General features: G+C 38.6%; 4 protein-coding genes across 6 annotated transcripts; 2 read left to right on the top strand and 2 right to left on the bottom strand.

Moving 5' to 3' along the window:
- The first annotated feature begins 13205 nt into the window (after nucleotides 1-13205).
- LOC116187966 (NADH dehydrogenase [ubiquinone] 1 alpha subcomplex subunit 9, mitochondrial) lies at nucleotides 13206-21021 on the top strand. The gene is made up of 12 exons (XM_031517033.1): nucleotides 13206-13381; nucleotides 13487-13586; nucleotides 13998-14062; nucleotides 14188-14273; nucleotides 14406-14490; nucleotides 14582-14652; nucleotides 16779-16910; nucleotides 17377-17492; nucleotides 18783-18906; nucleotides 18988-19056; nucleotides 20421-20541; nucleotides 20644-21021. Exons 1-12 carry the CDS (start codon nucleotides 13306-13308, stop codon nucleotides 20781-20783), a joined length of 1185 nt encoding a protein of 394 aa, XP_031372893.1. The 5' UTR covers nucleotides 13206-13305; the 3' UTR covers nucleotides 20784-21021.
- Nucleotides 21022-22435: 1414 nt separating this feature from the next.
- On the bottom strand, nucleotides 22436-24193 carry LOC116187968 (photosystem II reaction center PSB28 protein, chloroplastic). Its single transcript, XM_031517034.1, has 2 exons — nucleotides 23837-24193; nucleotides 22436-23216 (listed from the first exon to the last, which is right to left on the bottom strand). The coding sequence occupies exons 1-2, from the start codon at nucleotides 24027-24029 to the stop codon at nucleotides 22747-22749; spliced, it is 663 nt and encodes a 220-aa protein (XP_031372894.1). The 5' UTR covers nucleotides 24030-24193; the 3' UTR covers nucleotides 22436-22746.
- Nucleotides 24194-48715: 24522 nt separating this feature from the next.
- LOC116189005 (MDIS1-interacting receptor like kinase 1) lies at nucleotides 48716-52199 on the top strand. The gene is made up of 2 exons (XM_031518486.1): nucleotides 48716-51546; nucleotides 51633-52199. Exons 1-2 carry the CDS (start codon nucleotides 48882-48884, stop codon nucleotides 52043-52045), a joined length of 3078 nt encoding a protein of 1025 aa, XP_031374346.1. The 5' UTR covers nucleotides 48716-48881; the 3' UTR covers nucleotides 52046-52199.
- Nucleotides 52200-52901: 702 nt separating this feature from the next.
- On the bottom strand, nucleotides 52902-57304 carry LOC116188414 (auxin-responsive protein IAA11). 3 transcript variants are annotated; one of them, XM_031517759.1, is made up of 4 exons: nucleotides 56740-57304; nucleotides 55889-56214; nucleotides 55123-55243; nucleotides 52902-53291 (listed from the first exon to the last, which is right to left on the bottom strand). In XM_031517759.1, the coding sequence occupies exons 1-4, from the start codon at nucleotides 57036-57038 to the stop codon at nucleotides 53222-53224; spliced, it is 816 nt and encodes a 271-aa protein (XP_031373619.1). In that variant the 5' UTR covers nucleotides 57039-57304; the 3' UTR covers nucleotides 52902-53221. The 3 variants fall into 3 exon arrangements, with proteins under 3 accessions (XP_031373619.1, XP_031373621.1, XP_031373620.1); XM_031517761.1 differs by lacking the exon at nucleotides 55123-55243 and having other exon boundaries at nucleotides 56740-57303; XM_031517760.1 differs by lacking the exon at nucleotides 52902-53291 and having other exon boundaries at nucleotides 55195-55316.
- Nucleotides 57305-60948: the final 3644 nt, after the last annotated feature.

Here is a 60948-nt window from a genome sequence, read left to right on the forward strand (position 1 = left end):
GACTCATCTAGACCTCCCGAGCAGTGCTTTAGAGGTCTCAGATACACTTTTCAAGTCCTTGGAGGTTTGATCTCGACAAACAGAGATTACAGTAATCTCCGGAGTGCCCAAGCAACTTAGAAATCATCCTGAGAAATCCAGTTTCGGCCTCCTAGGACGTCTCCGGCCCCACGTTAGCATTACCGGCTTAAGAGATAATTGTTCACGTTGTCTGACAATTTATGTCAAAATGACCAACGTGAGATGCAGACACAAGATATGCTGTCAGAAGCGGACAACTTCGCTCTGGTCATCTGCAATGAGCAAAACCGGCTTCCGAGCCTCATATGCTTCCGGGGCATTTCTCCATGAAAAATGCCAATCTCAGGCTCATTAAACTCGTTTTCTCGCGCATGTCGACAATTCAACGTTCAATTCGAACCACGAACTTCGAATACGCGACCAATCTAGACCCGAGTTTTCTCCCGGTTTCTTCTCTTAGGCCGTGGGACCCACGGGTCAGGCCTAGCCGCCCCATACTTGCCCTAGGTTTCCTCTCCTTTGTCTTCTTCATCTCCATGAAGATAAGAAGACAACTTGCACACTTATCCCCTAAAATATCTAAGTGTTTCATTCTTGTACTCCAACTCCCCATCAATGCTCATTAATGTTTTATCTCTTCTCCATCAATGCCACTTGCAAGAATATCTTCTTCCTTCATTAAACAAATTCGGATCTCCTAATCCATGCCCCTTAATTGCACTTTTCTTCACTTAATTGCACTTAATCATAGCCTATATATACTTTCTAAGTCATTAACTTAATCATACACCTTCAAGCACTCTCTCTCTAGCATTTCTCACTCAAACAAATGCTCTCAACCTCCCAAGAACTTCAGCAAAATCGCAGCAAGCAAGAACCACCCAAAAACCAAGCAAAACACTCAAGACTTAAGTCGGAATCCATCCTGACTTAAATCCAAACTTCACCAAACTTCATATCCTACATGTTTTCGACCCCCTCTATCCATTTCCGAGCTTAGATTTCAAGTTTGAAACCTCTAAGTTAGAGAATCAGCTCAGTACAGAATCGAGCACAGTTTTGGCCCAGCCGGGTCAAAACTTCCAGCCCTGTTTTCTCACCTTTTCGAGTCGGTCTGAACTTTCAAAACCCATCAAACACCTCCGGGGGTTCATTAGGAGTCGGGAGCCACCGACCTTGCTCAAAAATTCCTTCGGAATCCACCGTTATGAATTCCGACCCGAAAACTGCTCAGTTGGGCCGGCGTTTCTGACTGTCTGCTCGGTTTTCTTGCAGATCGGGTCGATCCGTGACCCTTTTCGACTAACGACCACTTCTACCACCTCCAGGGGTCAGTTAGGAGTCGGGAGCCACCGATCTTGCTCAAAAATTCCATCGGAATCCACCGTTATGAATTCCGACCCGAAAACTGCCCAGTCGGGCCAGTTTCCAGACGTGCTCTGTTTTCGGTGATTTTTACAGGACTGTACGGGTCGACCCGACAACTCTGGGAACAAACGACCACCACGGTCACCTAGAGGGGTCCCTTGGCTACCCAAGGCCGCCGACCTTGCCTCAAAATTCCATCGGGAGCCTCCGTGGCGACGTCCGACCCGACTTGTGCCAGTCGGGTCTGTCCACCCTTCCAGTTGGGTCTGTTGCTACCATTCGGGTCTGTTCAAGCCAAAACAGCCCAAACCCGACCCACCAACGGTCCAACCCGACTCTTGAAGGTCCCATCCCGCATCTCGGGACTAGGTATGACCATTCCCGACTTAGAGGAGCTAGGACTTCTACATTCTCGTTGCGTTTATGGAGTTATAGGGGGTTTTATGTATGTTTTATCTTCAAGCTTTAATCTTTATGCATTTTCCATGTTATATCATGCATATTTATCCTTGATTTATATGCTAGCATGTCGGGAAACCCTTGGATCGTATTCGAGAAGAACATCCCGACCCGGGAAAGGCAAAGAGCTCACGGGTTTCCCTCCAAGGGAGGTGACCGAATGCTCCCTTGCTCCTTTCGGGCAAGGAACGATCTTCTTGACCCAATCCAAGTTCGATTCCCGAGTTTCATCGTATTTTCTTACGTGCATGAAGTCGGTATTGTTTTATCGATTCCTTAAATAACTTGTTTGTGCATGTTTGCATGTTCGAATGCGTTATTCAAATCATGGCAATACAGACTTTCGTTTAATCGTGTCCTTTATCATGTTTGTCGTTTAAGCATGCGAGAAATGATTCGAAACGAGATGGGGAAACCTCGTGGAACCTCATTCGGGCCATGAGACCTCTCAGTTGTCTCCAATGAGAAGTAACCGAGAGCCTTTTAGACTCGTACGGGTTCCATGAGGCTTCATCCTCCCGTTTTGAGTCCGTTCTCGGCTTTCGTGTAATTTACAATTTACATTATCGTCGCAATATCGCATGAAAATGTCTTTTCAAAACAAAACATGCATGGATTTGTGTATCGAGGACTCATTCGGATCCATTTGGTTATAAGGATATTGTCAGTTATTCAACCGGATTATTCTTGATCATTATGGATTCGTTTTGGTCGTCGAATCACGAATCGTTTTCATAATTAATGCATTCGGCAATAACCTTAAGCATTAATTCCACAAACGGGTTAATCGGGACGCTCACATGATTAAACCCACTTCACACTGATAAAGTTTACACAAATTGGTCATTAACTGATAACTCGCGTCGATGAGTTGTCAAATGACGTTGGTGCCCTTTTCAAACTTATCAATTTCAAAACCCGAAACGCGCGGTCCGATGTAGCATGGACGTCTGAAAAGGGCTTCTATGTCTCAACTTGAGTTTTTACCTTATTCCAAGTAGCTCAGGTCAGGATACAGAAGATCTCTCTAGATCACTTCCGGGCAGATCGACCGGTTCTTTGGCTTTTTCGGGGTTCTTGCACAACCCTGGACGATCCAGGGATTTGGTTGACACCGGCTACAGGCCGAGGTGGCCCGCACTGCAATGTTTCCCCTTTTCTGAAAACAATTTTCAAATGAAGGGCAAAATCGTCTTTTTCACAATTCAGCGAAACCCTTAGGGTTAGCATGACAGAAACACTACAGTACGGGATAAGAACGAGCTACCTGTTCAGGTGCAGGTTCATCTGCATAGCTTTTTCTTATCTAACTGATGAGTTTCTGTCATTCTAACATAGACTCGGGTAACTAGAACGGTTATCTCTGTCAGAAAACATGCAAAATGCTTATTAACCTTTCACTCGATCTAACCAAACACTAGATAATGGTTAGGTGGAATTCTAGATTCCAAATCTAGAGTCAAAATACGAGTTTGGCTAATTCAGTGTCTTAATACAGAACAATTGTAAAAGCAATCCACACACATGAGATTTGACTCTCCTTTTCAAGTTTCAAACTAAAGCCGAATGCTAAAACATTGGCACGTGTTTGATTGCTTAGCATATGGCATTTGCTTGCAAAAACACCCCTGGGTTAATAATCTGTTAATTCACGTAAACACGACAATAACAAACACTTTGTCTGTTATTAACATGTTGCGTGTTATCTTTCCGCACCTGTTTGCCATGCGGGTCGAGCCTAATCCCTAGGCCGAATAATATTAGGGTTCAACGCCCTAATCATCGATCACAGGGTTCAACGCCCTAATCAACACTCACAGGGTCCAACGCCCTATTCAGTGACAGCGTGCATTGAATTTCAGTTCTTCGGTCTTTTCCCTAAACTCACAGTGAGTTAGAGCGGAATAATAACTGAACACGAGTCGACTGGAATTCGGCCATTTGTAATTTGTATTTATTGTTTTCGAGAGCATTGTAAGGACTTTTATTTTGTACATTTGTTCTGTAAGAATTCCAGTCGGTGAGTAAACGGTTCGAGAGTCGAATCATTCGAGTCGGTTCTATGCTTGCCCAGATAAAAGTAAATCCAAGATCTCGCGGTTTTGGTTCACGCATGGATTCAACCTCCGTGGTTTGATGAACTGTAACGCAAGATTGTGAACCAATTCCCCGACACGAGAGTTTACTTCTCTCTCGGCTTCTCGACCGACATCGTCTAATTCATCGAATATTCGGTGTCAAAACGTGTGAGCCGAGTGCAACTTAATTCAAGCGGTAAATAATAAAACATGCAAGCCTAGCAAACCAGAGTACCGAAATGGCGTGCGGGATATAGGCCCGCACGTAATATGAACCCCCGAACACGGATTTTTCGGTTCCGCACAGATCAAACAACAACTAGGTATTCCATACTTCTAGACCCGGGTAACTTATCCGCCCTCGACCTTCGGGTCGTAAAACGATAAGTGGCGACTCCTTCTCTCACGCGTGTCCGTCACGCGTCCCCACGGGAAGGTGGACACTCCCAAGCCGCGCGATCCAAAAGCGCGCAATGCAGGCCCCGACGAGAGTCCACATTCGGGTCCGTACACTCACAAGTCATGGATATGGAGATAACGAGTCACACCACATGTATGCATTAGGAGTAATGTGTATTGGACTGACTCGCTATGAAATTGCTACATGAGTTGTTACGTGGCTGTCATTAGCATTTTCATAGTGACTATGGTGCAATGATCCTTTAACTTGAAGTCACCATGGTTTCCTGCATGTAATGTCGTACACTCTGATGCTACCAAATGCCACTGTAACATTGATAGGGTTGAGTCGGACTCCGAGTGTCAGCACCCCATTTTGGCTCACCAGCTCCCGACACGAGGACTCTCGGCCGAAGCTCGGATTACTATTCATGACCTGACAATCAGAGGTGAACGCGCGGACGTGGGAGCATGGACTACAAAAGGGAAGCAGGGTCCTCCAAAAGGCTCAGAAGGGCAATCAAAAGGGGAGATGAACAATGAGCCCTGAAGCAACAGAAGCTGGCACTATGGCACTATTCATCACCGGATCACCGAAGCGTCAGAAGGTATCCAATATGGGACTCTAAAAATCCCTCTTGGTGCCAAAATGACCAACGGCACATCCGGGCGCATTTCAGAAGCATCCTGCTTGAGCCGAGGCACTCCCGAACATTCACAAACGCCTTCCTAACAGGGCTCCCGGGACGCCCGATCCACGAACGAGCAAACGACACTCGAAGACAGGCCTACACACGCCCCAAGGCCTCCAGGGCCAAGGAACAAGTTTCAGATTGCTTTTCGAAACTCATCTTGGTCTCCCGAGTGGATCCCGACCCAAAAAAAAGGGTCTTTTCTACACAGAAACATAGCCAGAGACCCCCTTTAACAAATCGTCGGTGCACGAGATCTATGCCAATAAATCTCAGGGACCTCAAGGGCTTGGAAAATGAACCCTAATCACATTGCACAATCCATTTAGGTTTCTCGAGTACCATTCCAGCAGCAAAAGGGCCCATTTCACCCGGAATCTTGCGTTCAGAGCTCATTCGGAGAAATGTTGACGTCCGAGCTTCACACCACTCACTTCCTACAACTCCTAGGACTAGGGAAATCATTTCGCCTCGGGCCAAGTAAGTCAATTAGGTCTCCCGAGTGACATTTCAGTGATCCCAAATGCCTCTCGGCAAACTTTCGGGACTCGTTTCTAACAAACGCAGATCGCAGTGGTCTCCGAACACATCAAAACACTTGGGAAACACTGAGAGAACCCCGTTCGCGGATTCCTAGGACGTCTCCGGTTATCGATTTCCAGTCAAGGCCGGCAAGTAAACCGTTCTGCCCAAAGCACAAAGTACGCCAACACGAGCAGTATAGCACGTAGAGGAGCGAACAGGCGACAGAAACGGACTACTTCGCTTCGATCATCCAAACGGAGCAAAATTGGCTTTTGAGTCCCCGGGTCACCCGAGCATCCGCTTACAAGGAGCATGTCAATATTAGGCTCATTAAAATCGCATTCGTACGTACATCGATAATTCGTCGTTCAAGCGAACTACGAAAATCGAACGCGCAACCAATCGAGCCTCGAGCTTCTTCCGGCTTTTCTCCTAGTCAAGTGGGACCCTTGAGCTAGCCGAGCCAAGCTGAGCCAAGCCAAGCCGCAAGCCATGGCTCTCCTCTAGAGGCAAGCCAAATGAGCCTCCATCACTCAAATTCAAAATATCTCTTACACCCATCAATTCCACTCTTCCATCCATCAACTCCACTCTTCCATCCATCACTTCTCATCAACCTTTTCAAGACAACTTCCCCTCCCTAATCCCTCTTAAGAAATTCGGATGCCCTAAGCACCATTTAATTGCATTTAACTTCACTCAATCTTGTCATTAATCTTGCATTTATAAGTTCATTGGGTCATTAACTTAATCACAACTCTTCTTGCAACCTCTCTCTAGCTTTCTCACTCAAGAACACTCTCCAAACTCCCCTCATTTTTCAGATTTCGCTCAGCCCCATAACAGCCCGGATACAAGGCCGGTTTGCCCGAAAACTCAACCGTTTTCCGGCGACCGCCATCCAACCTGATCCAAACTTGACCAAACTTCATATCTCACACGTATTCGACCTTCCGAGTCCATTTACGGTGTTAGTTTTGCCATTTAAAGTCATCTAGGTCCCGTTTCAGCCCAATCTAGATTCGGGTCCCTAGGAAGTTTCCCGGTTTCTAGGCGAGTTCTTCCTTCCCGACTTATCCGAGCCTCAAACAAACTACAGATCCCACATGTATTCGACCTCCCGAGTCCATTTCCAGTGTTAGTTTTGCGATTTGAAGCTCCCAGCAGCCCGAACCAGCTCTGTCCAGAACCGGGTTCCGTAGGTGTTTTCACGGCTTCCCGAACATTTCCACTACCTCACGACTATGGTGAGCCGTGCCATCATTTCCTAGGGGTTCCTCATGACCCAAACTCTCCCCCGTGACATGGTGGTCGCGTGCCGAGAGCCGCTCAATCGCGCACCACCGCCATTTCTCTCTTTTCTCCCTTCACAGATTTTTTCCAGTTTTTACCGGTTTTCTTTGCATCTCTCAGGAAAATCGACATGTCCAATCTTCACGAAACCACTGCAAGCCTGATCCTCAGTCAGTTAGGAGTCCAATGCCACCGATCTTGCATCAAAAGACCACCGGAAGCCTCCCGTAGAGTCGTTTCTTCATCGGGTGCCAGTCGGGTCTGTTCCTTTGGTTTTCTATTCTGACCCGAACTTTGCAGGAACATACAGGTCAGCTCGGGTTGAATCTCACTACAAGCCACATATCACCGTGATCCTCACTCAATTAGAAGTTCAATGCCACCGACCTCGCAGCAAAATACCACCGGGAGCCTCCGGGATAGCCATTTCTTTCCAACCTGCCCAGTCGGGTCAGTTCCGCCCAGTCGGTTCTGTTTTCTGTTAGCTAACCCGACTTTGTTTTTTATTTCCAAAAAATCTACATGTGCTCTCCTCCCGAAACTACCGCAGGCGTGATCCTTAGTCCCTTAGGAATCCAACACAATGGGCCCCGCACGAAAAGGCCACCCCGATCAACCGATACAGCCCCGACAAGCCGGACTGCCAGACAGGTCTGCCAGTCGACCCGACTGCAACGATTCTGGTTTGTTCATTCCAGGGGGCAGAACCGACTTCCCAAGCCCCTTTTTTCGGCTTTCCTCGACTTTTCCCGCATCCCGGGGCTAGGTATAATCATTCCCGACTCATAAAAGTTAGGACTTTTACGTTTTCTTTACGTTTGTGGGGTGATAAGGAGGTCCATGACCGATTCGCATCCAAGTTTATGTTTTTATGTGTTTTTTACATCGTCTTATGCATTTCTTCATCGTATATAGTGCTAGCATGTCGGGAAATAGCTTGAATCGGAGTCGAGGAGACCTCATTGGCTCGGGCAAGCCAAAGGAGCCTCTCGGCCTCACCCCAAGAGAGGTGGTCGAGAGCCCCTCTTGGCTTCCTCGAGCCATGGATGGCCTCCTTTCCTCGACTCAAGTTGTTTCCCGAGTTTTTACATTTTTCGCTTCCCATGAGTCGGTGTCGTTTTATCGATTCCTCTAAATATCGTGTTTGTACTTGTTTGTATGTTTAATTGCGTTCTTAAGATCATGGCGGCACCGGATATGTAAAAAATATACGTTGTCATCGTGTTTGATGTTTTATGCATGCAAGAAACGGTCAAAACCGATTCTTGGAATTGATTGTAATCACAATTTTCATTTAATCGTTGATTTCATGTTAATTCGTATGCTAGGTACGTTAATATCGAACAATCATTTCATTGATCCATAACAATTGAGGTTTGAGGTCTCAATCATTAAACCATTCCACGAACGGGAAATGGGACGTGCCATTTGGTTAATGAAATCATTCGGCTTAAATAATTGGGCAAATTGAATATTAATTTGTAAACGCATCGATGGTTCATGGAACGGCGGAAATGCCCTTTTCCTTAAAAGCTCATCATTTCAAAACATCGAGACGTGTAACACAAATAGAATCGTGTCTAGCAAGTACTCGAATACTATGACTCGAGTCCGTTCCCAATTTGAGGTGGCTCGAGTCGAGATGCGCGAGTCCTCTTTAGACCTCTTCGCGTCACACGATCTTTAATTTGTATATGAACATCACATGTTTTACCACTCAAGGGCATAGTCGTCATTCCGTGATTCACCGATATTCTAGGCTTTAGGGAGTCGGAAACACCTCGATCTATGGACGGAAAGGGGCGGCCCGTTCGGGTGCGAGTTTCATTCGTACTGCCCATTCCGTCCACTTTCGGTGTTTCTACCCCCTATTGTAGATTTGGTGGTGGACGTTTTCATTACCGTTGCAAAACACGAAGAACTGGATTAATCATGCATTTGACTTAATCAAACATTAGATAATGGATAGGTGGAATGCTAGGTTCCAATCTAGAGTCAAAAATACAAGTTTGGCTAATTCGGTGAAACCATAGTGACACATCATTGAATAAAGTTTTAAAACAAATCCACGCATATAATCGGCGTAGAACCATATTCCAGCCTACCTCTTTGTTTGCCTAGGTTAGATACATTGTTTGCTAATCAACCCCGGTTAATAATTGATTAAATCACGTACATTCGACTTAACATACAACTTGTCAGTATTTACCTATACTTGTCAATTATTGTCTGTTTTTCATCAGTTTTACCAGTTTTATCAGTTTTCTTCTGTTTTCCATTTGCTTTTGCTGATTTGTTGCAGTTCGGGTCTGAGCTCATAGGTTACGTGTTGCACGGGGTCCAACGCCCCAAATCACCGAACACGAGGTCCAACGCCTCCTAACTCACTGAGTACGTGCAACCCGAGTGCGGAATGGGATCTAGCCTCGAGTCATCGTCTCACTCAAAGTATGACCTATGTGGAAGACAATTTGGATTGGATGTATGAAACGTGTTTAGATATCACCCGGGAGCTCGATCGGTCCAACGGTTACAGTGAGAATCAATCGGTTCTCCTGTAGACTGTTGGTTCGATTGGACCCGACCCCCGGCTCCTTGAGCCCGCGTTGCCTTAATTTATTTATCGGTTATTCCAAACACACGGTGAGCCGAAGCGGAATATTGGCCCAATGCAAACTGATCGGGATCCATTTACTTATTCAGCTGTACTTTGTAATTATTCGAGAGAGCATTGCGAGGATTTTGTTTGTACATTCACTCATTTATTTGTAAGGATCCCCGATCGGCGAGTGAGAGGTCCGAGTGTCGAACCGGTCAAGTTGGTCTATTGTTACCAAGAAATGAGTAAGCTCGAATACTCGAGGTCTCGGTTCGCGTAGAGAATCGACCATCACGGCTCGATGAACTGTAACACTAAGATAGTGAACCGATTTCTCGACGTACAAGCCTACTCATCTTCGGATTCTTAGTCCAACTTGATCAATTCATCGACTTTACGGTGTCAAAACGAGCGAGTCAGGTGCAACCCTAAATCACGCGGTAAATAAACAATATGGCAAGCCTAGCAAACTAGAGTACCGAAAGGGCGTGCGGGATATAGGCACGTAATAGAACCCCCGAATTCGGAATTTCCGGTTCCGCATGACCATTGCCTTAGCATTTAGGTGTACCCCGTACCCCTAGACCCGGGTAACTTGCCGGCCCTCGACCTTCGGGTCGTAAAATGGCAAGTGGCGACTCCTTCTCACGTGCGTCTGTCGCGTGTCCCCGGGAAGGTGGACACTCCTAAGCCGCGTTGCATAGGCGTGCGCACGCATGCCCCGACGAGATAAAATTCGGGTGCGCACACCGAGCATGTGGACAAGTTGCATATTTCTATCGGATCGGTCACCAGAGCACGTGCCAAGAAATTGGAGCAAGCCTTGCAAAACTTATGAACGCATATTCGGGAAGAGGCACGCAGTTCGAGAGACGAACAAGTCGACTCGGGGCTGATTTTGGTCATCAAGAGTGCTGGACCTCATCAGTACATATCATGGCATTAAAGGATGGCCACAACTACCTCAAATCTGGTTAGAATATGCCTTCTAGAAGATGGCCACCAAATCTAGTTGGAATATGCCTTCTAGAATATGTTAGGAACTTGTGCTTTCCTTAGTTGTCTTCAGATTATAAGAGCATTATAAGCTCTTCCTTCGGTTATTTTTTTCACAACTTTCTGCCATTTTCTATCTTGTGTAAGAGATATTCTCTAAATTATTCTTGTTGAACTTATGCTTCAAGGGTTGCAAGTCGATTACTTGTAGTTCTTAAACTTCGTATAATATTGATTTCTAGCTCTACATAGCTACGGGGTCAATATTCCACCCTTCGAAATCTCTATCTTGGACGATCTGGGATTTAATTCCATATTATTGTTGTTGGGTTCCGCGACGAGTTCGACGGGGTTCGCATCAAACATACTAGTTATAAAAGCAGTTATTGGATATACCATAAAGCATGGAGAGAAATGTGAATGACCAAGATGTGATTTGTCCCTCCTACGTAACATGAGTGATATCTCACAAGCGCTTGGTGGGTGAAGTCAAAAGTATATGCATGCCCAAATGAGTCGATATAGGGATATCGAACTTATTTATTCTGATAGATTTACTTGGTACCAAGAAAGAGAGATTGAATCATACAAGAATAAAAACAACCATGCCTTGGGCTCAATAGAGATATAGATGACAAAGGGATTATACTACATGATAACATAAGTCATAGGTCCTTCGAGCAATTGACTTTCCAATTACTTGAGTAACAGTGATGTATTACTAGATGCCGCTCATTATTTGTAATATTGAAATATATATTTCGATGTTATTGTCAACGTAATCGAGAACTTACAGAGTCACACACAACGAGTAAATCGAGGGGATAATCTTGAAACGATAAAAATTGTTTAATAAAGATTGAGTTAAGATGCAACCTATTAATCGGAGATTTAATGAGATTAAATTTGTCAATTAATTAGACCATATTTATTAGATTAAATAGACCCGATTCAGAATGCAAATCGAGACAGAGATGGGGCTTGAGATGTGAGCCATTTGGGCCATCCATGGAAGGCCATATATAGCACACATGCATGAAGACTTTTGGCCTTCCACATGGCATGCGACACACACACACACACAACACACACAAAAAGGAAGCAAAAGGGTAAGTGTGTGTATGCTTATGTATTTGTATGTGTATCCATATATAAGTATATGTGAAAATTCGAGTTGAATCATCCAACTCAAATAGGTCGGATAAGTCCGATTAGTCTAATATGGTGGTTTCCTTCGAGTGTTGGCCACTAGCACTGCCGATCTTGAAAACCTGTCGACGAAATCGGTGCTATCGGTGTAGATACTTGTAGTGGCGGCACGCTTGGGACGCTCGGTCGACGATTGAAAAATTTCAAGTACACTTTGTCTACTCCTATTATCCTAATAGGTCCCTAGTAGGTCTTGGGTTAGTTTCATCGGTAGGAAAATCCTTCTTCTACCTTTATGTAGACCTCGTGAAACTAGCAAGATGAACCCAGGTAAGATAGAGAAAGAGTTGTAAAGCTAGCCAGGTGAATTCCAAAATTTTTTTTAGTTAAATTCATTTTCCCCACTTTTACCTTTAGTTTGTGGATCAACCGAAAACACTTTCTTATTATTCAAACGATTTTGTGTTATTAAATAAGAATAACTAGCCATCCCACCTGTGCATTGGGTGGGATGATTACTCCTGAAAAATAGTACCTTTAAAGGTATATTAGTTTATGATTGTAGAATTTAGTTTTTGATATTTAATTTGCAAGTTGAAGATTAAATGAAATGATTAAAGTTATTTTAATATAAATTAAGGTAATTAGTTAAAATTGCAATATAAATTTATCCCATGTTTTATGCTATTCACTTAATATTTTATTATTATATTTCATCTTGAAATCTGCATTTATATTTTTATGTGTATATTCTTCTACAACATTTTTATTTTTCATCAAATTAATGGTAATTATTTAGTAAAGAACTTATGAACTATGTATAGAATATTAATAATTTAATAATTGTTATTATTATATTTTTTTTCAAATATGATTTTACATGTAATTTATGAATATAACTTCTTCAACGATTTATTATTAAGTATAAGATGTAAAATTTTAAAAATTAAAATAGTTTCTACAATTTTGATTTGCAAGAGAAGTCTTATTTTTTTCAAGAGGTAGCCTTTTTTTCTTTGTCTTGCAAAGATGGAAGTGGGAGTTTGGACAATTATTATTGATTTTTTTTTTAGTTTCTATTTGTAAGAGAAGTCTTGTTTCTGTTAAGAGGCGGCCATTTTTCCTTTATCTTGTAAAGATGAAAATGAGAATTTGGATAATTATTATTGATGTTTTTTTTAGTTTTGATTTATAAGAGAAGCCTTGTTTATTTTAAGAGGCGGTAATTTTTCCTTTATCTCAGTTGAAGATAGCAATGAAGTTTAGGCAATTATTATTGAATTTGTTCTTTTAATTTCGATTTGTAAGAGAATTTAGAGGTGACTTTTATTTTTCTTTTTTCTTTTTTTCAGTCAACATAGGAGTTTTGACAATTATTATTGAATTTACTTTTTTGTTATTTCCTTATTAGTCAAGTTATCTCCATAAGTAAATAAAAATGACACAATGGTGAAGTAACTTGAAACGATCTTGTTAATTCTCTCTCTCTCTCTAGCAAGTATATATTATATACCGATGAGGAATTTATTTTCTTGGGAAATACTGTCCCTGGGTTGGCCATTCCCTGGGTTGGGCCCATTTCCAATGTTCATCCTCGTGGAACGAAGAGGCCCAAATGCGAATCCATCTCTGTCCGTCACAGCGTTTGTGCTTCTCTCTCTCCGTCTCTCTCTCTCTCTACCCCTCTCTGCTTTCCGCTTCAGTGGTTTGGTTGAGGAAGAAGAAGATGCAGGCCGTCTCGAGGCGATTAGGGCACAACTCCTCGGCTTATCCCTCGCTCAAATCAATCTACCCTCTCTGCGGTCAGTGTATAATCCGTTGCCTCATTTCTTCCGGCTCTGTTGCCTTGATCTGATATTGATTTTCCTCAAATGGTCTAATTTGGGGCTGCCGCCTTCCTCTTGCAGATTACCATGGGTCTGACAATCCTCGTTTCGGATCCACACTTGCTCCCAAGGGCGTCGGGCACCTAGTCCGCAAGGGCACTGGCGGGAGATCCTCCGTCAGGTAATTGACAAACATTTCGTTGAATTCAGGATTAATGGAAATGCAGTGCTTTTCTGGTCGTTCGCTGGGAGAAATGCAGGAAGCTAGAAAGTCTAGGATGAGCTTTCTTTGTTAATTTCAATGCTCAAGTTTGTGTTTTTAGAGTAGAAGAAATTCAGCGGCAACACAATAATTTGTTACGTATGAGCTTATGGATTCTTTTACTCCTCTGCTAAGCCACTTAGCTTTAGAAAAAAAGCTCATTGGGACCATATCAAACAATCTTTTGATAGAAAATGGTAACTTGACCATTACATGTTTTTTAGGATTGGTGTTCAGATAGTTAATTAAACCGGCAGCCAATGTTGGCAATGTGATGGCATCTACTCTTCTGTGCTGTTCAATTGCTTACTGATGTTTTAATTTTTGCAGTGGCATTATTGCTACAGTGTTTGGTGCAACTGGCTTTCTTGGTAGATATGTGGTACAGCAACTTGGTTAGTTCAAAGCATGACTCTTTCAGATAAACACTTTCACGCACTTGCACATGTTTAAGCTATGATGTTTGGGTATCTCATAGAGCGTGTTTATTTTAAAGATGTTGTATAATTCTTTTTTCTAGCCAAAATGGGATCACAAGTTTTGGTTCCTTTCCGCGGTTCCGAGGATTCTCAACGTCATCTAAAGTTGATGGGGGATTTGGGGCAGGTAAGCTGGTAACCCTTAACTTCTTTTCTGAAAAGATTGATCCGGTCTACGGATTCATTTCCTGTTGTTTCTCTTTGCGCATAGTCTATTTCAATATTCACCGCAGGGATCCCATCTTGTTGATTCCCTCAGATTGTACCTATGAAGTATAACCCCAGAGATGAAGATTCTGTAAAGGCAGTGATGGCTAAAGCTAATGTTGTTATCAATCTCATTGGTAATTTATGCTTTGTTTTTTCGTTTCTAAATTCTCTTAGGAGGTGGATTCTGAGGAATATCTCTCTCATAGTGATCTATAATGGTGGCAGGGAGAGAGTATGAGACAAGAAATTATAGCTTTGAGGAAGTAAACCATTCTATGGCCGAACAACTTGCAATGGTAAGTTTTATAGAAGAAACTATTACTGTACTATTGAATCAGTTCCTTGTAATATTCTGCTTGCCTTCGAAACGATGAATGACATTGAATATAAAATTGGCTTCTACCTTAGTAACCTATAGCTAATGCAGTTAACATTTTGGCATTTGCAATTTATTTTTACTGTTCTATGAGTTCCATTTTTGCACTTTCTTATAGGATCTTTCTTTTGTTTTACTAGGCATTCTACAATAATAATCTCTGGTCGATATCCTCCACTTTCACTTTATATCTGTAGTTTTTTGAAGAATGTTAAGTCTACTTTCTTCATCAATTCATAGAGCAAAATTTGCTGTGAGATAAACATTAAATGCTGCTTTATTTGGCGTAATCTGCTTTGATGGTGATTGCAATAGATCAAGTCAATAGAGTGTTATCCATATCTGAAGTGGCTGTGGACCAGAGCATCGTAGCAGGAAACCACTCGTCTATTCTATTGGATACATCAAGCATAAGCAGACGATCCTTATATTGGGATATTTTGTCTCATTAAGTTAGAAGACCTGGCCAATAAAAAGAGACAGGAAAGAAAGAGGGAAGAGAGTACTTGGGATACTTTAACTTATGCAGGCAAAATCTGGAACTCATTCCCAACTTTTGTCTGGGACGTGTATATGCTAATCTCTGTTGCCCAAGTTCTTTTATTTGACTAAAATTTGGGGACTTTAGAATGGATTGTGCTCTTCTTAACAGAAGTTGGCTCTCATATTCTCTTCCACAAGATTAGGGTTCATTTGAGCGTATACATAAGAGAATTGTCAATTGAAAGAACAGCAGAAAAAGGTGACCTAAAAAGATTAGCACATGATCTATGCTAGATTGCAATTCTTTATCTTATGCCATAGGAAGGTTTTTTATATTTTGTCAGTAAGTTCAGTATTGAACCTAAGGCTGAATATTTGCTTTTAAGCATCTAGTGCTGATTCTCCATGTGTGGTATATCATATTTGAATTACAAATTTTCCTTTATGCTGCCTCATATGTTAAACCTAGTTTGAGAGCCGGTATACATGGGCATACTTTGTCTATTAGCTAAAGTAAATTCCTTGAGAACAAAACCTTGGTGGGAGTTTTGCAAGTTAATTCGATTCCCTACTCCCTCTCTTTCCTTCTTTACCCTTCCAGTTTTTTTACTCTAATGCTAAACTCCCAATCAAACCTAAGTTAACTTCATCACTAAGATCTCTGCACTAAAAATAAATGTGGAGCAGGTGCAAGTTATCTTTCTGCATGGTCAAGTTATTTTAAACAGTTTTTTACTCCTACCATTAAGGTTGGCTTATTGTACCATTTATTGGCGTTGTCTGTCATTGTTCATCAACAGCCTACCAGTAGATTTAGTGGTGAAGGGACAACTGCTTTTTATGGGATCATCCTTGATTTTATTGCATTTTGTGATAGTGTCACTGAGCCTTCCTTTTGTTTCCAAACATGGATTGGTACCCTTGTAATAGCCCATTTTTGAATTTACTTTTCCCTCCTGTTTGCCTATCCTACCTGTAATGAGCTCCCCAAAAAGAGTCTTCGGGGCTGTCTTTAAATTCTCTTAACATCTGTGGGATTGCTACCATAGGTTGATAAATTATTTGCGTGATGATAGTCCTGGCTGCCTATCTTCTCTGTACTATTAAATAAATTCTGGTCTCTCATCCGTCTGCCATTATGTGCGTGGCTTGATTTTGGTCAATTTAGGGCAAGCAGTCAGTGGGAGTGTGGGATTCATTACCCATAAGCATATCTTTGCTTGACTAATTCAACTACTAGCTGTATTCCAATCATATATTTCTTGATCAGGACCGACCTTTCATACTAAAGTGAGACATGGAGTGATGCCTGTAGTATGTGTATTGTCAACATGGAGGTCGCATAGAGAGAACATAGATTTTATGCTCTTCTGAGCTGTGCATGCTAACTTTTTTGCTTTTCTCCTTGATTTTTCTTTGTCCTCATCAATGACTAAATTTATCATGCTTGCAAGGTTTATCCTTTCTTTTTAAACTTGTTAAATTATTTTTATTCTATTTGGTCAATAATGGTATGATTTACATTTGGCTGATGTGGACCATCGTCTTGTTTACTTCATTTAGATTGCGAAAGAACATGGTGGTATTATGAGGTTCATTCAAGTTTCTTGCTTGGGGGCGTCTTCTTCATCCCCATCTAGACTGCTAAGAGCCAAAGCTGCTGCTGAGGAATCTGTTTTAAGAGAATTGCCTGAGGTGAGAACGGACTATATGGCATTGATTAAACTAAGCTTAGGATCAACTCTGAGATTGTTGATTTTATGTATTACATGGGAATAATACTGAAGTCATCATGTAAGCAATGCACTCTTTTGGTACTTGTGAATTTGATATTCTTCTATAGTGAAGTACTCTTTTCTGGATGGTTTGTTACATTTGACCTTTATATGACTTGTTCTAGGGTATATTTGTCTTGTTCTAAGGTGATTGAAAATAAAGAGTTGCCTGGCTAAAAAGCTTCAAAACAAAAAAAAAATTTTGGTTGACGGTTTGTAAACATTATTTAAGATTTACACGAGAATTTATGCACAATAATGACATGGATCCCAGTAAGCATGAATTTGATTTAATTTGTTTATCCATGTTTAAATCAAAACATAACAGTAATTTATGATAATAATTAAGAATTCATATATTGATTTAATATTATGTTCTTCTACAGGCAACTGTCATGAGACCTGCTGTTATGATCGGTACAGAGGACAGGATTCTTAACCGTTGGGCACAGTTCGTCAAGAAATATACCTTTGTTCCACTCATTGGTGATGGGTCCACCAAGTATGTTTTAGATTTAGCTTTAACTTCCTAAATATCTTGAAAATGTCACGGGAACCGGTTTGAGGTGGTATTTGATACCAAATAAGTGGTGAAAGTTGAATCTTTGGGCAATAAAACGATTTTAACTTGCTTGATAAACAAAAATTAGAGTGACTTGGCCTTGTTTGGCAACAAAATAATTTTTTTAAACTCTAATCCACTTTAACTTCACTTATCTTTAATTCAACAAAACAATTATTACTTTTTCTCTTTTTCTTCAATTTTTATATCCTAATTACCATTCAATTCAATTTTTAATAGTAAATTCTCTCAACTATTCATTACTTTCTCTAAACTATTCATTTCTTTTTCCCACTTTTTCTCATAATTCAACAACACAATCATTACAATCCCAAATAAATATAATTATTTATAATTGGAATGGAGTGGAGTTAAACATTCCCAAACAAAGCGTTTTATGACAGAAAAAGAACAATAAGTTGATCCTCTCTTTCTTTCTCATGTATCATTTCTTCCAAGTACTTTATCGAACAATTTAATATGATTGGCAATTGAAACCTATACCTTACCTAACAATACTTGTTAGTACTGTCAGCACCTTTTGCATTTAGCATTCACAAATTAACCACTTATATTCAGCAATTATGGTTTTAACACACCAGTGGTTAAAAGCTTGTTGAGAAGAAAAATAAAGAGAAGGGAGCAAGAAAGATGGGGAGCTATTTTTATTTCTAAAATACTTGGGATATGGAGTCTTAGCTTCAAATCCTTGATATGTGAAGCTTGGGACATGCGAAAGCTCTCTCAGCACACGAGCCTCGTAATTGCAGCTCAATAAATTGCATTGTGGCCCCATGAGAGTTGAATATTAGACCAAGGTGTTATTGCATCAAGGGTGGAAATTGCTGCAGCCATGATGCTAAATCCCATGGTTGTAGAGAGCTATTCTAAGCAAACCTCTGAACGCTATGCAAGGAACAAGCTCTCCTGTAAGATTGTCGTTAAATATATTAAGGAAGCTTCGAACAACTATGCAGCCACTGACCTAGGACCTAAATCCCTTGGGGTTGCGGATATATGTGTATTAAAAGAAAGCTTTAATACTAAAAATTCTGTCAGTTTTGAGTTATAATTTTCATAATAAAATGATTTTTGACTCAAATTCCTGTCCACTTATTCTTAACTAACTTTGAGCATTTAACCTATCCAGTTTATGAAATCAGCGAAAGCTTGATTTATCAGATCTTTTGCTTAACCTTGTCTGATGTTATATGCTAATGCCTTTTCCAGAATCCAGCCGGTATATGTAGTAGATGTTGCTGCTGCTATTACCGCAGCATTAAAAGATGATGGCAGTAGCATGGGTAAAGTATACGAGCTTGGAGGTCCTGAAATCTTCACTGTTCATGAATTGGTAATTTATCTTTCTTATTTTCTTTGAAGATATTGAAGAGCACCAATTTCCCCTTACTAAACTTTCAAGTATAAGTGACAGGCTGAGCTTATGTTTGATATGGTTCGTGAGTGGCCTCGATACGTGAAGGTTCCTTTTCCCATAGCCAAGGTGATTATACAATTTTTACTAAAGTCTTTCAGTTTATGCATTTATATGCAAAAACGAATAAATTTAATATACTAGCAGATGGACTTTTTCTGTGGCTAAAGAAATATCACGCTACCCTGTCATTTAACCTATCTAATATTTTCTTGCTTTTTATCTTTATTTATTTATTTATTTTTGGCTCTTTTCTTTTCTCTCTGCTCATTTTCTCCTTATTGCTGAACTCCGACGAGATAAATTCATAAGAAACGCGTGCTTCCTGATGGATAAATGCGGGCTATCACTAAAATACCCCTAGAGGGGGATAGGGCTAAGTGGAGCGAAAAGGGTTTTCCGTGAGATGTGAAATGAAAACTATTAGCCCCACTCGAGGTTTGTGAATAAGTGATTGTCTGATAATGAGCAAGGAATATCCGTCTTTCTGCTAAACAGGATGTATTGAACTCATAATTCATTAGATACTTTTTATGAATGTCAACTAAGTATCGTAACTAAATTGCTCCCGGTTGTTCAATCATTTGATAACCAGAGTCATTCTTTGATAAATGATCACTATGAGTCAAACTCAATAGAATTTGATCAATCCTTTTTTCTGTCGTTAAGGTGGAAAACTGAACCAAGAATTCTCTTTCTTTATCATCAATCGAATCACTGTTCGCGACCCATGATAAAATATCTTGGAGTATGCCTTGTATCGGTTTTGTCAACTGCCATCCAAATTTTGCATATTATGGTTTAACATAAGAAACTTTCTACTTCTAATGATCGAATCTTCAGCTCTGGCTAGGCTTGTTTTGTAGTTTCCAATATATATTATTGACACCCAAGTTAATAAACTGAACAAATTAAATTGTAAGATGAGCAGTAATTCTCAAAAAAAAAAAGAAAAAAAAAAGTAAGACGAGAACAGTTGTTGTCACTCTCACTGCCTGTATCTTTAGATGTATCATTCAGTGCACTGAATGCCACCCATGATTATGTTTTTAATCTTGTTTTGGGTGCCTTCTCATTGAGGAATAAGGGAAAAGCAGGAAAATATGAAGGAAAATGCTCACTTGTTTGGATGATGTTATAGCATGAGAAGAGGAGAGGGGATGCATGTGGTTCTTTGGACATGACATGTCACCACTAGCTAACTCCTTGTTTTCCATCGTTTTACCAATATATGTTTGCAGACGAAAGTCAAATAAGTAAATTATGTCCTTTTTCATTTGATTCTTTTGAAGTAATGCTCAGTAATTACATAATGCCTCTAATACCTCTAGATATTCTCCTTTGATAAGGTATATATATACTTAGTGGGTGGTCATGTGTCATCCAATCATCCTATATCGTGTTTGGCTCGCTGACCATATAATTTGTTACAGGCAATTGCAACACCACGGGAGGTTTTACTGAAGAAGGTTCCATTCCCCTTGCCCAACCCTGACATCTTCAATCTTGACCAGATCAATGCACTCACCGTTGATACCGTTGTGTCTGACAATGGTTAGTAGTCGAAGATTCAAACCACAATCAAAAGAAGGCAGCATTGTAATCGTTCTTTTCCTGTTATTTCTAATTCTTTATTACTGTTTGTTTGCATGTCAGCTTTGACATTCAATGACCTTGGGATCGTGCCACATAAACTGAAGGGCTACCCCATCGAATTTCTCATCTCATACCGGAAGGGTGGGCCAAATTTTGGTTCCACTGTCAGTGAGAGGATCAGTCCTGATGCATGGCCTTGAGTTGTTTCCAGTTGCTCTCTCTCAAATGCTTTTAGGAGAAAATACTGCTGGCCTGATATAATCTTGGAACAGGTTTTATGGGTATATTCATTATCTGTGAACATGACTGAACAGATTTTGAGTGCAAGGGCCCATGTCCTCCCTCTTTTTAAGTTAATAAGGATCGGGCAACTTGATCTCTTGTATGATTCGATTGAGCTTCATATTCCAGTAAAATGTGGATTATTTCCAAGCCCTATTCGGTGATTTTGTTTATTATTCATTCTAGTTAAAGAACTGTTCTTTTGGCTGGTGTAACCTTCCCCATGTAACTTGGTATGTCATGTTTACTGTGATGGAATCGGTTATTCCCTTGAAGCACTGTACTTTACTTCTAGTCTGGGCAATGGGGGGAAACAAAATTACAACCACCCATAGGTTAAGAAACCAATCATAAGAAACTTGAAACACTTGAGTAGCCACACCACACCACATGCCCTCACAATGGCAGGAAATGGTTGGAGAGGGCAGTGGCAGTAGGAGCTTTCGAGACCAAGCCATCCTTGATATACATTAGGAGGATGTTTTCATGTGGTGTGGTGGGGCTGTGGACTCCCGTGATAGCTTCTTCTGTATCTTCTGGAACCACACTGTGCTGTGTGCGCGAGCAACTCCTTTCTACTAGGGAGTTAGGTGAAGATGGGAGTTCCTAATGTGAGCTCGTCTTTCAGTGCCACGGGTTTACAGATAGGAATCCATGAATTAGCCAAGAAGATGAGGGTAACAGGCCATTTGTGGAGCTGTAACAGTGTTGAGTCCTCTGAGATTGTTCTTATTGTATTTGTGTCGAAACTCTTCTTGTAATTGCTATATTAATTCCAGGGAGATGAGTGGAAGATTGGGTCATATTTCTTGGTTTACCAAGGGCTTGGAATTTGAATCAAGATCGGTTTTTTGCATCTGCAAGCTGCAATAAGAAATGCAACTGGCTGTTTCATTGCTATGGATTTTTTCTATCAGGAGTGTCTAGCAAGTCATTCTCCTGAAGGAATAATGTCGCTTTGCTTGTAAACAGAGCAACATCGAAGCCTAAACCCCTCTTTATCACAAGTTAGGGAGGAAGAAGCAGGAGACAAGAAATCATGGGTACCTCCGAGCACCTACAAACGCAGAGACAGCAAACCACAAAGCAACCCAAGATGGCAACACATAGCAGAAGCACTACCAGCAGCAGCAGCAATGGGAGCTTCTACGACCGTGCCAAGCTGCAGGGAAAAAACTGTGGAGCGGAAATGTTGATATGCCGGAGCGTGGAAGGTGATTCACAAGACTGCTGCATCAACATTTACGTAAGTAACAACGTTCAGGGCGTGAACAACTCCATTTTGGTCGGGAGTAAGGTGAAGATGGGAGATCTCGGTGTGACTCTGTCTTTCAGGGATTTGAAGGTGGAATGCGGAACATCTGACCAACACAGGAAGAGGACTAAGACTCGGAGGAAGAGAGACCATTCTCGGAGTTTAAGGGTTGGGTCTTTTGGGAGTGTTTTAGTTGTACTGTTGTTGATTCTCTTCTTTCTGTTTTCACGATAGCATTTGGTGGGTAGATGTCCGATCCTCGACTTCTTGTTTTCACCTTAGCTCGGGGCGAAGAAAGTGCAAAGGCTAGTGTACTACTCAATTCAATTCTCATGTCTAGAAAGCTTCCATAAAGAAACAGTAATACATTTCCGAGTTTGCCGTGTAATCTTCTCATCTCTGCCTTAAGCCTACAAGACCATCCCGCAACATGACCAATAAAATAGGACGCGATAAATGTAATTGCTTAACTGACACAGAGCCCGCCACTTCTAAGATGCGCGAAAAATAGTCATATTTGTGCATTTTTTTTTCAATTAAGAATATGGGAAGAAACAGAAAGGCCAAAATTAAGAACCAGTCAGTCAGATGAAAATTGGAAGCTGGGAAAGGGAATATACACAGCGTCATTTCTTGATGAACTGCAGCCCGTTCTCATTAGAGTATCGCTCCATGAATCTCATGAACCTGTCCCACTCCCGAGGCGACCGCATTATGTACTTGGCCTCAATCCCTGAAGGCTTCCCATTGACGAACTTTGCGCTCACATCTACAGACTGGAGGACCCCTTCCTCATCGATCATGTAGAATCCTGTGATTTCCCCAACGTCACCAGAAGCATCAAAGACCGAAGGTTGCTCGAACCTGAATATAGCAACGCCATTCGTACCATCCCTTGATTTGGTCAGCCTGACATCAGGGATAGTCTGCTCATCCGTCCCCTGGATGAACTGGATGGTCGGCTTGACCATCTGAATTACAGGTCTGGAAGGCTGTGCGTTCAATTTTATGCTGGCCCATTGCAGACGGGGCAGGTGCAAACTCTGGCCATAGAATACCGAGCTTGCACTTTGGTGAACTGGCGAAGCTAAGAAACCTACATAAAAGAACCAAACGGTGAATATTACCACTTATTTCCTTTGCTCGAAATCTTTTGCTTTTCCATTGCAGGTTAAGCTCATGTATATTGATATCCGGCTTCCTTTCAGGGATTGACCATAATTATAAAAGCTAGATTGGATTGGACCGGCTGATCGAGTGGGACCCAGCCAAACATTGCCATTCCGTCCAAAACACGAACTTAACTGCAACAAAGCACAGTGTCTGTTTAACTGAAGAGCGGGTACGAGACGGCTGTTTCAAGCATAATTGGAAATGTTTGGATGAATTGCATCACATATCGTAGTTGGTTTCATAAATGAGAGGCAAACGAACGCGCGGATCTGAAACGCATTTCGCCATGTTGAGATTCGATGTGCATACAATCCAAGTTGAAGGATGACAGAGGACCAACATCTGAGACCTTTCCTCTAAAGGAATATCCAACAGGCATTTCTTTACTATCTCGTGGAGCACAGAGGCACGCGGCGGCACTTCGGGAACATTATGAGCGCACCAACTCGAATTTTATCACATTATGTGTTTCTCACAGTAGGATTGTTTCAACGGCCAATATATATTTATAGAGAGAGAAAAAGGGAGAGGGAGAGTACGTACCGGAGGGAAGTCGGGGACGATGACGGGTAGAGTGAGATGGGGCACAGGAGAATCCCAGGGACCGTAACGTCGCCATTTTCAGAGAGTGAAGATAGATACAGAGAGAGTGAGATGGGGAAGAAGAGAGAAGGAAAGGGATAGGGTGGATTGTGGATGGGTGGATGGTGAGTAGAAAGTTAGAAACGTCAGCCATTCACTTGAAAGACTTGACTGATCAGTGGCGTAGCGCTACACAATTGACATTTTTTGACCAACGGTAACTGTATAACTTTTTTTTTTTTTAACCCCACCTTAACCGGCGACCTCGGCCGGGTTGCCGGCGACTGCCTCAACCCCAGATTTCTCTCTCCCGCTCTCTTTTCTCCTCAGCCACGCAATTTCAGGGATAAGGATGTTGCTGCAGGCCACCAACCATCCCCTGAGGTCACCGGTGGCCTCAGTGGTCACAGGCGTCTCACGATGGTGGCCAATGCCAGAGATAGCACAGCGCACGGGGGGAGAATTGTGACTCTTTGCCCTTTTCTTATGATATATATTTTTTAAATTTTTTTGTACTTGATATTTCTGTTCAAATAGATGGAAATTGTACGATTGAGGGTACATTTTACCCACACCATAGCAAGCAAATGTGCTAAAAAATCTATATATATATATATATATATATCTATTTATGAAAGCAAGGACGAGGTGGGCTCGAATGAATAGCCTCACGACGTTTCGTTTTTTAATAAAGCTTTCTCAATTTTTTGAGTTTTAAAAACTTTTAATTTAATTATTTTCTATTATAAAATTATCAATCTTTTGAAATTAAAAAAAATCTTTCGAAATTAAAATAATCTTCCGAAATTAAACAAAATCTTCGAAAATTAAACAAAATCTTTTGAAATTAGTTATTTTCGGTTATAAAATTATCAACAAAATATTCCAAAATTATTTACCATAACATCTTTTGAAATTTGAATCTTACGAAATTTCAAAAAATCAAATTACATTTTTTATAGATACTTTGTTGCACATTATAAATAGAAAAATCATTTTCAGAATCACCACGTTTAGCCTGAGACGTTCATCTTTTGTTTACTATCAACCTAAGACATTCGTCTTTTGCTTTCTATCAACTAAGATATTTCACACTTGGTTGTTGCACATGTAGTCATGGAGTCACTTTAAGGACCAACATGATTGGTATTACTTTTTCTATGGTTATATATGAGATGGGGTAACATTCAGTACCCATATAATATGCTAATTCTATCAACTGAGATACATATTGTATACGTGCTTACTATATATATGTTACATACTGTAATTTCTTTTGTATGATATGCTAATTCTTTAAGCTGAGAGTTATTGCAATTTCTTTTGTTCTTTAATTTTTTTTATGGTTATTTTTGTTCCATGGTTACACACTGTATATGTGCGTGTTCCTTCTTTTGAGTAAGTCACCTGGAATTGAAAGATTGTTGTGACTCTTAGAGCCTTTGATATGTTGCCAAAGTAAAAAGGAAGAACTATTTATACAATTTCTGAAACAGTTTCTTGGGGAGCTTCATTTTTTTTATCCTTTTTTCCTTTTGTTTTGTTTTTTTTTAAGCTCTGAATGTTTTGTTCTGTTAGTTCAGTCTTTGTTAGTTGTAGCTTTCCTACTCTTTCAAATTTTAATTCATAATTTCTTACTTTTGGAACTATCGTATGCAATGCATGGGTTCCACAACTAGTATATATAAAAACAGAGCTCCAAACTGAATTCTCACATCGCTACATCATCAAAAATATAAAATTGTGCATTGTTGTATTGCCAAGACATTATCTATATGCTAAGGAATTTTTTGTATTCTTTTATAAAAAAAGTATTCTCATATAGATTGTTCTAATTGAATATATAGATTACATCCACAAATAGTCCAATGGAATATATATTATACACAAGGAAGAATATACAGCAGAATATATATCTTTAAAATTTTTAATTTTTAATTATATATATTTCTCCTCAGCAAAGATAACAATGGAATATATGTATATATTCAATTTATACATAAGTCCAAACCAAAAAGATATATATATATATATATATATATATATATATATCAATCCTTACAAATATATATTGCACGGCCACATAAGTAGAAAAGACGCTCAAAACATATATATATATATATATATGCGTGTGTGTGTGTGTTTGTATATATCGATTCTTTTGCATAAATGCGGTTTGCATTATATACACATAGACGTCCTTTTCTCACAACAAAAGACATTAACGAAATATATGTATATATTCAATATATACATAAGATTATCGAAATGTATATATACATAAGTCCAAATCAATATATATATATATATATATGTATATAAGAGAATATCACCTTTATGAATATATATATATATATACATGTATACGTATAGGGGCGTAAAAGGAAAAGCAGAACACGACTTATATATAATTCTATATTTTATATATGATTTTAAACCCCTTTTCTTCCTTCTCCAAAAATTTATTTTTCTTGGTTGAATTTTGATTTGTTGAATGAACTTTTTAATGCAAATTTAAAATTGATTATTTTGATATTAATTGTTTTGACATGATCTCTGTTTCAATTCCATTATATGCGTCGCTTCAATAATTGTAGGACTTTTCTGATTTCTATGCTTTGATTATTTTTTGAGTGATCGAGATTAGGGCCACCACTACAACCATCAGGGTCAGCGACGAGCTCTGCGACGCCAAGGTCTCGGCGACCACGATGGTAGCGATGGTGGCCGGGATTAAGGCCACCGTCACCCCCTACCGCTACTCCCGATTCCCACCCTCCTATCTCTCTCTCTCCCCTTTGTTTCTTCGAAAAATACAAATGGACTGATTTGAAAAATTTTCCAAAGCTAAGGAGCAATGCTACAAATACGGTAAATATCCCCTCCAACTGAGCGCATTCAGTGGGGAGAAACAGTTGTTTTCAGACCAGTTTTTAACTTAACTTGATCAATTAAGTCATTTTAAATTGCCTTGTCCAAATAAGCACTTAATTTTGATTATCAAATACACCCTTAGTATCTCAAATTTTACTTATGCATTCTTATCGTATGACGTTTTTCATGCAATTTTACATATTATAATGAAACCCAAAAAATAATAATAAATTAATTTCTATCGTTTTAGATTCTTTTTCTAATTCCTAATTTTACATAAAACTCAATCATTTATAATATATATATTATGATCAAATTTTACATTATTTAACAATATGAATAAGTTTTGATACTTCAAAATTTTTATTTTCAAATTTCTTAGTAATCATCCGCGTAACGCTTATTCATCTAGTTTATGTTAGATGCAAAAGTGTCCCAAGCTAATATTTTAGGAGACAAAGCTTCATGTTTCCTTTTTAAATTTTTTTTTAATTAATCTATAAATCTAATAAAAAAATGTGGACTTTGATGAAGTGTTTTTGTTCTTTTTTTTTTTTGGGATAAAAACACGGACACCATGCGGAGTATTTTCGACACCAACTATGCCTTTTCGATTTCTTAATATTGTCGGGTGGTTAATTTCATTTTTTTTCATGGAACATTGTCTTTGCTTTAGCCATCTGCAATCGAGAGTATTCTCGAGACAATGTTGGATTCAGAAGCATGATATTAATAGTGTTTCGAAACTGTAGGTCTCATTTGAGGGGTTTTGCCTTATCATACTTGTATTATGGTGATGATTCGCGGAGGCTGTCTGCAATTGTACCGAAGTTTCCCTATTAATGGTATGAAACGGGTTTATAGGGAGAAGGAAGATTATTGGATTGATGACAATCCATATTTTATAATAATAATAATAATAATAATAATATAAAAGTATGGAGCTGAATAGACTGTTTCTCAAATTTTCATAATTTCTCAAATTTTCATAATTTCACTTTTTACCTTCATTAATTCATGCTCTATACATTGAATGTATCTAGGCCTATTTTAGACGTTCAATATATCTAAACCCATTTTAGACATTCGATATATCTAGATAAATCGTAATTCATTTCATGTAGTTAGACTATTTTACCATTCAATGCTAATCGACTAATTTTGATTAAATTTCCAATCTTAGGACTATGTGCAAAATTAATTTTTACTTTTCTTTGTTTATTTGTGCCTTCATCGTTTCCTATTTTTCCACTTCCTAAACATTTAGTCATATATATTATTTAATTAACTATAATCTATATACCTTTAATAAAAATTGTGAAATTCTTTAAAATGTTCTTGCTACCAATTAATCTTTTCAAAAAAATGTGTACACTACTTTTGAGTTTTTGCCTTTTCAATATATCCCAAAAATTTCCTAACTGTTCCATCTTGTAACCCTTCAACTTCAAGTTGTAACTTCTACCTTGCAACCCTTCACCTCTCTCCTCTCACCAATTACCTGCGAAAGTCCTTGGCATTTAAGACCTCGTCCAGCAATGCCATAAAATGCATAAGACGCTCTTCGGTCTCTGCCTACCTCCCCTTGGTACGCTTAAGTTTTCTAAGAGAAAGATATGCTCACAGAGAAAAACTCGTACAAACGCATGTTCTTCAAATGAGAGAAAGACACATCTATTACTAATCTATGTTAGTAAGCCTACCAATCGTGTATTTTTCACATGTAAACCTACCAATCGTGTATTTTTCACGAGTAAGCCTACCGATTGTGCGTTTTTCAAATGTATAGTTATCAATTATGTCTCTTTGACTCGCCTGTGAATTGTGACATTTGACTTCCCAAAACATACTATTGTAAATACAAACATTCCTCGCCAAGACCCATAGACCCAATCCTGTCCATACCAAAACATGCCCACCTAAAAAAAGAAAAAACAACAATCTGTTTTGGTGACTAGTTCCCCCCATGGAACTGCCGCCGCCCCCCCCCCCCCCCCCCCCCCCCCCCCCCCCCCCCCCCCAACCATATGTACTGTTTCGGCCGTCGCTCCTTCAAGCATCCCCCCTTTGCCCTTTCAACCACTCTTCATAGAGCGCATGGTAGTTAACACCTTCATCTTGTTGCTTGGCCATTTCCTCCTAGCAGAGGCATTTTCCACTGCGGGCATTTTCTTCCAACCGCATGTTTAAAATACATCGTAAAACTGGAACGCACACTATCTGCTCTTCTTGGGGTCCGTGCTCTCTCTCTCCCCTACACAGGAATAGATCTAAAAATTTTGTTTAAGGAAGGCGAAATCCAAAGAAATTTTGTATCGTAAAGTCAAGGGGGAAATGATAATTTCATTGGAAAATTGATAAAGTCGATAATTTCCAATATAAATTTCAAAATTTTTCCCCCAACACCTAATCCATCCTGCTCCTACACACTCTATTCTTCCACCTGATCGTTTTCTTCTTCATCACTCTCCACTGTACGATCTCCCGCAGTCTTCTCTTTTATCCATTTTGTCTTTCAACGATGACCCAAAGACACTTCTCTTTCTCACCTGTCATCGGGGTTGACTGGGAGGGGCTGTTCGCTGACCGTTGGGATGCCCGAGGCCTCTGTCTACAAGTTCGAGCGAAACTAGAGATGGACTGTGGAGCCGAGAAATACCACCTTAGGTAGAGAGAAGTCTTTTTTATTTTTTTTTCGTTTCTTTTATTTTTATTTTTATTTTTTACTTTCTGGGCTAACTCTATGGAGATGAATGGAGGGGAGACGATGTCTTTCTTAAAGTGCAAACTGTCAAACATCAAATATTTGTAATTGCAATCCTTGCAACTGAGATGTAATTATTATAAATTAATGCTTCTCTGGAGGATGGTTCGATAGAAAAGTCTCCACTTGCTCATAATTTCTCAATTTTTTTTTTTGCATTTCAATTTGAGTTTATGCCATATCGAATTGTTGCATAAAAATAATATTTCGAGGTGATTAAATTTTATATTATCCTATTTCGTAATGATGACATTTAAAAAATAAAATTGTTACTGTTGATACATGTTATCACACATGAAAAAATTGAGAAAGAAATCACAAGTTTATATGAGACTTGGATCCAACAACCTATTAGCTTAAGCTTTTAGGTTGCAGATGGGCTCAAGTCTGTTCTGTGTAGGCCCAAGTGAGTATTTTAACATGGTATCAGAGCGGGTTATACTTTCGCGAACTCGTGTGGACTCACACCACGCCAGATTCGGTTTCGAGGCAAGCCAAAATTGCACCTCATGTTAATGGGCCCACTAGTAGTCAGGTCCAGTTTCGATGTAGCTAAAGGTGTACCACTAGTTAGGCGCGAGTGTGGAGCTCGAGGCTAGTTTGATATTTATCCCCCTTTCACGAGCACGTAAGATGATGTCCGGCTCGTTGTCAGTTATTAAGGGCGGGTATTTAAGGGCACGTGGCACGTGTTAGACCACACGTTGCCACGTGAGAGCGGGTGTTAAGACATGTTATCCCACATTGAAAAATTGAGAAATAAACCATAAGCTTATATGAAGCTTGGGTCCAACAATCTATTAGCTTAATCTTTTGGATTGCAGATGGGCTCAAGTGATGCAAATCGTAGCACGATTTCAAGGAATCCAGTTCAAGTTCCAATTGGACCGATTACGCGGCACGAGCAAAGAAGTTTCAAGATGAACTCAACGGCCTGATTCAAGAGGTTTGGGCTCAAGCAAATTTGTGGAGGCCCATTGGACATGAACCACGTGATCAACAAAGATCCATTAACATGATTCAAGTTATAGAAGATTTCGGACAAGGCTAAATTCAGCAAGTGTTTGAGGAAGCTTCTAGAAAATTTGATGATCAAGAGAAGATATCATCAGATTTGTTTAAAGTTTAAATCGCATGGAGATATTCTCGGGATATTTAGATTTCATATCTTTATAGATTATAGATTATGTAATATCTCTATCGATATTTTAGGTTTTATTTTCCTTATCTTTAGGAGGAGATATGGCCAGATTATGATTAGTTTATGTCTATATATATTCATCTTAATGAATTTTTAATAAAAATGAACATTCAGAAAATTGTGGGAGTATTCTCTTTGGTTCTTAAAGAACTAATTCGAACTTATCGGAAGTTTCCGTGGTGTTCATCATCGACTTATCAAACGGCTTTCCATCACCGTTTATGGCATCATCATTGACTTATCAAACGGCTTTTCACCACCGTTTGTGGCGTCTTCCTATATACCGAGGTTCTTGTTTTGCAATAACAACGAGTTGAGGTCAGTTATACCAAAGTTCTTGTTTATGTTGTAAACAACGGGTCGAGGGTTTGTCAATCAAATCTGATCGTGGAACGATCTTGGGTTCCTTTAGTTGTCGGGTCTCGTAATTCTTGGCGAGAATCGCATCATTTGATATCAGAGCATCATGCTCCAAATTAGGTTTTCGTTTCAATTTGCTGAGCTTCGTTTCGTCAAGTTTGTTCTTTCTAGATTGTTGTTAGTAAAAAAAAAAGTCGGCAAAAAAAAAGAGCTGAAAAAAAATCAAAACAAAAGAACGAAAGAAACAAAAGAAGTTGTTGTAGTCAATTTGGTCCAAATTATTTGCATCAGACCATTCTAAAGTTGTTATTTCTTTTTTTTTTGTGACTACATTGATTCTGTTCCTAGAATTACATATAATATTCTGCTATATATTTCATCCTTCATAGTAGTTGCCTTCCCTCTTTTTTCCTTTCTTCCTTAAATTTCCTTCGACCATTAATTTTCCTTGATAAGTTCTTGGCGAATTGCTGCTGGAAATTTTGGAGAATTGTTCGTTTAGTTTCAAAAGAACTGAAAGAGAATTATCGAGTGGAAAAAGGCAGGAGTGGTGAGAACATTAGAGGGTTAAAAGCCACGTTTGTTTGAGTGAAAACACGAGTGTAGAGTGATTCACATTCTTGAGTGTAAACACACAAGTGAGAGAATTGTGAGGTCCTTTCCTTCTAACTTTGTTTTACAACAATCATGTCTCACAGCAGTGCTAAGAGTATTGCCGAAGTTACTACGAAATATTTAACCCTTAATGCATTGATATTGGTGGTAAGGAGAGCATTGAGCTTGCAAACGAAAGGAATTGAGGAAGTGCAGCGGGAGAACATCTTTCACTCCAAGTGCTACATTAAAGACAAGGTATGCAGTGTGATTATTGATGGTGGTAGTTGTACTAATGTCGCAAGCACAACAATGGTGGAAAAATTGGGACTACCCATGCTGAAGCACCCCAAGCCATACAAATTGCAATGGTTATATGATAGTGGTGAGATAAAGGTGGCCAAGAAGGTGTTAGTTGCATTTCAAATCGGTAAATACGAAGATGAAGTGTTGTGTGATGTAGTACCGATGCAAGCGAGACATTTGTTGTTAGGGTGTCCATGGTAATTTGATAGGCGAGTGAAGCGTGATGGCTTTACGAACAAATACTCATTTGTACTTAATCAACGATCAATCACTCTTGTACCATTGACACTACAGCAAGTATATGAGGATCAAGTGATATTGCAAAAAGAGAGTAATCAAAAGAAATAGAGTGAACATAAGAAAAAGAGTGAAAATCAGAAAGAGGCCGAGAAAAATGAGAGAGAAAGAAAATCAAAATTCGGCAATTGAGAGAAAATTAGAGATAAAACAAAAGAATTTCTATGCAAAAATGAGTAAAATTAAGTGAGCAATGTTTTCAAATCAGCTGATGATTGTACTTTTATACAAAGAGGCATTTTTCAACACTAACGAACTTGACCTCGCTCTGCCTAGTTCTGTTGTTTCTCTTTTGCAGGAGTATGAGGATGTCTATCCCGAGGAAACACCACATGGGTTACCTCCAATCCGAGGGATTGAACATCAAATTGATTTTGTTCCCGGTGCAACAATTCCAAACCGACCAGCCTATAGGAGCAATCCCGAGGAGACAAAGGAGCTTCAACGGCAGGTAAGTGAGTTGTTGGAGAAATGGTACATGAGGGAGAGCATGAGCCCATGCGCTGTTCCGGTTATATTTGTACCTGAGAAGGATGGGACGTGGAGAATGTGCGTTGATTGCCGAGCAATCGACAACATAACGATAAAGTATCGTCATCCTATTCCTCGCTAAGATTATATGTTAGATGAGCTGCATGGTTCTTGTATATTTTCTAAAATTGTTTTAAAGAGTGGTTATCATCATATTAGAATGAAAGAAGAAGATGAATGAAAAACTGCCTTTAAAACAAAATATGGTTTGTATGAATGGTTAGTTATGCCTTTTGATTTGACTAATGCTCCAAGCACTTTTATGAGACTTATGAATCATGTTTTGCATGCATTTATAGGTAGATTTGTTGTTGTCTACTTTGATGATATACTCGTTTATAGGAAATACTTAGATGATCATAAGGTATATTTGAAATCTGTTTTAGATATGCTTAAGAAGGAAAAGTTATTTGCTAATTTGAAAAAGTGTACTTTTTGCACCGATAAGCTTGTATTTTTTAGATTTGTTGTTAGTGCACAAAGTATACGGGTTGATGAAGAAAAATGTACGTGCAATTCAAGAGTGGCCCAGTCCTACAAGTGTAAGTAATGTTCATAGTTTTCATGGACCTGCTAGTTTTTACCGGCGGTTCGTGAATGACTTTAATAGCATAGCAGCACCATTTACTGAAGTGATCAAGAAGAACGTTGGATTTAGATGGAGAGAAGAACAAGAGAAGGCGTTTCAGGTAATCAAAGAAAAGTTGACAAACGCTCCTTTATTGTCTTTACCTAAATTTTCTAAAACTTTTGAGATTGAATGTGATACTTCAGGTATTGGTATAGGTGCCGCTCTTACGCAGGAAGGACGACCAATTGTTTACTTCGGCGAAAAATTAGGCGGGGCAGCCTTAAACTATCCAACTTATGACAAGGAGTTGTATGCATTGGTTCGGGTTTTAGAGACGTGGTAGCACTACCTATGACCTAAGGAGTTTGTGATACACACTGATCATGAGTCCTTGAAACACTTGAAGGGCCAACACAAACGAAACAAAAGACATGCTCGATGGGTGGAGTTCATTAAGACGTTTCCATACGTCATTTGGTATAAGCAAGGTAAGGAGAATGTGGTCGCCGATACACTTTCTCGCAGATATGCATTACTCTCTACACTTGATGCAAAATTGCTTGGTTTTGAGCACATTAAAAATTTATGCTGATGACCATGAATTTTGTGAGGAATATCGGGCTTGTGAGAAAACCCCTTCTGGTAAGTACTTTAGGTATAATAGGTTCCTATTTCGAGAGAATAAGTTATGCATGCTTAATTGTTCCTTGAGGGAGTTATTAGTGCAGGAATCTCATGGTGCGGGATTAATGAGACATTTTGGAGTTGCAAAGACTTTAGCTATTTTCAAGAACATTTCTACTGGCCACATATGAGTGAGAGAATTTGTGGTAGATGTATCACATGTAGGCAAGCTAAATCCAGAGTGCAATCTAACGGTTTGTATACTCCTTTACCTATTCCTAGTGAGCATTGGATTGATATTTCAATTGACTTTGTGTTAGGATTACCTAGAACGAAACGTGGGAAATATTCAATTTTTGTGGTTGTTGATAGATTTTCTAAGATGACGCACTTTATTCCATGTCATAAAACGGATGATGCTTCGCATGTTGCTGATTTGTTCTTTAGGGAGATTGTGAGGTTACATGGCATGCCTAGAACAATTGTTTCGGATAGAGATACTAAGTTCTTGAGCTATTTTTGGAAGACTTTATGGTGTAAGTTAGGTAATAAAGTATTGTTTTTTACTACTTGTCACCAACAAACTGATGGTCAAACTGAAGTAGTAAATAAGACTTTGTCTACTTTGTTGAGAGCAATCATTAAAAAGAACATCAAAACATGGAAATAGTGTTTACCACATGTTGAGTTTGCTTATAACTGATCTGTTCATTCTGCTTTTAAATTTTCACCATTTGAAATTGTTTATGGATTTAATCATTTAACTCCATTGGATTTATCTCATTTACCTTTGATTGAGCATGCTAATTTAGATGACAAAAAGAAAGCTGAATTTGTCAAGCAGATTCATGAGAAAGCAAGACTCAATATTGAACGAAGAACGGAGTAGTATGCAAAACACGCCAACAAGGGGCGTCATAAGCTGATTTTCAAACCCGGAGATTGGGTTTGGTTGCATATGAGGAAAAAGAGATTTCCGGCGCAAAGATGTTCTAAATTACTTCCGAGAGGGGATGGTCATTTCCAAGTCCTAGAGTGCAAAAATGACAACGCTTACAAACTAGATTTATTTGGTGAGTACAATGTAAGTGCTACTTTTAATGTTGCTGATTTACTTCCTTTTGATGTAGGTGATGATTTGAGGGCAAATCCTTTTCAAGAGGAGGGGAATGATGCAAATCGTAGCACGATTTCAAGGGATCCAGTTCAAGTTCCAATTGGACCGATTACGCGGGCACGAGCAAAGAAGTTTCAAGATGAACTCAACGGCCTTATTCAAGAGGTTTAGGCTCAAGCAAATTTGTGGAGGCTCATTGGACATGAACCACGTGATCAACAAAGATCCATTAACATTATTCAAGTTATAGAAGATTCCGGACAAGGCTAAATTCAGCAAGTGTTTGAGGAAGCTTCTAGAATATTTGATGATCAAGAGAATATATCATCAGATTTGTTTAAAGTTTAAATCGCATGGAAATATTCTCGGGATATTTAGATTTCATATCTTTATAGATTATGTCATGTCTCTATCGATATTTTAGGTTTTATTTTCCTTATCTTTAGGATGAGATATGGCCAGATTAGGATAAGTTTATGTATATATATATTCATCTTAGTGAATTTTTAATAAAAATGAACATTCAGAAAATTATGAGAGTATTCTCTTTGATTATTGAAGAACTAATTCGAACTTATCGGAAGTTTCCGTGGCGTTCACCATCGACTTATCAAACGGCTTTCCATCACCGTTTGTGGCGTCATCATCGACTTATCAAACGACTTTTCACCACCGTTTGTGGCGTCTTCCTATATACCGAGGTTCTTGTTTCGCAATAAACAACGAGTTGAGGTCAGTTATACCAAAGTTCTTGTTTATGTTGTAAACAACGGGTCGAGTGTTTGTCAATTAAATCTGATCGTGAAACGATCTTAGATTCCTTTAGTTGTCGGGTCTCGTAATTCTTGGCGGGAATCGCATCATCAAGTCTGTATAGGCCCAAGTGGGTCTTTTAACAGTTACGATTGACGTTAGTTAATTAGAACAATTACACTTTTCTGTGGAGGTGTTTGATTTTTCTGAAATTGAGAGAATATTGTATTTTTTGAATGGAAGATAGCACTAAAATGAGGAAATGATGGGAGGAAGATTATTATTTTTTGAAATCCTTCCGTTCAAATTGGAAAAATATTTGCATGGAATGAACACAACGGATTTTTTTTTTTGATAAAGTCATGAACATAGAGGATTATTTATTTCATTAGTACCAAAAAGAAAAAAAATTCTTACGACAGATTTCAAAAACAATAATTATGTTTACTTAATTCTAATTTCGGTGCTCTGGATAAGTTGGTATTTACCCAAAATATATAATATGTACATTTCACCAAAAATATATACTATGTACATTCTTATGTAGTTGCTCCCTTGATGAAGTTTTTTTTTAATGATTGAGTCGCGTGACAGGATTTTCTCTTTATACCATTCAAGGTACTTTTTTTTTATACCACATGATATGATCCAGCTAGAGGACCATTTGCACAGGCTTGAGGAAGAATCCTAGGATGACAGGGTCGGACATGAAGGCGAGCTTTGGGATAAGCATGAGCTAGCTATAGCAAGTACAAGAGCACGAGCCAAGCGAATCCAACAGGCCATGCGATGGCTGTTATTGCATGTCCATGGAAGAGAAGTCGAGCTCTTGGGCGGGCTGCATGTAGAACAAGAAGCCATGATCATTCATATCCTAGAAATTTATTTAGAAGATGATCCCAGTTCAAATGGTTGAATTTAGTTGTTTTTCAATAACTTGGGCTTATTTCATTTTTAGGCTCATTAACTTTAGGATTTATTTTAGCCTACTCCATTAGCCCAATTAGGTTATCAGCTTCTCTCTATAAATAGGCATGTGGCCTCCCTAGAGAAGATAGATCAATTTTCGTTGAACTTTGTGAGAGAGGTTTTCTTTGAGTTGTTCTGCAGCAACTTCGCCAATATTGCAAGTGTGATGACTTGTGATTCCCGACATTTATAATATTGGTTTCTAGCTCCTTATAGCTAGCGGGTCAATATTCCATATTATAATATTGATTTCTGGCTCTTTATAGTCAGCGGATCAATATTCTCTATCCTTGAAACCTTCATTGGACGATCCCGGGTTTGAAAAGGGGTGGAAGAAATCTTAACTTTTGGGGTGGAAGAAACTTCCTTAAGTATCATTATTAATCAAGTGAAGTAGGGAATTCCAAAAGTTTCCTGTCATTTTCTTTCATATCTGCTATTATCTCTGAATTACCTTCCTTTATATATTCTTGTTTACTTTGATGGACCACTGGCATATAAAGTGCAGTTGGAAAATCTAATATTGTTTCCTTTCAATTGAATATTTTCCTATCATATTCCTTTCTTGTCTCTTAGAATCATTCATTTCTTCCATTTCGATACTTTCCATAAATCTCTTGTTTCCTTATTTCCACAAATCTTCCTTGTACATCTCAATTATTTCGTTAACTTCATCTATCACATTATTTCCTTTCTCATTTAGGTTTGGATCCTAAATTTGATTCAATTTTTGAAATCAATGATTATAAGTGCTTTGGGCTAATCAACTGATTTTACTCTTGTGATTGAATTGCTTAGTTTCTTAGGAACTTTGAGGAGAAAATCTAGAGAGAAAAAAAGGCAAGAGTTGTGAGTATATCAAAGTGGAAATGATCATAATAACAGAGGAATTGATTACAACATGATGATCCGAGATATGCAGCAACAATTTGAGCGCATGAATGTGATGTTGATTTGATTTACGATCGGTTGGAAAGGCGAGACAAGCGGATTGAACAGTTGCTAGATGGCTATGACAAAGCTTCCGGTCCATCTTCTTGTAAATTGAAGTGGGGTTCTTTGACGAAGAAAGAAAAAAAATAGCTTTGATGCCAATCAAAGAGAAACCCACAACCAAGTTTCAACCAAATGGCAATGACAATGGTCATATTGCTTCTCAATCCCTGGACAGCGATGGTCGAAACGCAATGCTATTGCCGCTTCCACCTAACCAAATGGATGAAGAGCAACTTCAAATCAAGCATTCCATTGGTGAGAAAAGTGAGGAATTCAAGAATGTCTTTCTCGAGCAAATGTCTCCAGAATAGTCACCAATCAAGTCGGTTGTCATAGATTCGAGGACGAATCCTTTTGAAGAGAGAGGGAATGATATGATTCAGTTAGAGGACCCTTCGCACGGGCTTGAGAAAGAATCCCAAGATGATAGGGTCGGGCATGAAGGCGAGTTTTGGGATAAGCATGTGCTAGCTAGAGCAAGTACAAGAGCACGAGCCAAACGAATCCAACAAGCCATGCGAAGACTGTTATTGCATGTCCATGGAGGAGAAGTCGAGCTCTTGGGCGAGCTGCATGTAGAACAAGAAGCCACAACCGTTCATATCCTAGAAATTTATTTAGAAGATGATCCCAATTCAAATGGCTGAATTTAGTTGTTTTTCAATAACTTGGGCCTATTTCATTTTTTGGCTCATTACATTTAGGATTTATTTTAGCCCAGTCCATTCGCCCAATTAGGTTATCAGCTTCTCTCTATAAATAGGCATGTGACCTCCCTAGAGAAGACATATAAGTTTTTATTGAACTTTGTGAGAGAGATTTTCTCTGAGTTGTTCTGCAGCAACTTCGCCGATATTGCAAGTGTGATGACTTGTGATTCCCGACATTTATAATGTTGGTTTCTAGCTCCTTATAGCTAGCGGGTCAATATTTCATATTATAATATTAGTTTCTGGTTCTTTATAGTCATCGGGTCAATATTCTCTATCCTTGAAACCTTCATTGGACGATCCCGAGTTTGATCTCATTCTATTGTTGTTGGGTCTCGCGGTAGGTTAGTCGAGGTTCACATCACTACATGCTCAAAATTATGCACCGAAAAAATGTATCTCTAACTTATTTAAATTTATTTATGATCACAATCGCATTCTTATTTCTAAAAATAATAATTATAAATAGAAATAATTCATGAAGATGCACACCACATGCAACGCACAAGTGGCTTCTTACAAATACTAGTAAAGAGATGCCTGCGTAAATCGAACCAAATATCTATGGATTAATTGACTTTGCACAACTTATATACCAGTTACAAGTTTATTGCTATTCAAGCGCATTACACTTTTGGCAAGCTCAAAAAGTTCGAAGTGAAACAATGTATCTTTCATCAAAAAGGTAAAAAAAGAAACAATATATTATGGTGTCACATTTTTGGATAAGTTATAATAGTGACACATTATTCTAGAGAAAATTATAATTGTAAATATGAAAAAATCAATTGAATGCACACCACACGTGCATTGCACGTGGTCTTCCAACTAGTATATTAGAAAAATTGGCCCTCGTGATATCGCACATTAATTTGACAAAGACATTACAATCATTCAAATTTAGATTGTCAATCTATATCTATATATATTAATTCAGGTTTTTGCAAGGATAAATCCCGATTCGCTCGACAAGGAGAGAATTTGGGCTTTTACTTTTCGGAAACCGTGATTTTCGATATCCTAAGTAGGATTTTCATATGCTAAACCAAAATCACACAATCTAAGATTAATATCTTAGAAATGTAAAACAATTGAAATTAAAGTAGGAATGTGTTCATAATTTAAATGTCAATAACATATATGTATATATATATATATATATGCAAATTTAGTGTACAATATTAGATAAATATGTAGATAAATGTAATTCATTGATTATATATTTTGTAATTAATGTTTATACATATAAATGAATCAAAATTAATAATTTTGTAAACAAGATTAAATTAATCTTTTCAAATTTAATTATCTTAGATAATTATTTCTCTAATTACTTTGATTTCCAAAAAAAAAAAGTTATCATTTTTTTCTTGGTGAACAAAACAATTATCTTGGATTACTCATTCAATTGTCACTGTAGCATTGAATTAAAATCAGTGATATCATTGATAAGTTTTAGCTATGACAATTATCGTGGAAGTAATAATTGATTTTCCTCGATTGTGCACCTTACATATTTCTCTGTTTTTCTGTTATTTGTTTTTCTAAAACAATTATTTAAGATTGTGTGTCTTCCTATATTTTAAAAACCAACACATTTCTTTTTTTGGCTTAATAAATATTTTTTTTCACTTCAAATAGTATTATCATAAGAAAATTTTCAAAAAAAAGTATAATTGATAAACAACTATCTTATAGATAATTACAAATTAAGAGAGTTTAATTTGCCATATATATTATATGAAGTAAATTTTAGGAGAAAATGTCTTAAAATATATATAGGATTACAATGTTGAAGTAAATATGTATAGACACTAATATAAAAAAAAGTAAAATTTTTCTCCAAAAATATAGAATAGTAGTATCGATTTTTTAAATAAAATAATTTCTTAAAATCTAAGGAGTTTGTCATTATATCAATGATTTAGTTACTCCTTGTGTTTACAATATCACATAATGTTGTAATTTCTTTTCTGTGAGCTAAAATAGTGGGAGACATTACTCTCACAATTCCAGGATATCAAGAATATAATTTTCTTTATCATCTTAAGTCACATTCCATTGGTTTTTTTGATAAGTTTTTTTTTAAATGGTGGGTAGCAGTAATTGTGATCTAGTCGCCTCCCTACACAATATTCAGATTCTTGTATTCAACCGCGAATATATTAGACGAACTGAACAATCAACACAAATATTGACCCCGTTAGTATAGCACCACCAAAAGCCTAATATAGTTTACAGAAGTCAGTGTTCCCCAAGTTCAAGCCAAAGAGCACACAACTAGCAAATGTTTTTGATAAATGCACTAGAAAAAATTTGAACATTGAGGTTACCAAACCACACGAGAGTAAGCTTGTTAACCACTAGACCACTATCTTTGGCGGTAACTTATTTCTTTCTTCCCCTAAAAAATGCTTATGTTAATAGCTATTTATAGTTTTCATTGAAGGTATCACGTAAAGTAGAAATATTGACCTTTTTGGTTATAAGGGAGGCCTTTGAACCTAATACAAGGGAATTTGTCTTATGAACCTAATAAAAGAGAATCAGTTTACAACGGGACATTAAAAGATATCCTACTGTGAGACACCAACCTCGATCCTTGGATTTTTTAACTTTTAATTTTGGCCGTCTGTGATTTTTATATTTTGTCCTTATACTATGGTCCTTCATATTTTTATCTTTGCATTTTTTTGTCAATATATCATTTTCCTGATTCACTAGGCCACGTGTACTAATCACACTGCATCACATCATCCACTTCTGAACTAACTTGGTAAACGGAGTTTTTCGCCAAGTTGAGCAACCTAGCTTATCTACTTAAGTCATGAAAAAAAAAGTAAAATATTTTTTACTCCCACCCCTTGCAAGGGTAGGGGCGCGTCTCAGTTTTTCATTTTTTTCTATGTTATTATTATATTTTTAATTTTTTACTTTTTTTAAATAGTTTACATAGCACGCCACATTAGTATCTTGACGGAAGAATTGACGGTTGACTGAGGGTGTGCTAGATTTTGAATGAAAATGAAATATTGTGGTTTTATAAAAACTTTTAAAAGTATGTGCTAAATTTAGGAAAAATTGGAAAGTACGTGATCATATACGTAATTTACCCATTTTAAAAATAATTTCAGCAATATCAATAGAGTATGAATTTAAGGCGATGTTCTATCTAATGGACTGCATGCAGGTTCCTAACGTGTAGTATTCATTCCCGAATTAGGATTCTCGAACTTCCAAGCTGAAGAGGTCATAGGAACGGTTCAGTCTCGACGGACGTAACCCTAGATGGAGTCTCCTTCTAACTTAAGGGTGCTAGAGGGGTCTCAGTTTGACGATATATACAATGTATGAATGAACAAAATGAAAGTACAAGAGAAGCACAAAACCAATTGTGCAATATATTTTGTGACATTCTTATGCAATGTTAAACATTTGACACGCACTAATCACAGTTTGCCATAATGTTTAGTTCCGCAAAACTGACCTTATGAAAATATTGATTACTAGAAAAATCAAACAAATCACTTTATGAGTGCTTTATCTTGAAAGCGAACCGATTAGACCTACATGAACGACTATTTCATCCAGATATGGCATATATGGTGATTATGATGTCATGTGTTATCCCAATAAGAAGCAAAAGTTACCTCTTGCGATGAATGGATGAATTGGATGACCCCAACTATTCTACATGAATCATACGAGCCCTCAATTGTCTAAGACCCGTACTTGATACCAGAAATAGAATCACACTAAAATGATATGTTTGTGCAGGGCTTACATTTAGCTTTTGCCTATATCGTATGAAACATTTAAACAGACACATACCCTTTGTATCGGAGCGAAGTTATAGGGACCTCTCTATTATTAAAACCTACTGTATATATCTACATAATTTCCTTATCATAGATATGCAATATTTTTAGACTCCAAAATATACTGTGATATGCAAGCAACTAATGGGAGATCTTAGTTTTCTTAAAAGTTAGATGAAATGCTTGTTTAATATGCGGGTATAAAAATCTCATACAATAGGCTTTTATTTGAAAATTTGAAAGCATACAAAAAGTATAATTTATAAGAAAGATAATATCAACAAATTTGAGATTTATTAATAATAATATAAAAATTCACATATTCTTGAATATTATTATTTAAATAATAAAATTTTTATCTCAAAGTTTTAAAATATATCACGATGTATCCACTTCTTTCTTGGGAAAAATTCACTATCGATACAAAAAAATTCAAAAAGCCCTAATTGGTACAAAAAAGTGTGTTTTTATCAAGAGATGGTAAAAAAAGTTTAAAAATTGTAACAATTAGTAGAATCTGTCAATTTTAGATTAACACCGTTAGTTACTGTTGACATGGCACATGGTTGGTAACGTGGCACCTGACATGGACAAAATTAAACCCAAAAGTTGAGTGGAGGGAAAAATGTTGACATGCCAGTAGAAGAGTTTTGAGCGGTAACTCTGTGGTACAAATGTTTAGTATTGTGTAACATAATGGTACAAAAAGTTTTGAACATGTAACTTGTCAGTACAAAAAGTTTTACCGTACAATATAAGTACAAATAACCCGGATATGTATTCAAATACATAGACATATGTTGAATATGTTCATGATAATGTGGAAAGAATGATTTGTTGAATGTTATGAAATTTGATGGCAACATAGTTTTCTGTTGAACCATTTGCCACACCTGCACTTGCCCAATCTAATTTTAATAGGGTGTTACAGCTACCAACAGACCTTCCCGGTGGATCTATATTTGTTTATGCTAGTCAGAGGATTGGTAGGACAGAAAAGGCCCCATCTATATCTACAAAAGTGAAAGGCAAGGGTGGCAAGAGGAGTACTGATGCAGGAGCACCAAGATCCTTCAGTCAGCAACAACCTAATAGAAATGAAAAGGGGATAAAGGGTTTTGCATCTAGGCCTTTTGTGATACAGACCTGTTTCATTTTGTGATTATTATAGAGTGTCAATAGAAAATGAACATATGTGTAATCTTATTGTGCGAAAGGATATGTAAATGTCGTCATCCTTACGAACAATTGTGTGATTCTTTTGAAGACCATATGGAATGATTTTGTAAATGTGGTCATCCTTTTATTGTTCAACGTTGTGGGCTCCATTCATTTTCGCAAGCCCATCGCCTAATTATCTCTCAAACTCCTGCAATCTCAAGTTCAGTCTTAATCCAGTTCAAGCATATAGATGCAACTTTAGTTTCTCCAGCATAATCCTTCCTCAAACTCTATAAATTCATGTAACAATAATACAATCTTTTAAACAGCGTTGTACCTAAAATGTTACGGTACAAAACTTTTTGTATGAAAAAGTTACACCTACAAAACTTTTTGTATGAAAAAGTTACGCCCTTAAAAATTGTCACACAACGCTAAATATTTTGTACCACATAGTTACTTCTCCAAAACCTTTCCACTGACACTTTAGCATTTTTCTCGCCACTCGACTTTTGGGTTCAATTTTGTCCGCGTCAGCTCCTAGTCAATTGTCATGTGCCACATCATACGTCACATTAGTAGTAATTAATGGCGTCAGTCTAAAATTGACGAATTGTACTAAACTATTACGTCTTCAAAACTTTTTGTATCTCTCGTGACAAAAACAAACATTTTGTACCAATCATGCCACTTTCTCAAACTTTTTGTATCAACAGTGATTTTTTCCCCATCTTTCTTATCTAAAAATATTATATTTCATACTATTACTTAAGAGTTAATTTTAAAACAACCTCTTAATTTATAGGATGGTTGAAAAGTCGAAAGCATCTTTTGTTCTTAATTTAAATATCGTACAATTTAAAATGATTGAATATTGTTCATGTAATCAAATTCTCCTTATTTTACTCTCTTTTCTCAATTTCTCAATCCAACATTTTATTACATTATTCTTTGTTTCTTTTTCAAATTTTATCTTTGACTATTACATTTTATTTTGATGTACGCCTTTCATCTATAATGTGGGTGTCCTCTAGTATTTTATTTAATTCAAAAAATTTCAAAATTCATGATTTTAAAAAATATTTTAATAGTGAACAGTATCTTATCAGAAATATTTTCCTATCTTCGAGTTTTATTAGAAAAATGGTTATTTCAAATTAAAGATTCATAATTAATTTTAACATTATTATAAAATTAAAGATAAAAAATAGAGAAATTTTCATTGCTGAGCACTTCGAGCATAGTGAGGTCATCATATCAGGTCCATTTGCTTTCATATAGATATATAGATAAAAGGGATATAAATTCGTACATATGCAAAATATGCCCAATTAAAAATATTATTTTATCTTCGGATCTTCCTTTTCTAACCACCAATTATAGTTCCACCGGATGGCACCACGGTACAAGATTTTCATGTCAATAGATCAAATGATGTCAAAGAGTTTAATTTGATGATGAATTAACTGCGGATAGTATCTTATGGAGCATTTATAATGAGGTATCAAACACATTAGATCTCGCTCGTGTAAATTAGACCCCTTCTGATGATGGTTAAACGCCGGGCTGCACGTTTGCCGTGGAAAATACAAATTAGAAAGCCTCGCTGGGCTCCAAATTAAGGTTTAGCCATGTGGGGCCACGTAAACCCTTATTTGATTCTATCTCAAAACGGGATTTAAAAAAAAACAAGAATAATAATTAGGATTGCCCCTAAACTTCACGCTTTGATAAATCAGCCTCTTAAACTTCAAAAAGAACTGTCGAAGAGGTGCAAATATGTCGATCATATATGACGTGAGATTATACGTAACTTCCCGCCAGAGAATGAAAGAAAAGTAAACTTTTCCGTGGTGATGGAAGCAGCCTGACACATAATGTCATGGACGAGAGTTTTCGTTAACTCGGCTTACGATTGAATTCTTCTAGTTAGGGACTCATGTGCAATATTACTTCTTTTTTTTTCGGTAGTACAATATTACTTCTCTTGCATAGCATTAATAAACTCTCTCTCTAATAATAGGAAAGCTGCATGCGGTTTCACATGGCACCCCCTTCCCACTCCCATCGCACATACTTACACTTACCTTCATAAAAACTGCATCGCCCACGTGTGTGCATGTGAACTACGTCCTTTTTATATATTTTTATCCTTTTTTTAATTATTTTTTCCTTCTAATTTGTAATTCATTATTGGGGTTAAATAAAAAAAAGGCAAATCTGTTAGACCATCTGAAAGGAATGGAAGTTTGTGGGCTGCCACACCTCTGAATTATAACAATTTTCGACACTCTCTTCTTTCCTTTCTTTCGGTTTGTCAACCTTGTTTTGGTTTTGGGGACGATTAACCAAATTTTCTTAATTTCTCATATTCTAACTAAATTTGCCAGGCCAGATGGAAAAGTTTTATCCTTCACCATGTTAGATATCACAGTACTCCATTTTTGCTATGGAAATTGGATTGTATCTCCATGAGAATTCTTTTTGTTTTTTCTCTGATGAATAATCCCGATGATATAGGTTGATCTAAGTGTATTCTTCAACCAACCATAGCATGTGGCTCTCGACAGACTTAAAAAGGACCATTGCACCCTTGCTACATTATTAGAATTTATCTAGAAATATATATTGACTAAACTGAGTCACAAGTCACTAGAAATAAAATTGTAATAATCTTAACAATTTGAGCGACTTTGAATCACGGTGCCCGTGTTTTCTCCAATCTTTCCGTAAACTTTTGGGCTTGTGAGCTTCTTGAGAAGAGCTGACGCCCTTGTCAAGTAACAAAAAATGCTATTATACCGTTTCTTTTTTATAGCTGCGAATGATTACTCATTTATTGTCCAAAACACAAAGTATAAACAAGAAATATTCATTTAGTTTTCTGTTTGCAAACCACAATATACATATATGTGCACATATATATACAAGTCATCTCATCAACTACATAATCAGAAGAAAATATTAAATGATCCTACCTCATAATGATGTGGTGAGGAAGAACCAATAAAATTATTTCAATTAAGAATACTATGCAATTTAATTGATGATCATGTTCTGCCCATATTTATTCATTTGGTTCCAAAGTATACTTTGGAACATGTAAAAGAATACTTAGCACTCATTTGGTTCCTTTTCACTACTAAAATTGAAATAACATGTTCCGAAGTATACATTATTTGCCTCGAAAGATATTCATTGTCACAACTTCTCTAAATTCTCCTCTACAAAATAACACTACATGATGAATTTGTACGATCTGTTTGACCTATTTATTTTCACCATCAATTCACATCTCAACCTAAGACAAAAGGTAGAAAGAGGAAGAAGATGAATGAGTTTTTTTTTTGGGCTATAAGTGAAACCTATAATCTACTGCAAGAATAGCTGAAGCTAAACAGAGAGGCATGGAAGTCCCACTGATAAAATCGAACCCGAGACTTCATGGTTTTGGGTCGCCTATTTGTAATACTGCGCCAAGGCCCCTTCCTCATAAGAAAAGGGAGTTAACTAAAAATTTGGCTCAACTATTTGTTAAATTAAAATTATTGTTGCCTGAGAATAAGAAAGTTCTGCTGTCAATCACTGCATATATATTTTTTTTGCTTTTTCTGTATAACATGGGTAGATTCTCATATTTTCTCATCCTAAATAAACAATTAGTTACTCGACTTATCTGCTCTTTCTATATTCTTAGTTTGATTGATCCTTCTCTTATTTAATTTATCTGGATGATGGGCCATGCTAGCTTCAGATCTGCTGCTCTTACTTAATATTCTAATCGTAGTCCATCGTTTTCGGTGGATCGCTTAGACTTAAGACGAGTAGGAAAGGTTCTTTTTCATTAAATAAATAAATCAAAAAGTGTTCGAAACCAAAAGGACTAGAAAAAAGGGTTGCTTGTGGATCAGTTGATCGCATGTAGATCTCTGTCCGCATAAAATTCCTGAATGCTTGTCAATGTCATACCTTAGAAGTTACCCTTTGGCAGGGGCGAAAAAAGATTATACATTGTGAAAATTGTTAAATATTATGGAAATATTTAACCTAATCATTTGATCAGGCTGCTGCTTCTCACACCAATGCCCCCTATTAGCAAAAAAATGCCCCTTTCCTAAGCTCCCCTGAAAGGTAACCTTTGACGACATTCTAACCCTAAGTTTAATCCGTCAACATTTTTTATTTGTTTAAATTCTCTTGTTTGATACGCCCTAATATGGCAGAAGATACAGTTAACACTGGAGTAGACTAGATTCCAAGGTAAACTTTAATTTCTGCCATTCGCCCGCCTGGAGTTTCGATGTCAGTGACTCGTCCGTCACTGTTTAGCGAATGATATTTTAGAGCGACGCCGACCTATCACCTGAATAGAGCTCTGCTCCTCGAATACCGTGAAAGGAAACTTTGTCATGATCGACAAAACCAAATAACCCGCAGTTCACTGATTGAGATGAATAAGAGACAGTTGGAGTCGTGTGAAGAGGCCCAATCTCATATTTGATGGTCAGCGTGGCGATAGGCTTCGCTTCTGTGTAATCCTAAATTTAATTGCTATTAAATCTCATAAATCTGTAAATCGAAAATTGACTATATAAAAATGTACATTAATAAAGACGAGGAAAATCCTAGTGTTCGCTCTGAATGGTCATATTACTAACCGAACTAAAAGTGATGCGAGGGAGGAAATGGGATCAATACAATGAGTCTGACCATTTTTTTTACTAAGTACAGTAACATTAGAGGAGGAGGAGGAGGGGGGGTGGTCGGGTGGTCGGGTGGGGGGTGGGTGTGGTGTTGCGGGGAAGGATATGGAAGAAAGAGCACATTCTTCTCACCCTCAGTTTAGTCGTCTCAGCCCATGTTTCATGTCGGGGAAGCTTCCAATAAGTCCAAATCCTTTCCTATCACACCCAGTGCTGTTGCAGTACTTTTTCCTTTTCTCATATCACGGGATTCTCAGCCTATTCTATGAGACTAAATTTATTCGAATATTGGTTTGATCAGGAAACGACTTACGAGTTTTGATTTCCTTGTCCGTAAAAGTCTGTCCACTAAAAATCAATTTACAGTTGCATCACATCCCGTTGTTTGTCCTGTTGCAGTATTTCCATTGCATCAAGACGTCACGAGCTCAATTATGAGAAACCAATCATTCACTTATGCCGCTTTAATTAATGTTTAAGATCCCTAAAACCCATTTGTACATTAACTAACACCATCCTCTTCCTCTGTCCCACAACCACAACACTCCACTCCTTCACATACCCAGAAGTGAGGGAAGGCTGACTGAGTGAATGACTAAATGAGTGGTCAGGAGAAGAAATAGATTCTGAAAAGGGTCCAATTTGATTCAACTCAATATGCTGGGCAAGACCCAGTTGCTGTCTTTGTTCTTCTGTTGCATTCTCTGCTCATCTTTCGATTCGGCCGCTCCGTCGAGCAGCAGTGGTGGTGATGGTGAAGTGTCAGCTCTGCTGCCACTGAGAGATGCTCTTACCGATCCTCTAAACCGCCTCCGTGACTGGAAGCTGCCGCAGAATGCCAATGCTACATTCACCGGCCACTGCAACTGGCCAGGGGTCCAATGCAACTCGGACCACGTTGTGGAGAGGCTTGACCTCTCACACTGGAACCTCAGCGGCACCATACCCGACGATATCATCCAGCTAAAGGGTCTTTCCTCTCTCAATATATGCTGCAATGCGTTCTCTAAGTTCCCAGGATCATTGACGAATCTCACTTCGCTCAGCAGCCTCGACGTGAGCCAGAATCTGTTCATGGACCGGTTCCCCATTGGGTTTGGGAGATTGTTCCGCCTGACGTACTTGAATGCCTCGAGTAATAACTTCTCAGGGTTCATTCCCAAGGATCTCAGCAACTTGACATCTTTGGAGAGCTTGGATCTCCGGGGGAATTTCCTCCAGGGGTCAATCCCGGGATCCTTCAAGAACTTGCAGATGCTCAAGTTTATGGGACTTTCCGGGAACAACCTCACTGGGCAGATACCACCAGAGCTCGGGCAGCTTTCTTCACTCGAGAGCATAATTCTCGGCTACAACGAGTTCGATGGTGGAATTCCCAAAGAGTTCGGGAATCTCACTAATCTGACGTATCTTGATCTGGCTGTTGGTAATCTTGGGGGTGAAATTCCAGCTGAGATAGGGAGGCTTCAAATGCTGGAGACAATATTCTTATATAACAATAACTTCGAGGGAGATATACCTTCGTCCATTGGAAACATCTCCTCTTTGAAATTGCTTGATCTCTCCTTTAACCAGTTATCAGGTGCAATCCCCATGGGAATCGCCGAGCTGAAGAACTTGGAGCTGTTAAATTTGATGTGCAATCAGCTCTCCGGCTCGATTCCTTCTGGACTAGGAGAGCTGGCTCAACTACAGGTGCTTGAGCTGTGGAACAATTCCTTCTCCGGCCCACTTCCAGGCAATCTTGGGAGAAGCTCGCCATTGCAGTGGCTCGATGTTTCATCCAACTCATTTTCTGGCGAGGTTCCGGCAAGCTTGTGCAGCAGAGGAAACCTCACGAAGCTCATTCTTTTCAATAATGTATTCACTGGTCCCCTACCTGCGAGCCTATCAAGGTGTTCTTCATTGGTTCGGGTACGAATACAAAACAATCTTCTATCAGGCACAATTCCCTCGGGATTCGGCAGGCTTGGGAAGCTGCAAAGACTTGAACTGGCGAATAACAGCCTCACAGGTGATATCCCGAATGATATTGCATCCTCAACCTCACTCTCTTTCATTGACTTCTCCCGGAACCTCCTCCGGTCCTCTCTACCTTCCACAATTCTCTCAATTCCTAACCTTCAGACATTCTCTGCTTCGAACAATAATTTATTTGGAGAAATCCCAGATCAGTTCCAGGACTGCCCTTCTCTTGCTGTGCTCGACCTCTCCTGGAACCACATATCGGGAAGCATCCCAGCGAGCATTGCTTCATGCGAGAAGTTGGTGAACTTGAATCTCAGGAGCAACAATCTAACGGGTGAGATCCCAACGGCAATCGCTATGATGCCCACCCTGGCTATCCTGGATCTATCAAATAATTCATTGACTGGCGGAATACCCGAGAATTTCGGAACATCCCCGGCCTTGGAAGTTCTTAATGTCTCATATAACCGGCTTGAAGGTCCAGTCCCCTTCAACGGGGTGTTAAGGACTATAAATCCCAATGATCTTGTGGGAAATGTGGGTCTCTGTGGTGGTGTCCTCCCTCCTTGCCCCGGAAGTTCTGCGCTGACTTCTAAACAGAACAGCCTGCATTCCAAGCATGTGCTTGCAGGATGGATCATCGGGATTTCCTCAGCTCTTGCCATTGGTGTTGCCCTTTTCAGTGCTCGAGCGATATATCAAAGGTGGTACTCAAAGGGGAACTGCTTTGAGGAGAGGCTTGAGATGGACAAGGAAGAGTGGCCTTGGAGACTCATGGCATTCCAGAGGTTGGGATTCACAACCGCTGATATCCTCTCCAGCATCAGGGAACCAAACGTGATCGGAATGGGTGCAACAGGAATGGTATATAAGACTGAGATTCCCAGGTTGGGCACAGTCCTGGCGGTGAAGAAACTATGGAGGTCAGGAAATGATATCGAGGAGGTCGGGCACAGTGACTACCTAGTGGGAGAGGTCAAGCTGTTGGGAAGGCTGAGGCACCGGAACATTGTGCGCTTGCTCGGGTTCCTACACAACAATAAGGACATGATGATCGTGTACGAGTTCATGCACAATGGTAGCCTCGGAGAGGCCCTGCATGGGAAACAGGCAGGGAAATTGCTCGTGGACTGGGTTTCCAGGTACAACGTAGCAGTGGGAGTCGCGCAGGGGCTAGCCTATCTCCACCACGACTGTCACCCTCCAGTCATTCACCGGGATGTGAAATCGAGCAACATTTTGCTTGATGCTAATCTGGATGCAAGAATTGCTGATTTCGGGTTGGCAAAGATGATGCTCCGAAAGAATGAGACTGTTTCAATGGTTGCTGGGTCGTACGGATACATAGCACCAGGTGAGTTACTACTACCTTGACTGACAAATAATTGATTTCTTTCTCAAGCAACATTCACATTAAACTGTTCCGTAATTCGATGGCAGAATACGGGTATACACTGAAGGTCGATGAGAAGATCGACATATACAGCTTTGGAATAGTACTGTTGGAGCTCGTGACGGGAAGGCGGCCTTTAGACTCAGAGTTCGGTGAATCTGTCGACATCATGGAGTGGATCCGGAGAAAGATCAGAGACAACAGAGCCTTAGAGGAGACCCTGGACCCAAATATAGGGAACTGCCAGCATGTTCAAGTGGAGATGCTTTTAGTCCTTAGAATTGCACTCCTTTGCACTGCCAAGCTGCCCCGAGATCGACCGTCCATGAGAGATGTCATAATGATGCTCGGAGAGGCAAAGCCTCGGCGAAAAAGCAGCAGCAACAGCATCGGCTCGGGAAACGATATTAACAATGAGAAGCCAATTTTCAGCCCCTCCCCTGTAAATGGCCTAGTGTAGCAGAATGACCAGTGAGAATTATTTTAGAGTATTCTTCTCTGTACTTAATATTGTCCGTATCGGTGCTCCGTAAATCAACTGGGTTCGAATGTATCTACGTGGGTACGTGAATTTGGTCCTCTTTTGCAAGGAAGTTACAACAGTTTTTTAGCAATTGATTTCATATCCTCCTGAACATTCAATAGATTCCGGCATCGCCTTCCAAGACTAATGCCTCGTGTGCAAAATGGCATTCACATCAGCCCCATTGAAGCTTACCAAGTATAATCCCAGAGAACAACTCCTTCCTAGAATAATTTGAAGGTGCATTGTACGCGTAATCGAACTATAAAATAAATTGAAGTGATATTCTTTTGAAATTGGAGTCGCGATTAATATTTTTAATCATTGGAAAACGCATCATTCCTGTCATAGCACTTTAAAGGGACATACGCTGAAAGATTTGAGTATCAAGTTATCAACGCTAAGTTGAATCTGATCTTTTGAGCTGCTGCAGTAAAAGTGGCAATAATTATGGAAAACGAAGAATCTTAGAATGAGATTGTGAATATCATGGATATTAGGAGTTTGAACTTCGTAAACATGGAAGTGAATGAACAATATACCCGCTTTAATATTTCGATATAAATATAATCAAGATATTTTATCTTCGATATTCTTTGTGAACTACTTACACACGCATATATACATATATATATATATATCTGAAATCTTTTCATATAACTCATTCTCATATGAACTCATTTTTCAACGAAGAAAATTGATTTTTACAATATAATCCGTGTATTTATAAGAAAGCGAACGGTGGACAAATCTCCTCAGGCTATATTTTGGCAAAGAAAAGAAGAACGGCAGCAAAGTAACAAACTACGATATATACAATGAAAAACTACCCAAGGGCACAGTGCTCATCCTGGAACATCAACATCAACAGAAAACAAAAAACAATTGGAGCTCAAATTCCTCAATTCTTTACAAGCTTTCGCAGCCGGAATGAGGTGCTTCTAATCTTTCTTTTTCTTTTCTTTTCATTTTTTTTTCATTTTTCATCATTGCGGATGGGTCTCAATGTACACTTTGAGGGACCACGCATGCACCTCAAGTTGGCACTAGGATATCCAAGAAAAAGCATATGAAACCATGTAAGAAATGAAAGTCGATATGTTCATTCCACATCTATGTACTGATTCCCTTAGCTTCAGCAGTCCTCATGATCCGCAGTCTTCTCACGGAGGTAAGGAACATTCTGCATGATGACAGGAGAAAAAGAAGAATGTGATCACTGTAAGTCTGCAACAAGAGTTTTTGATACTTCCTCAACCTCCAGGGGGGGGGGGGGGGGAGAAGCGATTAAGATACGGAATGCTAGAACAATTGAAGGGTTACAGTCACTACTCAACTAATTCACAGATGAATGATTATAATTTCGCACTACATGATTGTGGGAAAATATGAAAAGTGCAAACCAAGAAAAGGTAGTCAATTGTCAACAACCTTTATAACCGTGGCCTTCTTAAACACCTGAACAACTGAAGCATTTACCATTTACAAAGGATGCAGAACTCTTGTCGATAGTCGAAGCAGTGATAAAATCTTATTCAGCATCAGATATTTTAGCATAATGTTTTATCTTGCCAAGAAAGGAAATGATCATTTCAGCAGAATATGAAGCTTTTCTCTCGAAAGGGTTGGATTTGAAGAAGGTAACGGTGTCAAAAGTCCCAGAAACTACCTGCCCGCAAACAGAAGGAGGGTCTTAGGGTTCGGAAACATCATAATTTTGGATTTGAATGTTCTTACCCTGCATTAATTTGGGCTAGTCCCCCCAGTGCTGCTAGGATTCAGATATATTTGCTAATCACCAGAAATTTATGGGCCTTAAGTAAGCTGAGAGCGAATAAGCATCATAGAAATCTCCTGCTTATCTCAAAATATGTTTTAAGGATTTCAAGATGATATTGGCAATAACCATAAGGACCATACTTAATGAAGAAAAGAGGCATCCTAGATGTCCTCCTATAGATGTATGCAATGGTGCATTTGCTACAATTCTTCATCAGTCATGAAAGGTTATACAAAAAACCTGGAAATGAGTGAAGTTCAGTGACACGACTGCAATTCAAATTCAACAGCAAATGAAAGTAGCATTTGTAACAAGTCCTACTTGCTGCTACTCTTTGGAGGATCAGAGGGCAATTTTATGTCATTGGGTATGCTCAAAATGAAACAGAATAAATTTTAGTTCACAAAACCATATAATGTCTTCGCTTTTTACACAGCATTAAAATAACGAGGACCAAAGCAAGGAAAAATTGGACAAATAGGTCCATCAAATTTAATCTTCTCCATGTTTGAAGGTGAAGATCAATCTACCAGGGACCAACTGTACTGTGCTTCTTCTACCCAGACCATCAAATTAGGAAGTAACCACTACTGACGCATGCATGTGACTATGGAGACGAGGAGTACAAACGATGAGGTCAAATAACAAGAACCCGGATTTCAAGGTTGATGAGATCTTTGCTGCAAGTTTGATAAGCAAGGGTTAACGTAGGGAATTACTAGTGCTCATGAAAAGAAGGTAACAGCATCCAACAAAAAGGGCTGCAAGATCACAAATGCAAATTGGGGAAGCTATACAGGTTGGCACTAAATCCAAGTGGCAAGAGGCAGGACTTGAAAACATTAGTTAAAATATTTCTTTACCACAAATTTCCTCCGGTAGGATGCAACTCGAAAAAGAACTTTATCCACCATTAGGTAGATGTTTGGATAATGGATATTATTCTCCAACAAAAATTTGTTTAGTTGTGGCCACAGTTCATGAAGAAAGCACCCGAAGCATCAATAAAAAGTAGAAAATGGCCAGATACTAGCAAAATCATATGGGCCGTCACTGTGTATATTACCTCAATCGAGCTGGCATAGAAACACCAGCTATAGCAAAGAAGAAACAAGTTTACATGTCCCAGATCTAAAATCACAATGTAAGCATGAACGACAATAAAAAAGAGCTATCTAGATGCAAAAGCAGAGCTTTGAAAATTAAGTTTCGGATGTGGTATCAGACAATTTACCCCCAAGGTACATCGCCGACAAGCATCCAGTCTCCTTCTTTATCTTCGTAAGTAAGTACATAACCAGATGAACCATCCAGCAACTTCGAGGATCTTGGTGCTCCCAAGAGACTCGGACATTCTGCCAATCTCAATACTATGAAGATGCATCCCTCAACCGGTGGTAATATTATATATTAGTTCCTCTCCTGATTCTAGAATTGTTAGTATTGTTAGTTTCATTCTATTCCTTGAAATGAACATGGACTTGGAGTTTGCTTCAACTGTTAACAGTGTTTGGCAAAAAATGAATAATCATAATTAAATTTTAACATTTAAAAGTTGGTTGAAATTTTGAAAGGAAGAAAAATCAGTGGGAGGAAGGGGAGGAATGAGAGGCTGGAGAGACATCTAAGAAAGATTTCATTAATGGATAAAGTGATTTTTCCATTAGTTAGCCCTTGAGAGGGGCCCTTGCACATCCTGAGTTCTGGTCGGTTCTATTAAGCAGAAAACTTACCAATCAGTTCCCGAACTCTACTTTTCTTCTTGATCGCTATTAATCAATATCTGACCTACCTCTGTTACATATGTAAAATTGACCCTTATACTTCAAGCATATACTACGAAGAACCAGGAAAAACAACACTTTAATAATGGCGATAAGTTTAATATGGTAGTTAGGAGAAATTTTTCAGATTATAGAAATTTCTACAAACAGTTCTCAGTGAGCGAACCATGAAACTAATCCTTCGGAAATGCAATTGTAGCAAAAAAGAAGACTTACGAGTCGAATTAGCAGTTGCAATGGATGCGTCGAACATCTTGTCCAATGTGTGGGCTAACTTCTCATAGCAGTCATGAACAGAAAGATCGACTTTTCTTCCGATGGGAACTCCATCCATATTCACTTTGACATATGAGGATTTCGAGAGCAGTCCCTGTTTGGGGTTAGAATCTCGACCATTTCCACAATTTTTCATCTGCTGTGCAATACTCTTGGTGTTATCTTTCCCAACAGTAGAGTTTGATTCTTTGTTGGAAGGAGATTTTCCCGGATTAGCCAAGCTGTTCATCCTATAAGCTCTTATAGGAGGCCATCCCACAACTTGACTGCAAGATTTACAAGAAACGCAAGACAAAAATCTACCATCAGTGATATTATCAACTAGATTAATGACACCGACTTCCAAATAGCGTATATGTTCTCCGAAATAAGAACAAAAGATCTAATACGCCATAGGATCTCCCAATTCGTGTAAATAAAGATCAGTCATCATAAAGCAGACTAGCACTAGGCTTTATAACCAGCTCAGACAGTCCGGGGTACATGAACAATTCGAACATACATATCACAGCAGCAATAACTCCAGAGAACGACAATCCTAGATTCATGACAAGTGGCAATGAGCCGAGAACTTCCCTTTCTCACGATGTTTAGCCCTTCTATAGGTCCATTTCTATACCTAGGTCACCCACCTAATGCAATTGTATCCCGATTACATATCTCAAAGTATAGCAAAGCATAATTCGCAAACTAGCATGACAAGCACAAGCAGAACTAAGCAGAATCTGAAGCAGACACTGACGATGACTCAAGAGATCCGTTTAGTTGTCGGGAAATTCTCAGAAAAAGACCTGGAAGCATTAGAAGGGGAGACGGAGTCGGCGGTCCTTTTGCTCCCAGCAATCCCATTGACTCTGCTCAACGTGGAAGAAGCCGATGAGGAGCAGAGCGCGCCGGGCAAGTCATAGGCCGTCAGAATCTTGGGACCCGGCCTCTGCATGGTCGCCCCGTTGCCAATCCCGAGGAACAGACCGAGGCTGAGGCCGAGGCCGCAATCATCCGGGGTTGAGGAGGAATCCTCGGAAGACAGGGCAAGATTGTCCTCCCTAGACACCGTCGACGCTGACCCACTTCCGGAATCACTCTGCATGGGTGAATTCTCGGTCTTAGGAGTGAAAATCAAAGAGAGAGATAGCGACGAGACGCGGAAGACTCTGGTCTTGGGGTTTTAGTTGGGTGTGTCGTTGGAAAAGGAAGCCGACGAAGAAGGGGAAGAAGGGGAAAAGGGTTGGAGCTGGTGGGGGGATCCGAGTGGGGCCTCCTTGTCTCCTTTGTGCGCCTCCAATCAATTTCCCCTTCCCCATCATCTTCTTATGCCTGCATTTTGCCCTTGCCTTCTTTCCTTTTCCTTCAAGCTATGGTAATGCTTATACATATCTATATATATATATATATATATATATATATATATATATATAAACGGAATGGTAGAATCATGGGTGGTCCATTTGAAAGTTCTCAACTCCTAATAAGAAGTTATTCGTTTGATGACTTTAAGCTCCACGTCAATTGATATTTCATTTTAAATTAAATAAATTTATATTATATTTTATTGATATTTTATTCAACGAATATTAAAAATTTATCTAAATTATTTGCATGTAATAATATATAATAAATTGTTTTTGAAAATTCAAAATTTTTTCAATGATCCAAAAGAACTTATCGAAATACATCATATGCTTAAAGTTCAATGCGCTAAATCATCTATAAGACCATCTCCAACCTTAGTCTCTCTATGAGTCTCTGAAGTGAGCCCCATTTTTGCGACATAGGGACCCCATAGATGAGAGACAACCTCAGAAAAAGAGAGATTAGAAACTCCAATGGTCGGTCTTTGATAGAGTCTCTATTGTAGTCTTACATTTTTTTTCGATAGTTAAAAAGCCCCACTTTTTAGGGGAAAAAAAGTAATTGTGTGACCCGCTGCATGTCACGTGGCTGGACTAGTCCCTTAAAAAAAGGTAAAAGTTGCTAGCAGCTTTTTGACATAATCATAAGTGGTTGTTTTGGGTCACTCTGCAGAGATACCTATCACCGCGAGTGAAAACGCGCGGGACATGCTCCACTGGGGAGAAACACAAGGCACTTCTCTTCGTACGCCACGTGGCATGGAGAGGCGTGCCTGAAATGCTCGATGAATATGGTTAAATACCATACAAAATTCATTCTATATGTCATCTTTCTATTCACTATGCACTTATACATATTACAATATTATGTCTCTTTATAAGCATATTGTTTGCTTTATATGTCAAGCATACGTATTTGTTTATTGTGATCATAGTTTACTTATGTGGCTATCTTTTTATATATTTTTACTTATATTCATTTGCAAGTCATATGTGTTAATTATTTATATTGTAAAAAATGAAAAGTTACCGCATAACGCGCGTGAATCAACTAGTTATGGTTTTTTTAAAATATATATATATATATATACTTTACCTTCTTTCCTAGAGGCGTAACCCGTACTACGTGTGCATCTATTTATATAAAATCAGTCTATCTATTTATATTATATTATAGCTAAATATCTGGGCTTCAGCGATGAGAAGTTTCCGTTCATTCGATAATAACTTGCTACGTCACCTTTTTTCACTCCTTTCTTGGCTCCTTATCGAATGGCTTTTCAGTCGCTTCTTTAATGTAAATATATGCAATTATTTCTTTTGATAAATTATATCCAATCGAATTGATTAATTGCAATCGGATTCTTTCCTCTTAATTGCTTTCCTACCAATTTATTGATTTCCATTAAATGGGGACGTGATTACCATTTACAAATTAATCAAATACAAGACTTACCATTCATAATTACTATTTACAAATTGATCAAACATAGTGCTTACCCTAATGATTAAATGGGAATCGATACTCTTAGCAATTTACAAATTATACTTTTCTAGCAATTTACAAGTTATACGTTCCTTCCCAAAATTAATTCCGATCTTACCATTACTATATTATATTATATTAAAGTTGGCTCCGAGGCTCGAGCGATGAGAGACCTCCGTTCATTCGATAATAGCTTGCTACGTCAACTTTTTCATTTATTTCTCGGCTCCTTATCGAATATCTACATTTGATAATCTATATTTGAATTGACAATTAGTGTCATAATATTCTATTAACTCGAAGTCACAAAGTAAGAATCCAACCAATTCTTCGTATTGGCTATGTAGTTCTTTTCCTTTTATTTTTCTCTTAAGGTTTGAGGATATATATTTTTGTTAGTGTGTATATTTTACTCTCGATACTGGAGAGCTTGAAGAATGATTGAGTCTTTTTTTTTTCTTTTGAGATTACAAATAAAACTTTTCGACTTTTGCAATTGAGCGTGGAAGTGTTGTTTTGCAAAACAGTTAATTCAACAAATATAAAATTTCTAATACGTTTTATAATATAAAGTACTAAAATTGCCTCAATTTAAAGTATGAATTTCTTTTCATAATCATGAAGAACATCTCCACTATGTCAAAGTAGAATTCTAGTATTGTCGTAAAGCAAACACTGAAAATTTGAAAGTTATCTCTTCCTTAAAATCTCATTTTGAAATACCAAATATTGTTGTCTACATTTGATAGGCTCACGAACCAGAACTGGGTAAGAAAGAAGGGTGGAGGGTAGAACCAACAAAACTCACTCGTTAAGATGACTCGCCATGAGTAAGAAAAGTCGGGTTAATTCGCCACGCTCAAAGATAAACGATAAGAATCGGGATTTTTGCCACTAAATAAGGAACTTGTTCAGATAAGAAAAGAGAGGAAACGCTCTAGGCAATTTTATTCAAAATATTCATCAAATTCGTCTTTTTTCAGATCTCCTCCTAGCATATATATGTATATATAGGGAAGACACCTCCCTTGACTCTAGATTAGGAAATTGATATCTAATATTCTCTAGATTACTTTCCTAAAATAGAATAAGGAAACAATCTGAAATATGAAACTTAAGATTACTAACTCAAGCTAATATAGGAAATAATATCTAATTAAGGGAAACTATATCATAGCAATATATGAAACTTAATATCTAATTAAGCTAAATTCTTGTTCCAGAATCTTCTAAAATACGCATTTGGACCCGAAAGTTCGAATACGTGTTGTGCTGCAATCTAAAGCACATCACCCCCTCTCGGTTGGAAAAAGATGTGTCCTCGAGTCTTCATCAATCTTCTCCTAGTCTTCATGTGTGCACTTCGGTTCTTTTTAGCTTGCCACTTAATGATCAACTTTTCTGTACGAACTCTCTCTTGTAATTTTTCATAGATCAGATTCTCTATTCTTCCTCACCGATCAACTCTCTGGCTGAATTGCCCCTTCCTCAACAGAGTCATGTGCACTTCAGGTATCTCAGGTTTCACTGGACGAAACACCAACAATAGATCTTCAATAGCAAATTCTTCCTGAAGTTCCTCTTGGGCTAAGCTTAAAATGGGTTCCTTCAAGACTTGTTTTGGAGAGTTTGAAATCAGTACCTTTGGAATGTTCTCCAAACACTCCCATTGTTCTTCCAACTTTGATTCCGAACTCACGATTTGCTTAGCCTTGAGCTTCTCACCCTCATCAGCAAATTCCACTTTCTCCTTACTCGTAACTCCACAAACATCTTCAACGGCCTCTTCAACTTCACTTTCGACAGCGTGAGGGTTCTGGATGGTCACCTCTCGCCAATTGGGGAATTCGGAGGTAAAGTATCTGAATCCATGAAATTCAAGGCACTTAGTCTCGGTACTGATCGGGGGGTTGTGGATCGACCTCCTTCTCCTTCACCTTGGCCGACTCAGCTTGAGACTTGAGCGAACCCTCATCTTCCTTTCGTGGCTCGTTCCACCTTGAGGCTGACCCTGGGGTATGGACCTAGCAATCATCAGCTTTTAGGTTGACCATTTGTGGCGTAGTTAGTTGGCCACGTTTCCGCTGCCTTCGGACCTTAATGGCCAACTTTATCACATCCTTTGGGGACACAAAAGGCTGATGTTCGATCATATCCGCAGT

The sequence above is a fragment of the Punica granatum genome, chromosome 8, assembly GCF_007655135.1.
Source record: "Punica granatum isolate Tunisia-2019 chromosome 8, ASM765513v2, whole genome shotgun sequence".
Classification (NCBI taxonomy): domain Eukaryota; kingdom Viridiplantae; phylum Streptophyta; class Magnoliopsida; order Myrtales; family Lythraceae; genus Punica; species Punica granatum.

Excerpts from the sequence above, each read along its gene's own strand:
- LOC116187968 (XM_031517034.1), bottom strand. The coding sequence starts at position 24,029 with ATGGCTGACGTTTCTAACTTTCTACTCACCATCCACCCATCCACAATC. Across the intron at positions 23,217-23,836 it reads TCGTCCCCGACTTCCCTCCG|GTTTCTTAGCTTCGCCAGTT; the intron begins GTACGTACTCTC and ends TCTTTTATGTAG.
- LOC116188414 (XM_031517759.1), bottom strand. The coding sequence starts at position 57,038 with ATGCAGAGTGATTCCGGAAGTGGGTCAGCGTCGACGGTGTCTAGGGAG. Across the intron at positions 55,244-55,888 it reads TGCAACTGCTAATTCGACTC|AATGTCCGAGTCTCTTGGGA; the intron begins GTAAGTCTTCTT and ends TGAGATTGGCAG. Across the intron at positions 53,292-55,122 it reads GTCGGCGATGTACCTTGGGG|AATGTTCCTTACCTCCGTGA; the intron begins GTAAATTGTCTG and ends GTCATCATGCAG.
- LOC116189005 (XM_031518486.1), top strand. The coding sequence starts at position 48,882 with ATGCTGGGCAAGACCCAGTTGCTGTCTTTGTTCTTCTGTTGCATTCTC. Across the intron at positions 51,547-51,632 it reads GTACGGATACATAGCACCAG|AATACGGGTATACACTGAAG; the intron begins GTGAGTTACTAC and ends ATTCGATGGCAG.
- LOC116187966 (XM_031517033.1), top strand. The coding sequence starts at position 13,306 with ATGCAGGCCGTCTCGAGGCGATTAGGGCACAACTCCTCGGCTTATCCC. Across the intron at positions 14,063-14,187 it reads ATATGTGGTACAGCAACTTG|CCAAAATGGGATCACAAGTT; the intron begins GTTAGTTCAAAG and ends TCTTTTTTCTAG. Across the intron at positions 20,542-20,643 it reads TACCGTTGTGTCTGACAATG|CTTTGACATTCAATGACCTT; the intron begins GTTAGTAGTCGA and ends TTTGCATGTCAG.